The following is a 72,089-nucleotide window of genomic DNA, read 5'->3' as shown; positions in this document are numbered from 1 at the left end:
GTTTGAACTCTAACCCTTTATAGGGCAGGAAGCAGCCATGATTAACCACTTCATGCCCCAAAGGGAAATAAACATAAGTAAAAACAACACTACTCTGCAAACTCCCTCTTGGCTATCGCTCCTGGTCTGGGCCGCCCTTAGACTCTCATCACTTCCTAGTCCCACCACTCCTAGCCTCATTGCACGCAGCTGCGCGCGGGAATAGTGAGACAGGAGACTGAGAGGGAAACAGCAGCGGGCTGAGCTTGCTAAGAGGGACTCGGGAGGCCAGAGTCTGAGGGCGTCTGGGCGCCGCAGCAAGAAGTAGTTAGATTAGGCGGCTGGCAGTACTCGCTACAGTCTGCAGGCAGCAGTGAAGTGGGGTAGGACTAGCTAGCCTGGCTGGTCACGTCACTCAAGGACGGTCCGGTCCCACTCCACAGAGGTGTAGCTGAGCTTTCTTCTAGTGTTTGTGCTTATGTTATTTTTATTGTAGCACAATTTACACAGCATTTCACATAATGCGTTAATTAGATAAGGTTGGGTTTGGGCTAATAAGTTTAAACAAGAGATAAGGCTTGCAGTAAGATCAGGAAGCACAGTCAGTGGAGACAGAAATCTATTTGTGACAACTTCAACAGAGAATGCAAGTAAGTGCACAAGTATATTATTGCTGTTGTAGTGCAGATGGTGCCCAACTAGGTCTTTTCTTTTTGGTGGTGCATTTTGTCTCTTTGTAAGGGAATTCCACTCTGGTGAATCCTGAGGCTCGTAGAATCTTTTGTAGGTGAAGTTTGTGCATTTGTTGTGCTTTGGAGATTTAAAGAGTCCAGTAGTGTTATTCCTTGATCCAGGGACATTATGGTGTATGATTTCCCTTCATATTGGAAGAAACTGTATTTTATACCAAGTTTATTGAGATTCTGTGTAATTGTCATGAAGGATCTTCTCTTGGCCAGCGTGAAAGAAGAGAGGTCCAGAAATAACTAAATGTTTTTATATCTGTCTGGGAGAGACTTGTTTAGAAAGGCAGCTCTGAGAATACACTCTTTAGTCGTGTAGTAGTGGAGTCTGATTATTACATCTCTTGATAAATCTGCAGATGCATTTCTAGGGTGAAGAGCTCTGTGTGCCCGGTCAATCAAGGGGCCAACATCCTGGAGAGAACCCAAGAGTTCCTTGAAGAGACTCGTGAGATACTCTGGGAGTTCAGCAGATCCAATGTCTTCTGGTATACCCCTTACACTAATATTGTTTTGACGTGACCTGTCTTCTAGGTCTGCCAACTTTTTTGTTTCTAGCTCAGATATTATCTCTGCCAGATTCTGGGTATAGGACAGGAAATTAGTGTGGTTTACCGCCAGATCTTCAGTGTTGGAAATGGATGACGTTTCTCTAATTTAGTTTGATTTAGGTTGGAAGAGAAGTTAAAACTTAATTTTCTGTTGCTACATGTAGTTATAATAATAAGGATAAAAGATAAACTATTCTTTACCTTTTATGACCACTGGGTGTCAGTATAGTGTTAGTTATGGAACAACTGTGTTATTGCTTAGTGCAGTGCTTTCCAAACTTTGTGTCGTGACACATTAGTGTGTCAGCGGCAGTGTGTAGGTGTGTCCCTGCTTAAGCACAATTTTTTTTTTAATTTAAAATTATTTTTAATTTCCGACTTTCCGCCTGCCTGCTACGCATATCACGTAGTTGACACGTGATTGATACCTAGTGGGTCACAGATCATCTTAACCTATTGGCGCAGCTTAGTGGGAACTGAAACTATTCCCATTGGCAGCACATTGGCTCCTGACTGCACGTGTAGTCTCCTCAAATCGGCTCGTGACTGCACATGTAGTAAGCGAGTGGGCAGTAGTCCGTCAGACTCGCAGAGCTCTGAGGGGCAGCAGCTTAAATGCTGAGCTGAAGTCAGTGTTTTTTTTTGCAGCTAGCTCCCAGTAGTGCAGTGCTGCTCCTGCTCTTGATATATGGATAGGAAGTGGAAGCTTAAAAATGCTTGATGATGAAATGTGAGTGTCTTTCTCAAATATTCCACTAAATATTCAGAGACTGTTCATCCCATCAACCTCATACATCCCATTTATAGTAAGTAGCTATTGATGCTATTGGTGGTATTAAACTTTTTTCTAATTCTTGCACATACATACTGTTATTTGTTAATACATTTCGTAATTATATATTTTATGTATGTGTCCGTCTCTCTTAAAACAAGTTAGTTTAACCTCCTGTTTGCTAGTACAACTGAATTACTGTATCGCAAAATGATGTAGGTCTAAAAAGTGTGTCACCAACATGAAAAGTTTGGAAAGCTCTGGCTTAGAGTTATAACACCTAAGATTCTTTGGGTTTTTTAGGTGATGTCGGGACCTTCTGTACGATCGATGTTGATGGTTTTCATGACAATGGCTCAAGAAATGATGCGAGTGCTTCAGAAAAGAGTAGAGTCAGAAATGTGAATTTCTGGCTCCAAGGGCAGATTGCATTTTTTAGCACTTACTGTCCCCTATTATTACTATAGATATCAAAACCTTGAATAGGAAGGGAATGTGGGTGGAGCAGCGGGTATCTAAAATTAAAACCTAACTTTTATTTCAACACTTAAAAAAAGAAAGAAAAAATAATGACATACAATTTAAAAACACAAATTCGCGTAGAACTTGGAAATTGGGGTTAAATTATACCCTTTATTTAGTATTTGGATGGGGTAACGATATGAGCGAGGGGTATCAATATTCAGATATTGTAGTACTCAAATAAGGTTATCTGAAGAGCTGATATAAGTGTGGATTCTCTTGTATTTCTGACACCTATATTACTGTGTCAAATTATTGTTGTGCATACATATAGTGTTACTATAAATGTTTTATCTCTCTGATCTAACTGAATAATATACACCTCCTCTATTGAGCTTGTGTATCGAACTGAGGTGATGAAATATCGTGCTTAATTAAATTGATGAGAGAATAGACTTTTATGATTTAAGATTTTGGTATTGTCTATATATATATATATAGAGGTGATTCTGCTATATGTATTGAACTTATATGATTTAGGATTTTGGTATTATGTATATATGCAGAAATGATTCTGCTATATTTATTGAAGTTCAAATATTGAGAAAAAATGTATAAATCGAGTTGCAGTACGTTGTAAAGATAAGTGCCTTTAGCTAATGCTTAAATTGCAATATTTATATTAGTCCTTACACACGTAATAGGAGCATTCCCCTTATTTCTGGGGTATTGTACTTTATACAGAGGTTGTTGTATCTTTTCTCTTAATTTTGTTTAAGTGAATATATCTGCAGAATTAAAACATGCATGTAGACACTTCTATACATATGTATTTTGTTGTTTAACTCGTTAATGCCGATACTTTGTATCTATAGTTGGGGATGATATGGATTAATACTTGTGATCGATATCTTAGTGTGATATTGTGGCTTAGTTGTTATTGTGCTTCTTGTTTAGCCTATTAGTTCTAGTAAATAAGGATACTTGTGGAGTATTGAAGTCACAAGCTTCAAATGAGATAGTTGTTGGTTCTATTTTGTATATATAGAGTCAAGTCAGTATCGAGCTGATTGTTATTTCCCCTTAGTATCTATGTATATATATTGGCTTTGAGTTAATTGCAATTTTGTGTGATTCAGTATGTTACATAACTTTGTATATTTTTCTTGAATTTTCTTCGAAGACACTACACTTGACCTAATGTGTTATTTCTTTATTTGCTAACACTGTTGTATATGTTTGGTCTATTCAGTATTAAGTCCTGTTTGCTAGTACAATATTTGTTCACAGTAATGTTTATATATTATTGCGGTTCACTTGTATTATTAATTAATACGGTCGACTGTATAATACCTTAATGATTTTGTCTATCTAGACCCTGATAGCTTTCATAGATAGATTTCTTATATTTATAGAGCTCTTTATAATTCTGCTATTAGGTGGACTAGACAAATGTGGGTCTTAGTTTGTTAACAATAACAGCTGAGCTGAGTCTGCGATAGTCCCTCGGTTTCCAGCAGTATTGTTTGGGAGCCGGTATATTTTTAGGTATAACCGTCGTGTGGTCTTTTAGAATATTGACTAGCGTCAGATAAATTGTAGTGTATTCAGGTCAAGTAATACTGAAACTTCTATAACGAAGGTTACTTAATAAAGTTAGGAGTCACACTTTTTTTCTTTTCGCATTCACACTATATTAATGGTTTTGTTATCCTTGCATTCACATCGTATTTAGGTATTACTAAATATAGAAACATCCACTTCAGCTTTCCCCAACTTATTTTAAAATTAATCCCCAATACTCATTCATGCGTTCATTTGGTTATCTAAGTTCTACGTTCTTTTGCTAATTAAAAACTAGATCGGTTGAAATCGAGATGTCAACCTCTCCCTAACATGTTTCGCCGTTTGTAATTCCGGCTTTTTCAAAGGGTGACGCGCGCAACATTTTTCGGTAATTTATTGGCTTTGCTCCACCCTATGGTCGGTTTGTCGCCAATCAGAATTCATCTGTGTTTGATTGATGGGTGTTTGAATTACGACACTGTCTTTTTGGATATCTTATTCTTGGAATGTATTTCAATTATTTCTTAAACTTAGATATAATACTCATAATATGTTCTATAGAATTATTGACATATATTTCTGAGATGATGAAATACTTTATGCATATTTATGTTTGATCGATATCGTTCGTAACACATTTATCTGTTTTTGTAAGTGTCCGCTATATTACACTAACTCAAGATATAGGTTTAGACTATGAATAGTATGGATAATGTGTATAGATGGACTCGATACAGCCATGTACTTTGAGTTGATAACTTGCATGTAACTTTTAAGTTAATATTGATTCTTCATTAATATCTCTCATATTATTTATGTTTTAATTAATGTAATTATACCAATACAAGGAAGGATAAGAAGAATTTTTAGAGGATATCATCTGTATATGGCATGTACTTAGGTTGAACAGATCGATCAGACTTATGTAGATTAAACCTAGGTTGTTTCGCATTATATCGTCCTCTGACAGATGCACATACTGCTCATAGATTTTTATTCAATTTATGTTAAGAGGATACTTCTGGAATAAATGTTATATTAACTTATGAGGGTGTGAATTGGTCATTATGGGGTGACAAGCGTGACAGTGAGCTGATGTGCTAAAATGTGAAAATTGCATTGGATAAACTTTCTGTAGAGATGTGAAGAAAAGGAGTGGGTGCTGTAAGAGATGATATATTCATTCAGATATACTTTAGTTAACGAGGATGATTTTGGGAGATTTATTTTCTTTTTATACAAAAGATTTAGCGATTTCAATTTCTTGTGACAACGTTAATATACGCTTTTAATGTAGCTAAGTGAAACATTTATATTAGAGAAATTTGATGGGCTTAGTGGGGTGCGATACTTTTTTACACTGTGTGTTTAATTGTGTTTGGTACTTGGGACAAGTGTCATACTTGAAAGGTAAGTAATCGGTGAGGTTAGATTCTTGTGATTAGGGGTGTGGCCTACTCTTGGATGGTGGTGATAGTGTTGTGGGGGATGAGGGGGTAATGTGGATATAATGAAGTGGGTAAAGAGTAAGGGGGGATCTGGTGAAAGATGGGACTAGGGAAGGAGTGAATGTGAGTAGAAAGTTGGGGGTGAAGTGGCAACTGTGGAGGAAAGGTGAAAAACAATGTGAGGTGGTTTATATTGGACTGAAATTAGCCCTGTGAAAGTGTTGATACAGTATGATTAGGAGAACCAACTGTGTGAGTGTAACATAAATTGAATTCTAATTGATGGATTTTAGGAAATAATTTTTACTGAATACTTTATGTTGTTTTTGCAGAAGAAACCTATACGTTTATATTATTATGATATGAATTGTTATAGGAACACCTAGGCTTATTAATATCATTGTATGAATTTTCATGCATAATTTGAATGGTGTATTTTACTTTTTCAGTGTTATAAGAACATTGAGTAATTGTTTTGTTCATTTAAACCTTTTGGATGAACGCAATCCATAAGGTATATCCATTTGGTTTCTATCTTTTGGAGGGCCTTCTCTAGGTCTCCTCCTCTTAGTCCTAAGGACAGCTTTTGGACACCATAGCATTCCAGTTCAGAGGTTTTGCAATGATGGTGTTTCAGAAAGTGAGATGCTACAGATGTTAATTTTTTATCTTTTTGTAAATCTTTGGGAGCATTACGAATGTTTCTTAAGTGTTCCATGATTCTTGTGTGTAACTTTCTAGTGGTCATTCCTATGTAAGTATAGGGACACTTGCATTGGAGGGCATATATGAGTCCCACTGTGTTACAACTTAGGTAAGTTTTGATTTGGTGTGATTTGCCAAATCTGTCTGTAATAGTTTTTTTCTTTTTCATCATGTGTGAGCAAGTTGAACAGCTTCCACATGGGAAAGAGCCTTTCTCTGGAGTTCTTATTGATTTTGTTTTCTTGATGTAATGGCTAGGACTTAATCTTTCTTTTAGATTTCTTGATCTTCTATAGCCGATTTCTGCTTTTTGACCAATTATACTTTTTAAAATTGGATCAGCTTGTAGTATATGCCAATTGTTTTGAATGATTCTGATGACTTCTTGTGATTGGTCATTGTAGGTCAAGACTAGTCTTGTTTTTTTATCCTGTTTTTTTGGTCGGACCTGCAAAAAGAAGAGGCCTTATTACAACCAAAGAAACAAAATTTCTAAATGTATCTCACCCAAAAACAGCCACGTTTTATTTGATCCCAAAAATTCATAAAAACAATAAGCAACCTCCTGGTCGTCCAATAGTATCAGGCAACGACAACTTAACCGAGAAAGCAAGTCAGTACATAGATCTCAGACTCAGACAATTCCTAACTCAACTCCCATCTTATGTGAGAGATACCATGGAAGTATTGCAAATCATCGAAGATATTCATATTTCCAAAAAAACTTGGTTAGTAACCTCAGATGTCGAGTCTTTGTACACTAGCATAAATCATCAACTCGGACTTAATGCTGTAAAATACTTTCTAGACATGTCATCAGAAGAAAGTCAAGATTATAATGAATTCATGATAAATCTACTGAAGTTCGTGTTAACGAAAAATTATTTTCTTTTCAATAACAAATACTATCTTCAAACCCAAGGAACAGCGATGGGCACTGCATGTGCACCCACGTATGCCAACCTGTTCCTAGGCTGGTGGGAACAAAAACATGTTTTCTCAGATATCAACGATCAATACACCAAATACATCCCAATGTGGGTTAGATATATCGACGACATCCTATTCCTATGGGAAGGACCAGAATCCGAATTGGATAATTTTCTTGCACATCTAAACAACAATAAATTAAATATAAAACTAACTTAGGAAAAAAGCTTAACCAATATATCCTTCCTAGACTTACTCATTCAGAAGAACCCTGATGGCACACTCTCAACAGACCTGTACAGAAAAAGAACAGCCACCAACAACGTACTTCACTCAACCAGTGCACATGCACCCAATACCACTAAATCGCTACCCATAGGGGAATTTCTTAGGATCAAACGCAACTGCTCAGACGAGCAAACCTTTAGAAAAAGAGCCACAGAACTAGAAAACAGGTTAAAAGTGAGAGGTTACAGTAAAAGGTCCATTCAGAAAGCTAAAAAAAGAGCATACAATACACCGAGATCTGACCTATTGAAGGTCCGACCAAAAAAACAGGATAAAAAAACAAGACTAGTCTTGACCTACAATGACCAATCACAAGAAGTCATCAGAATCATTCAAAACAATTGGCATATACTACAAGCTGATCCAATTTTAAAAAGTATAATTGGTCAAAAAGCAGAAATCGGCTATAGAAGATCAAGAAATCTAAAAGAAAGATTAAGTCCTAGCCATTACATCAAGAAAACAAAATCAATAAGAACTCCAGAGAAAGGCTCTTTCCCATGTGGAAGCTGTTCAACTTGCTCACACATGATGAAAAAGAAAAAAACTATTACAGACAGATTTGGCAAATCACACCAAATCAAAACTTACCTAAGTTGTAACACAGTGGGACTCATATATGCCCTCCAATGCAAGTGTCCCTATACTTACATAGGAATGACCACTAGAAAGTTACACACAAGAATCATGGAACACTTAAGAAACATTCGTAATGCTCCCAAAGATTTACAAAAAGATAAAAAATTAACATCTGTAGCATCTCACTTTCTGAAACACCATCATTGCAAAACCTCTGAACTGGAATGCTATGGTGTCCAAAAGCTGTCCTTAGGACTAAGAGGAGGAGACCTAGAGAAGGCCCTCCAAAAGATAGAAACCAAATGGATATACCTTATGGATTGCGTTCATCCAAAAGGTTTAAATGAACAAAACAATTACTCAATGTTCTTATAACACTGAAAAAGTAAAATACACCATTCAAATTATGCATGAAAATTCATACAATGATATTAATAAGCCTAGGTGTTCCTATAACAATTCATATCATAATAATATAAACGTATAGGTTTCTTCTGCAAAAACAACATAAAGTATTCAGTAAAAATTATTTCCTAAAATCCATCAATTAGAATTCAATTTATGTTACACTCACACAGTTGGTTCTCCTAATCATACTGTATCAACACTTTCACAGGGCTAATTTCAGTCCAATATAAACCACCTCACATTGTTTTTCACCTTTCCTCCACAGTTGCCACTTCACCCCCAACTTTCTACTCACATTCACTCCTTCCCTAGTCCCATCTTTCACCAGATCCCCCCTTACTCTTTACCCACTTCATTATATCCACATTACCCCCTCATCCCCCACAACACTATCACCACCATCCAAGAGTAGGCCACACCCCTAATCACAAGAATCTAACCTCACCGATTACTTACCTTTCAAGTATGACACTTGTCCCAAGTACCAAACACAATTAAACACACAGTGTAAAAAAGTATCGCACCCCACTAAGCCCATCAAATTTCTCTAATATAAATGTTTCACTTAGCTACATTAAAAGCGTATATTAACGTTGTCACAAGAAATTGAAATCGCTAAATCTTTTGTATAAAAAGAAAATAAATCTCCCAAAATCATCCTCGTTAACTAAAGTATATCTGAATGAATATATCATCTCTTACAGCACCCACTCCTTTTCTTCACATCTCTACAGAAAGTTTATCCAATGCAATTTTCACATTTTAGCACATCAGCTCACTGTCACGCTTGTCACCCCATAATGACCAATTCACACCCTCATAAGTTAATATAACATTTATTCCAGAAGTATCCTCTTAACATAAATTGAATAAAAATCTATGAGCAGTATGTGCATCTGTCAGAGGACGATATAATGCGAAACAACCTAGGTTTAATCTACATAAGTCTGATCGATCTGTTCAACCTAAGTACATGCCATATACAGATGATATCCTCTAAAAATTCTTCTTATCCTTCCTTGTATTGGTATAATTACATTAATTAAAACATAAATAATATGAGAGATATTAATGAAGAATCAATATTAACTTAAAAGTTACATGCAAGTTATCAACTCAAAGTACATGGCTGTATCGAGTCCATCTATACACATTATCCATACTATTCATAGTCTAAACCTATATCTTGAGTTAGTGTAATATAGCGGACACTTACAAAAACAGATAAATGTGTTACGAACGATATCGATCAAACATAAATATGCATAAAGTATTTCATCATCTCAGAAATATATGTCAATAATTCTATAGAACATATTATGAGTATTATATCTAAGTTTAAGAAATAATTGAAATACATTCCAAGAATAAGATATCCAAAAAGACAGTGTCGTAATTCAAACACCCATCAATCAAACACAGATGAATTCTGATTGGCGACAAACCGACCATAGGGTGGAGCAAAGCCAATAAATTACCGAAAAATGTTGCGCGCGTCACCCTTTGAAAAAGCCGGAATTACAAACGGCGAAACATGTTAGGGAGAGGTTGACATCTCGATTTCAACCGATCTAGTTTTTAATTAGCAAAAGAACGTAGAACTTAGATAACCAAATGAACGCATGAATGAGTATTGGGGATTAATTTTAAAATAAGTTGGGGAAAGCTGAAGTGGATGTTTCTATATTTAGTAATACCTAAATACGATGTGAATGCAAGGATAACAAAACCATTAATATAGTGTGAATGCGAAAAGAAAAAAAGTGTGACTCCTAACTTTATTAAGTAACCTTCGTTATAGAAGTTTCAGTATTACTTGACCTGAATACACTACAATTTATCTGACGCTAGTCAATATTCTAAAAGACCACACGACGGTTATACCTAAAAATATACCGGCTCCCAAACAATACTGCTGGAAACCGAGGGACTATCGCAGACTCAGCTCAGCTGTTATTGTTAACAAACTAAGACCCACATTTGTCTAGTCCACCTAATAGCAGAATTATAAAGAGCTCTATAAATATAAGAAATCTATCTATGAAAGCTATCAGGGTCTAGATAGACAAAATCATTAAGGTATTATACAGTCGACCGTATTAATTAATAATACAAGTGAACCGCAATAATATATAAACATTACTGTGAACAAATATTGTACTAGCAAACAGGACTTAATACTGAATAGACCAAACATATACAACAGTGTTAGCAAATAAAGAAATAACACATTAGGTCAAGTGTAGTGTCTTCGAAGAAAATTCAAGAAAAATATACAAAGTTATGTAACATACTGAATCACACAAAATTGCAATTAACTCAAAGCCAATATATATACATAGATACTAAGGGGAAATAACAATCAGCTCGATACTGACTTGACTCTATATATACAAAATAGAACCAACAACTATCTCATTTGAAGCTTGTGACTTCAATACTCCACAAGTATCCTTATTTACTAGAACTAATAGGCTAAACAAGAAGCACAATAACAACTAAGCCACAATATCACACTAAGATATCGATCACAAGTATTAATCCATATCATCCCCAACTATAGATACAAAGTATCGGCATTAACGAGTTAAACAACAAAATACATATGTATAGAAGTGTCTACATGCATGTTTTAATTCTGCAGATATATTCACTTAAACAAAATTAAGAGAAAAGATACAACAACCTCTGTATAAAGTACAATACCCCAGAAATAAGGGGAATGCTCCTATTACGTGTGTAAGGACTAATATAAATATTGCAATTTAAGCATTAGCTAAAGGCACTTATCTTTACAACGTACTGCAACTCGATTTATACATTTTTTCTCAATATTTGAACTTCAATAAATATAGCAGAATCATTTCTGCATATATACATAATACCAAAATCCTAAATCATATAAGTTCAATACATATAGCAGAATCACCTCTATATATATATATAGACAATACCAAAATCTTAAATCATAAAAGTCTATTCTCTCATCAATTTAATTAAGCACGATATTTCATCACCTCAGTTCGATACACAAGCTCAATAGAGGAGGTGTATATTATTCAGTTAGATCAGAGAGATAAAACATTTATAGTAACACTATATGTATGCACAACAATAATTTGACACAGTAATATAGGTGTCAGAAATACAAGAGAATCCACACTTATATCAGCTCTTCAGATAACCTTATTTGAGTACTACAATATCTGAATATTGATACCCCTCGCTCATATCGTTACCCCATCCAAATACTAAATAAAGGGTATAATTTAACCCCAATTTCCAAGTTCTACGCGAATTTGTGTTTTTAATTGTATGTCATTATTTTTTCTTTCTTTTTTTAAGTGTTGAAATAAAAGTTAGGTTTTAATTTTAGATACCCGCTGCTCCACCCACATTCCCTTCCTATTCAAGGTTTTGATATCTATAGTAATAATAGGGGACAGTAAGTGCTAAAAAATGCAATCTGCCCTTGGAGCCAGAAATTCACATTTCTGACTCTACTCTTTTCTGAATCATTGATTCTTGCATAAGCACTCCAGCAAGTACCCACTGTAAAAATTAAAGTAGGTACAAATAGCAGTCCCTATTCACGTGTGTAGTGCGGTTGCAATCTTTTGCGTCTTCTAATGATGCGAGTGCGTTGAGGAATAGTTTATTCTATATCTCTGACTAGCATAAACATCCAGCTATGGATGGGAAGTAATTAGAGTAACTACCATTGTTTAGTACATAATATATAATAATTTTTGTTTTGTAATTTGGCTTTAATTAGTTTGATTATGATAGGTTCAGTCCGGAAGTATCCTGACGTCACTTCTGGGTGCGGCTTGGAAGCGGCTTGTTTTTTTTTTTTTTTAAATATGGAGATGTGGTGTAAGTATTTTATTAGTTTCCTTGATGTTATGTTACCATTGACAAAGGTCCAGTTCCTGGACCGAAACGTCTAGATTTATGTAAAGATATGGCTTTGATGGAATAAGCCTTGATGGAATAAAGGAACAAAGTGAGTTACAAAGTGTGCCATGTTGCAAGGTGTGTGTGAAGCTTATTAAATGTGTGTGTATACATACATATTTAGACATGTTTGTGTATGTATCTGAACCTTAAAGGGACATTATACACTCATTTTTTTTCTTTGCATAAATGTTTTGTAGATGATCTATTTATATAGGCCATAAAGTTGTTTTTATTAAATGTATAGCTTTGCTTATTTTTAAATAACATTTCAGACTCCTAACCAAGCCCCAAAGAAAATACCGTCGGCTACCTACTCCCATCTTGCTCCTGCTTGTGTAAAGGGTCTTTTCATATGCAAAAGAAGGGGGAGGGGGGGAGTGTCTTATTTCCCACTTGCAGTGGGCTTTCCAGCTACCTTTTCAACAGAGCTAAACTGAGAGCTTCTAAGTAAGTTTTTTTTTTTTAGATCAGAATCTGTGCATCTTATTCTTTATAGTAGTGTCTATTACATGCAGTTATATGAAAATGAGTGTATACTGTCCCTTTAAAGCCCTTTGCCTGTGTTTTGTTTTTAACACCTGAGATCTCATATATTTGAGCCCTTGTAACTTTTGTTTAAATAATTTTAATTAGATGGTGTTATTATAAGTGTAACTGTACTTTTGTAATGTATGTATTTGATGTGTTTTGTGATACTTTTTATGTTTTTCAAAACGGTTAGCCAGAGCTCTGAGGTCACGGTAATCATTCTAGCTTTAGGGCAATCATGTTTACTGGTAAGCTCGATGAGTGCAAACCCCACGATAAACCCATTATCGCTTGGGTGTACACGTTTGCACTCCACTCGCATTCTGGCCCTATATTAGATATTCATATAGGATGAACTTTAGGTGTAATATATTTCATGTTTTGAGATTAGGAAATATTGCCAGATTCAAAAACTTTAAAGGTGCCCCCTTTTAATTTAACCTCGTGTTGGTTCTCAAATAGTTAATATTTTATTATCGAGTCTATTTAAAATTAGATTTTGGTTTTACAGAAATTCACATCTGATTGCTGAATTATAAAGGATGGCATTATATTGTTAAGAACCGAATGGCACTTGACAATTTTGCAAGTTGTTTTATATTATAAAAAAAAAATAATTGGATCATATACCTAAAAGCACAACACCTCCTGTGTAGTGCATGCTGATAGAGGGATGCTGTCCACCCTTATATATATCTTCTACAAACAGCAGAGCCAATAAAACATTAAAGGTCTTTTATTTAGAACTGTTAGGCTGATTTCCACCAATACAAATTACACATACGGGAGACACATACTCTGAGGAGAGATGACCCTTTCTGGCACTAGAAAATGGAGGGATGCGAAACACGAAGATAGTCACAACCACATCATTTAGGTAGAGACCTGACCTGAACAACTGAGGGGAAAATCATTCTCAACATACCAAAGTAGTACAACTAAAGGGGATAAAGTGCAGCAAAGTAATGAATAAGTTTATACACAGTTATTGAATTAGACGCTAAGTGATTGCTATTTCAATGGAAAGGAAAAAACAATTGGTTCTGTTTTCTAAAAGCTATCTGTTGAAATGTCTGTTTAATTTGTCTTCAATGTTGTTAATCGTGTTGTTTTTATTTTTAGTTAGCTGGCAGAATGCTCTCCTCTTCCCCCGGGACTCTCCGACAAAGGGAAATGTTCTTAGTCTGAAATCTGGTGGTAAAGTACAAACAAGACACCTAAAATGTTTCTTACACAATGTGTTATCGGACCTACGTGTAATCAATTTCTTACCCTACATCCCATCCACAAACCGAGTTACAGATGACACATAATCTACATATTATGAGCTGGAATGTGGGAGGCATAACCTCTCCGCAAAAACGCAGATCTATCCTGCGTTACCTAAGAACTAGAAAAGTTGACATAGCCATATTAGAGGAAACACATTTGACGAACCTTGAACACAAAAAATTGCAACAGGGCTGGGTGGGAGAAGTTATATACACCCCATACGAACTGAGACGAGCTAGAGGTGTGGCCATACTACTTAGAAAACACCTGACGTACACTATCACTAAGACCGACATAGATCAGGAGGGGAGATTTGTAATGCTTCAATTAGAGGTCATGGGAATCCCCTTTGCTCTGGTAGGAGTGTATGGGCCACAAAGACAGAAGCAACATTTCTGGAGGGGACTGCACGCTAAGATAATGCAGTTTACCACGCTGCCCACTGTTGTCGGAGGGGATTTCAATATTGCTCCTCAGGTCCCTGCCGATAGATTTTATAACCCAGATAAGAAAGCCGTTACCCCTCAGAGTTTTAGAAACTCCAAAAAAGAATCCCTAATACTTCATAATTTCAAGAAAACCTTAGGGCTACAAGATATCTGGAGAGCCAGATACCCGGAGCAGAGGGATTTTACCTGCATGTCAGTAGCAAAGGACACCATGGCCAGACTCGATTATTTTCTGATACCCACAGAGATATGCCCCAGAGTGTTGGAAGCTGAGATAGACCCAATAACGATCTCAGACCATGCCCCAGTAGCAGTCAAGATCCAACTTAGTCCTGGGAGGGGGAAAACCAATAGGTGGGTGTTCCCAGCGTATTTATGCAAAGACCCCAACTTCTATAGACACATCCTAGGGGAATGGCTGGCATATGCAGAGACCAATCAATTGCATGCAGGTGACCCTATACTGTTCTGGGAAACAGCTAAAGCTGTCTTGAGGGGGGTTATCTCGGCTTACGCCGCAAACATCAAGAAAAAGAGCAGGGCACAGTCAGAACTCCTACTAGCACAGATCTTAAATGCGAGGAATAAATATCTTAGGAACCCAAACACAATCAACAGACTCAAATACAAGGACATTAAGCGAGCAAGAGATGACTATATACTCCAACAAACCAACAAAACACACTCTAAAATACAGGCTAGGTACTATAGGTTCGGAGGCAAGACGGGAAGACTGCTAGCGAGAATGACGAAATTAGCGACAAAAAAAAATCCTATACTGGCTATTAAGCGGGGCGACGTAGTTTTGAATAGGGAGGAAGACATCCAAAGGGCATTTATTGACTTTTACAAAGATCTCTACTCACCACAGGAGGTACTGCCAAGGGATATGGACAGATTCTGGGAACAGTTGCGGATACCAATGATTGACAGAGCCCAACTTGACAGCCTCAATAGCCCCGTTACTTTGAACGAAATTCTGACCATAATTAAGGATCTAACATTAGAGAAAACTCCAGGGCCTGATGGCTTGCCAGCAGAGTTTTATAAAATAATGGGAACCGATATAGGCCCGACTTTGACGCAGCTGTTCAATGGTCTCCTCAGTGGTGAAGTTAGACCCTCCCCCAGGTTTGCGGAAGCCAATATCAGTATTATTCCAAAGGAGGGTAGAGACCCCCTTTTAACTCAGTCATATCGTCCTATTTCCCTGCTTAATCAGGACTACAAAATACTAACTAAACTCCTTGCAAACAGGCTAGCAAATATACTCCCGACATTAGTACACGAGGATCAGACGGGTTTCGTTAAGGGGAGATCTTCAGTACTTAACATTCGAAGAGTCCAAACAATTATCCAACACTATTGGAACATAACGCAACATAACCAGAACATAGCGACCCATGACGAGGCAGCTCTTCTATTCTTAGACGCTGAAAAAGCCTTTGACAAGGTCTTGTGGGAACATTTATACACCACCATGGGCAAGATGGGCATCGAGGGTGCATTTCTCACGGTCATTGAGAATCTTTATAGAGAACCCCAAGCATCCCTCCTAATCAATGGCACACCTACCAGACCCTTCACACTCCATAGAGGCACTAGACAGGGCTGCCCCCTCTCCCCACTCCTTTTTGACCTGGCTATAGAGCCCCTGGCAATAAAAATTAGGCAGACAATGCAGGGGATGCGCATAGGCGAGTCGACCTTGCATGTCTCGATCTTTGCTGATGACATGGTGTTATACGTACAAGACCCTCAAAAAAATATTCCAAAATTGATGGAAACAATTAATGAATTTGGCTTAGTCTCTGGATACAAAGTCAACACTGACAAAACTGAACTACTCTGGTTATTGTCAAAAGGTAAAAAACAAATTCCCGGCTATGACTTTAGGATAGTGGAGGGTAACTTCAAATATTTAGGTATCACACTACACGCAGACCCACGCAGATGGTACTCTATTAACTATGGTCCCTTGCTTAAACAATTAGACAGCCTGATTGGGGGGTGGACTTCGCTGCCCTTGAACCTATCGGGAAGGGTGGGACTTATAAAGATGATCTATTTCCCCAAACTGCTTTATTTTTTCCAGACTCTGCCAGCAATACTGCGAAAATCAGACTTAAATCACATTAAGGGAAAGGTGCTTAAATTTATTTGGAACAACAAGAAACACAGGGTCAGTTTTCTCAAGCTTACCGCCCCAAGGGAGATGGGGGGATTAGCACTACCAAACTTTGAACTATACAACTGGGCGGCCCAATGTAAATTTGTTATTGACTGGCTGACGGGACGGGGAAAGTTCTCTGACCCCAGGTTGGAAAATGAACTGACGAAACCATGGGCTTTAGAGATGATCCCACACATGACCCAAACCCAAGCGACCAAACACTTAAAAGACATGGAGCTCTTGGCCCAACCGGCAAGAGCTTGGAGACAGTTTTGCAAGACACTAGGGGGCAACCACAGATTGACCGCATATTTGCCATGGTGCGGCAACCCTGAGTTCCCTGCAGGCATATCGACTAAAGCTTTTCTTCAGTGGAAGAGCCAGGGACTTCGCACAGTAGGACAAACAATGACAAGGGAGGGGGGACTCATGCAGACTTTTGAAACTCTAAGAACCACGTTTGACCTGCCCAGAACACATCACTACGCTTACTTGCAAGCCAGACATTACTTTGACACACTACGGAGGGAGGGGAACAACAGAGACCAAACAGCTATAAAACAAAGCATAGAATTAGCTCGACATGGCATCACCTCTATAGCACCATTGTACACAAAGATGAACAGACTAGCGGGGACAACCTGCATAAACAAGATAGCCTCCATTTGGAGTGATAGGCTTGCAAAGGATGTGACAGCGGGGGAAGTTGAGAAAAGCATCAGTAGAGTAAAGTCAGCAACTCTCTCCTCAGAGGTGAGAGAATCCCATTTTAAGCTAATACACGACAGCTATGTTACCCCTGGGAAATTCCAGAGATGGAAGGCAGACAGAGACAGTAAGTGTCCTAGGTGCAGTCTGATAGATGCGGATATTGAACACATGGTGTGGAACTGTCCTAAACTAGTCAGATTCTGGAAGATGACGGCACACTGGGTAAAGACAAAAATACAATGCCCCTGTGGGGACTGGACATTTCAGAATGTAGTATTCCTTGACTTTTTAGGCCTACCCAAACATATTAAACTACTTATCTCTAATATAGTATTGATGGCCAGACATCTGATCTTCCAACATTGGCTCAAAAGAAACCCACCCACTGTCACACAGCTAAAGCAGGCGTTGCTAAAGCAACTTTTTATTGAGCAAGCAGACGGCTTAGGAGACATGAATGCTAGGGTTCGGTCCTTCTTTAACAAATGGGGACCCTTTATTCACACACTACCAGATACTTCGCGTACTATAATCATTGCACCATTTAAGAACACAGAGTACGTTTTAGAGGCAACATTGCGAGGAGACTGGTAGACTAGTTCGGAGAAGTTCCCGGGGGGGGGGGGGGGAGGAGGTTGTCGGAGAGTGAATTATGCCAGCTGAGAGTTAGGAAGTTAATATTATTTTGTGTTTAAGGTTAAAAGAAAAATTGTGCACGATGGAAATTTGTTTTTGTTTTTCTCTTGCTCTTTTCTTTGATCACTTTTCAAGACCCAGGTTACAGTATTGACATGACAACTGTTTTATAATTGATGTTATCATTTGCCATGTAACCTTATACCACGTAAATACTACCGAATGTAATTACTTCTATCTGTCTGTTGCACTTGAAAAATAAAGATATTTAAAAAAAAAAAAAAAAAAAAAAAAAAGGTCTTTTATTACCAATTCATCTGGGTCACATACACAGCAATGTTTTGGGCACCTAGCCCTTAATCATGCATAGCTAACAGTATACAATGTATCCTTATATAGTACAATGACAATAACCACACACCCTAGTGGCTAATACAGGTAACACAAATTCTTAAATTGTAATAATCAAAACCAAAACAGATTTCTTTTAAAGAAATGTATTTGTCAATGGCATGGTTTCTAAATAAAAACATTATACACTATGAAAACTATATATACAGATGTGAATACCTAACCTATGAATCATTATAAAATTATAGTGATATCTAATGCTCTATTTAAACCAGATGGTTGCATAGCATTTAATTTATGTATCCGAAATGCCTCCCTTCTCTTGAGCATCAGTTTGCTAATCCCCCCCCCCATCTTGGGTATGGTACAGCATCAATCACTTGAAAACAGAGCTGAGTGATATTATGTCCAAATTGCAAAAAAAAGAGAAGAAACTGGGGCCTCATTGCTACACCTAATGTTACTTTTATGCTGATTAATTATATCACATACTCTACAGATGGTCTCTTCAATATAGACCCTCCCACATGGACATTGTATCAAATATACAGCATATTTAGTATCACAGGTAAAATAACCTCTGATGGTATTTTTTTTTTTACCTGTAAATGGATGAGCAAATGAAGATCCCTTTATCATTGAAATTCAGTCTCCATATTTCAAATATATAATAACCCTGACTTTTACTTGTTAAAAAGCTCTGTTTAACTCATTTAGCATTTCCTAAATCTGTATGGACAAGTTGATCCTTTCTTCTACTATATGCAGGCATTGGAGGTAAACTGAATTCAGTGATTAATGGATAAACTGTGGCCCTGATGCTACTAAGAAAGAGACCACACAAAGTGCATCGTACAGGTGGGGTGAGATTACATATGTGGCGTATTTTTCAGTGCAACTGCTGAAACCCACATCGCCCGTAAATTCACCTTTTATATCGGGTGAATCGCATAACACATGCCGCCAGATATACTGGTGTAAGTAGGACAAACTGGCGAGGTTCAGAAATGTGTGCAACTAAACATTTCTGGCGTCGCCAATAACTTACGCCAATATATTGTATGCATAAGTTTAAAATAAGGAGTGGGTTTTTTTAATGTTGAATTCACATGTAAAAATCGAAACCGAAAGAAATTAATAAACTGACATGCCAAAAAGCAATTCAAAATCCCTATATAAATCCACAAGTAACCGCCATATTTTGCTGTTGTGCGTGTTTGGTTGTGTGTTCAGGCTAAAATGCTTGCATTACAGCCTATAATGCCACCTGAGACCAGTAGTTATGGATTTTGTGTAACAAAAATGTTTCACAAAACTCATAACTAAAGTGTTACAAAGTACACTAACGCCCATAAACTACCTACTAACCCCTAAACCACCACCCTCCCGCATCGCAAACACTATGTTAAACTTATTAACCCCTAATCTGCCGCCCACCCACATCGCCAACACTATTTAAATAACCCCGCTCCCCGACATCGCCGCTGCTAAATAAAGTTATTAATTCCTAAACCCTCTCCCCCCACATCGCAAAACACTAAATTAAACTATTAACCCCTAAACCTAACACCCCCTAACGTTCAATTAAAATTACAATATAACTTTCTTTAAATAAATAAAAACTTACCTGTGAAATAAAAATAAACTTGTTTAAACTATAAATTAACCTAACCTTACTATTCTAATAAAATAAAACAATACTACAAATTAAAATATTTAAATTACAAATTTAAAAAATTTAAAACTACAAGAAAAAATTAAAAAATCTAAATTACAACTAAAAAAAAAAACAAATCACGAAAAAATAGAAAACACTAAAATTACAAAAAATAAATGAAATGATCAAAAATAAAAATAATTACACCTAATTGAATAGTCCTATAAAAATAAAAAGCTCCTCCAAAATAAAAACACCCCCTAGCCTACAATAAACTACCAATAGCCCTTAAAAGGACCTTTAAAGAAATCGGCTCTTTTACCTGTAAAAAAATACAAAGTCCCCCCAACAGTAAAACCCACCACCCAACCAACTCCCCAAAATAAAAAACCTATCTCTAAAAAAAAAAATCTAAGCTACCCATTGCCCCTAAAGGTGCATTTGTATAGGCATTTAGCTCTTTTGCATTGCCCTTAAAAGAGCATTCAGCTATTTTTCCAAGCCCAAAGCCCTAATCAAAAAGATCTACTCACGGTTTCTAAAGTCTGGACATCCATCTCCATCCAGGCGGCGATATCTTCATCCATCCCAGTGGCGTCTTTTACCTTCATCCCGGTGGCGAGGAGTGGAGACATCCTGGAAGCTGATCCCATCCTGTGCGGAGCGTCCTCTTCATACGATCACCGCCGTACACTGAAGTTGAATGCAAGGTAGCCGTTTAAAAATGGCGTCCCTTGCATTCCTATTGGCTGATTTGATTCTTCAAATTCAAATCAGTCAATAGGATGAGAGCTACTGAAACCCTATTGGCTGTTCCAAACAGCCAATAGGATGAAAGCTACTGAAATGCTATTGGCTGATTTGAAAAGTTTTCTGAGGCTACCCAAGTTGTTCTTTCTCATAAGTCTGATGAGGAAGATACGTCGGTAGCCTCTGAGGGTAAAATCTCAGATTCAGACAGTGTAATTCCTTCATCTGACGCTGAAGTTGTATCCTTTAGATTTAAGCTTGAACACCTCCGTGTCTTGTTAAAGGAGGTTTTGGCTACCTTGGACGACTCTGATACCTCTGTCGTTGTTAACCCTAAAATATCTAGTAAACTTAAAGGGACAGTCTACACCAAAATTTTTCTTATTTAAAAAGATAAATAATCCCTTTATTACCCATTCCCCGTTTTTGCATAACCAACACAGTTATATTAATATACTTTTTACCTCTGTGATTACCTTGTATCTAAGCCTCTGCAGACAGCCTCCTTATCTAAGTGCCTTTGACAGACATGCAGTGTAGTCAATCAGTGAAGACTCCTAAATAACTTCACTGGAGTGAGCACAATGTTATCTATATGACACACATGAACTAACACTGTCTAACTGTGAAAAACTTTCAAAATGCTCTGAGCTAAGAGGCGGTTTTCATCTGTTTAGAAATCAGTTTGAGCCTAGCTAGGTTTAGCTTTTCAAAAATACCACCAAGGGAACAAAGCAAATTTGATGATAAAAGTAAATTGGAAAGTGGTTTAAAATTGCATGCCCTATCTGAATCATGAAAGTTTAGTTTTGACTTTACTGTCCCTTTAATAAGTACTTTGATGTTCCTTCCTCTGTGGAGGTGTTCCCTGTTCCAGACCGTGCTACAGAAATGATTGCACAGGAATGAGAGAGACCTGGGATCCCTTTCCCCCGTATCCTGTCTTTAAAACGATGTTTCCTGTGGCAGACTCCATTAAGGAGTCATGGCAAACTGTGCTCAAAGTGGAAGGGGTGATTTCTACTCTGGCTAAGAGAACTACTATGCCTATTGAGGATAGTTGCTCCGTTAAGAATCCAATGGACAAAAAGCTGAAGGCTTATTTGAAAAGGATGTATGTTCATCAAGGTCTCCAATGGCAATCTGCGGCATGTATTGCTACTGTGACAAGTGCTGCAGTCAATTGGTTTGATGCATTGCCTGAGTCTCTTCAGGTAGAGTCTCCCTTGGAAGAGATCCAAGATCCGATTAAGGCTCTTAAGTTAGGCAATTCCTTTATTACTGATGCTTCATTGCAGGTAATTTAAGTTTGTTAACAAAAATATCTGGTTTTGCTGTTTTAGCATGCAGAGCATTATGACTGAAATCTTGGTCAGCGGATGTTCTATCTAAGTCCAAGCTTTTGGCGATTCCTTACAACGGTAAGACCTTGTTTGGACCTGGTCTGGCAGAAATTATTTACAATATTACGGGTGGTAAAGGACGTCAGAGTAATTTTTGTTCCTTTCGTAATTTCAGAGGTAAGCCTTTCCCTTCCTCTTCCAAGCAGGAACAGTCCAGCCTTCTTGGAAATCCAATCAGTCTTGGAACAAGGAGAAGCAATCCAATAAACCCACTACTGAATCCAAATCAGCATAAAGGGTTTGCCCCCGATCCGGGATCGGATCAAGTGGCGGGCAGACTTTCTTAGTTCTCTCAAGCATGGATATGAGATGTCCCAGATCTTTGGGCAGTGGACATAGTATCCCAAGGTTACAAATTAGAATTCAAGACCTTCCCTCCTAGGGGCAGATTCCACCTCTCAATTCCTCCCTGGGAGTGATAGTTCCAGTACAAGAACAGGGTCTAGGTTTCTATGCCAATCTGTTTGTGGTTCCCAAAAAAGAAGGAACTTTCTGACCTTTTCTAAATCTAAAGTGTCTAAAACAGTTTCTCAGAGTACCGTCCTTCAAGATGGAAACTGTACATTCCACTCTTCCTTTAGTGCAAGAAGGTCAGTTCATGATGACCTGAAGGATGCGTACCTTCATGTTACTATTCACAGGGATTGTCACAGATTTCTGAGATTTGCTTTTCTGGACACGCACACTTTCAGTTTGTGGCTCTTCTATTTGCCACAGCTCCCAAAATTTTCTCAAAGGTTCTGGGGGCTCTCTCGGAATTGCTGTGGCGCCCTATCTGGATGACATTCCGGTTCATGTGCCATCTTTTCAACAAGCAAAATCTCACATAGAGATCTTGTTGTCATTTCTACATTCCCACGGATGGAAAGTGAAACCTGGAAAAGAGTTCCCTGGTTCCAGCTGCAAGGGTAGTTTTCTTAGGGACCATAATAGATTCCCTATCAATGAAAATATTTCTGACGGAGGCCAGAAAAGCCAAGATTCTTTCTTCCTGCCTCTCTCTACAGTCTACTGTTCGGCCATCAGTGGCTCAATGTATGGAGGTAATTGGTCTGATGGTAGCTTCCATGGACATCATTCCCTTTGCTCAATTCCATTTGAGAGCTCTGCAATTGTGCATGCTCAGGCAATAGAATGGGGACTATGCAGATCTGTCTCAGGATATATCTAGATCAGTCGACAAGAGACTCTCTCCCGTGGTGGCTTTCCCAGGAACATCTCTCTCAGGGAACATGCTTTTGGAGACCTTCCTGGGTGATTGTGACCACAAACTCCAGCCTGCTGGGCTGCGAAGCAGTCTGGGACTCGTTAAAGGTGCAGGGACTCGGGAGGAGTCTGCTCTTCCCATAAACATCTTGGAGTTGAGAGTGATTTTTCAATGCTCTGATGGCTTGGCCTCAATTGTCCTTAGCCTGGTTTAACAGGTTCTAGTCTGACAATATTACCTCAGATCAACCACCAAGGAGGAACTCTGAGCTCCTTATCCATCAAAGAGGTGTCTTTGATTATTCAGTGGGCGGAAGCTCGCAATTGCTGTCTATCTGCTATCCACATTCCAGGAGTGAACAACTGGGAAGCGGATTTTCTGAGCAGACAGACCTTTCATCCCGGGGAGTGGGAGCTCCATCTGGAGGTGTTCTCCAGCTTGACCCTCAGATGGAGGATGCCGGAGCTGTATCTAATGGCGTTTCAGCAGAATTCCAAGCTCCCGAGGTACGGTTCGAGATCAAGGGATCCTCAGGCGGCTCTGATAGATGCTCTGGCGGTCCCTTGGGATTCAGGCTGGCATACCTGTTTCCTCCATTCATTCTCCTTCCATGAGTTATTGCTTGTGTCAAACAGGAGAGAGCGTTAGCTATTGTAATAGCTCCTGAGTGGCCTCACAGGATCTGGTATGCAGATCTAGTGGAAATGTCTTCTCTTCCACCTTGGAGACTGCCTCTGAGGGAGGACCTTCTACTTCATGGTCCCTTCCGTCATCCAAATCTCATTTCTCTGAAGCTGACTGCTTAGTTCTGTCTAAGCATGGGTTTTCTGAATCAGTCATTGAGATCTTGATTCAGGCTTGCAAGCCTGTCACTAGGAAGATTTACCATAAGGCGTAAATATCTTCTTTAGTGTGAATCCAAGGCCTACTCTTGGAGTAGGGTCAGGATTCCTAGGATTTTGTCTTTACTCCAGGAAGGTCTGGAGAAGAGTTTGCCTTTCAGTACCCTGAAGGGTCATATTTCTGCCTTATCTATTTTGCTACGTAAGCGTTTGGCGGATGTGCCAGATGAACAATCCTTTTGTCAGGCCTTGGTCAGAATCAGGTCTGTGTTTAAGTCCATGGCTCCTCCTTGGAGTCTTAGCCTTGTTCTTAGAGTTTTGCAGCAGGCTCCATTTGAGCCTATGCACTCCCTAGACATTAAGTTGTTATCTTGGAAGGTTTTGTTTCTTATTGCTATTTCTTCTGCTTGGAGAGTCTCGGAACTCTCGGCTTTGCAGTGTGATCCATCTTACCTTATCTTTCATGCTGATAAGGTGGTTCTTTGTACTAAGTTTGGTTTTCTTCCTAAGTAGTTTCAGATAGAAATATTAATCAGGAAATTGTTGTTCCTTCTCTATGTCCTAATCCTTCTTCTCATAAGGAATGTTTGTTGCACAACCTGGATGTTGTGCATGCTCTAAAATTCTACCTACAGGCGACTAAGGATTTTCGCCAGTCTTCTGCCCTGTGTGTTTGTTTCTCTGGGAAACGTAAAGGTCAGAAAGCTGCTGCTACTTCTCTTTCTCTCTGGTTGAGAAGTTTAATTTGTTTGGCCTATAAGACTGCTGGGTAGCAGCCTCCTGAGAGAATTACAGCTCATTCTACTAGGGCTGTCTCTTCATCTTGGACTTTAAAAAATTAAGCTTCTGTGGAACAGATTTGCATGGCGGCAACTTTATCTTTGCATACATTTTCCAAATTTAATACTTTTGCTGAGGCTTCTTTTGGGAGAAAGGTTCTTCATGCGGTGGTGCCTTCTGTTTAGGTCTACCTGTCTTGTCTCTCCCTAGTCCTCTGTGTACTCTAGCTTGTGTATTGGTTCCCAACAGTAATTGAGGACGCCGTAGACTCACCATATCTTAGGAAAGAAAACAAAATTTATGCTTACCTGATAAATGTGTGTTTATAAAATATATGCAATAAAGCATACAATAGGGTGCGCTAAATAACTTAATATAACTATAAAAGATATTGCTAATATCTAATTAGACTAACAAAATGTTAAGAAGTGTCCAAATGTGAGACACAATAGTATGTGCGAAGAAAAAAAAAATAGTGCATATTAAACAATACAATATGGTGCTAGTAAAATCTACTATGTGCACAAATAAAAGAGTGGATAAATATCATATAACGTGTGCAAACACTAAAACAAATAACATCCTCTATTAGATAAATAGTAGATCAATGGCATATAACGTCCCAAAAACAAATAATGTCCGGTATTATAACCTGGGTACACAATGTGTAAAAAATCTTTGAAAAAAGGATAATTCAATAAGTGAAAAAAGAAGCGTTCAAAAATGTAAGTGTTTAAAAATAAATTGGAGAGATTGTAAAGAAGGTTCAAAATGAAGGCAGCTCCTCTTCGAACCGGTGGTAAGTCGGATAATCTAAAAAGTGGAGACAGAAAAAAGAGAGCGCCTCATGGTGTGATATTGTACATACAAGGTGTAAACCAAAGGAAACAGATGTTGAACAGGTACTCACAAACGAGTTGGAAAACCTTTTACAGCAGTCAGTACGCTGTGGGGTTATATCTCGTTGATGGTCCGCCAAAACCGTGAGCAGGCTGGTCCTAATAGCTGCACTAGTGGGAGCTTTCTCTGCAGTCGGCGTGTACTAGTCAGATGGTCATCCTCACAGGAAATCCCGGAAGCTGCACACTAGCATTATGCAAAGACTGGATAAAAGCGGTCCGTAATATCTTTCAATTGCCAGTTAACCGATTATTTAAGAGGTTACAAATATATATAAAATGTAACAAGATCAGATGTATTGAAAAAGGAGGTATTTATTGGAGCAATACAACGCGTTTCTTGGCCGTTAAGCTCTTGGCCATTTAATCAGGTAGTATAACCGGATATGTCCACGGCCCCGCCTTTTTTATTTAAGACAGGTTTTTTTACTAACCTCAGGCACCTCTACACCTTGTGTTACTTATTTTTTCTCCATTTACCTTTGGTCGAATGACTGGGGTTTGTGGGAAGGGGAGTGATACCTAACAGCTTAGCTGTGGTGCTCTTTGCCCAATCATAATTGAGAATGCTGTGGACAATATCCGGAAAGAAATACATTTATCAGGTAAGCATACATTTTGTTTTTGGGGCAAACCCAAAATTGGTGTACCAAGTCTGCATCATCTAATTTACATTTGGGCAGCATATTTGTGCATTTGGTACTATTTTTTTAATGGCAGTAACTACATACAGTATATACAATTTATTAATTTAACATGATATTCTCGCCAGGCTGCCGATAAGTTGGTTTTCCCCACACTTTGAATACTTTGTATTCTACATTGATTCACAAAAAACAGAGTGTTCAGTTAATGACCCCTTAGTTCTCTAAAAGTATATACTAGAGACCCAAAGCAGGGGTATGTGTCCCAATAACTATCTGTGTATGAAGGGACAAACAGTCAGAGAATGGTAATGTTCTTTCCAAATCCTGGGGCTCAAAGCGTTTCTCTCTAAGGATTCCTCAAGTGTCAGTACGCTCCACTTCAGCCTAGATGTCAATGGGTGTCAGTAGGTGTGAGCAAGTCTCTGTAGTGGTGTTCATAACCGTTATCTCTTACCCTCCACTGGTCTGGTGGGGTGCCTGGGCAAACTCTGTACTACCTCACGGACTGGCGATGAAACCCTTCCGGGAGGGTGCAGCTTGTGTGTCCTTTCTGGCGTGCAAAGAGGTTCGGTCGTATACGTAGTAAAAACGCACTTCCTAGTGCATCACCAATGACGTTGCTAGGCACTCGGGTAGGAGCAGGACTCGGGGGTCGGAGAGAAAGCCCAATATAGGAAAAGCAAACGAGCAGCAGATCCAAAAAGCGGTATGCCCAACCGCTAGTGAACAAAGTAACAGCAAAGCAATAAGATGCGCTGGCTCAAAAAGTCAAATGCTGGAAAAAGATTTTATTAGAAGTCCAAGTACTGGTACAAAGTAAATGGGTCACAGTCAGGGACGCCTGACGCGTTTCACGCATGGGTAGATGTGCTTCTTCGGAGGATAATTAGAATCTGACAGTGATAGCTTTTAAACAATTTTATGCACCAATCCAAGGGCAGCTTGAGTTAAAACCAATCAGTGTGGCTCCATTGAATGAACAAATAGAGCGGAAAATCAATGGTGATATCGCAACCACTATTGCTTGATGAAAAGTGTTAAAAACTCAGTGGGGTCACACTGCAGCACTCTAGCTTAACAAAAACAAAAGATATCAAAATAAAACAATGCTAAACACAACTAGTAAAGTAATACAATACAATACAATAACAGAGGATGGGATCATAATGCAAATATGTGTCCAATCTGAACTATAAATAAATCACAGAAAAATATTGAAAAGATAAATAAGAATATAATAATACAAATAAGAAAAAATAATAAATAAAAATAAGTATAAATTGGATAAAACTCAAATTATACTGCAAAACAGATCAATATGTCGGATTTAAATGCTCAATAGGTCAGTGTGTTGGATCGCAAAGCCTGAGGGACTGAAACAGGGGTCACACTGCGGCACTCTAGCTTAACAAAAACAAAAGAAATCAAAATAAAACAATGCTAAACACAACTAGTAATACAATACAATACAATACAATAACAGAGGATGAGATCATAATGCAAATATGTGTCCAATCTGAACAATAAATAAATCACAGAAAAATATCAAAGATAAATAAGAATATAATAATACAAATAAGAAAAAATAATAAATAAAAATAAGTATAAATTGGATAAAACTCAAATTATACTGCAAAACAGATCAATATATCGGATTTAACCCCTTAATGACCGGAACATTTTTCAATTTTCTTACCCTTAATGACAATGGCTATTTTTACATTTCTGTGGTGTTTGTGTTCAGCTGTAATTTTCCTCTTACTCATTTACTGTACCCACACATATTATATACCGTTTTTCTCGCCATTAAATGGACTTTCTAAATATACCATTATTTTCATTATATCTTATAATTTACTATAAAAATTTATATAAAATATGAGGAAAAAATGGAAAAAACACACTTTTTCTAACTTTGACCCCCAAAATCTGTTACACATCTACAACCACTAAAAAACATCTATGCTAAATAGTTTCTAAATTTTGTCCTGAGTTTAGAAATACCCAATGTTTACATGTTCTTTGCTTTTTTTGTAAGTTATAGGGCCATAAATACAAGTAGCACTTTGCTATTTCCAAACCATTTTTTTTTTCAAAATTAGCGCTAGTTACATTGGAACACTGATATCTGTCAGGAATACCTGAATATCCATTGACATGTATATATTTTTTTTTTAGAAGACATCCCAAAGTATTGATCTAGGCCCATTTTGGTATATTTCATGCCACCGTTTCACCGCCAAATGCGATCAAATTAAAAAAAATGTTCACTTTTTCACACATTTTGTCACAAACTTTAGGTTTCCCACTGAAATTATTTACAAACAGCTTCTGCAATTATGGCACAAATGGTTGTAAATGCTTCTCTGGGATCGCCTTTGTTCAGAAATAGCAGACTTATATGGCTTTGGGGTTGCTTTTTGGTAATTAGAAGGCCGCTAAATGCCGCTGCGCACCACACGTGTTTTATGCCCAGCAGTGAAGGGGTTAATTAGGGAGCATGTAGGGAGCTTGTAGGGTTAATTTTAGCTTTAGTTTAGTGTAGTAGACAACTCCAAGTATTGATCTAGGCCAATTTTGGTATATTTCATGCCACCATTTCACCGCCAAATGCGAGCAAATAAAAAAAACCTTTACATTTTTCACAATTTTAGGTTTCTCACTGAAATTATTTACAAACAGTTTGTGCAATTATGGCACACATGGTTGTAAAAGCTTCTCTGGGATCCCCTTTGTTCAGAAATAGCAGACATATATGGCTTTGGCGTTGCTTTTTGTTAATTAGAAGGCCGCTAAATGCTGCTGCGCACAACACGTGAATTATGCCCAGCAGTGAAGGAGTTAATTAGGTAGCTTGTAGGGCGCTGGCAGGGTTAATTTTAGCTTTAGTGTAGAGATCAGCCTCCCACCTGACACATCCCACCCCCTGATCCCTCCCAAACAGCTCTCTTCCCTCCCCCACCCCACAATTGTCCCCGCCATCTTAAGTACTGGCAGAAAGTCTGCCAGTACTAAATAAAAGGAGTTTTTTTTATTTTATTTTTTAAAAAAATGTATTCTTCTGTAATGGAGCCCTGCCTTAGCCCCCAACCTCCCTGATCCCCCACCAAACAGCTCTATAACCCTCCCTGCTACTTAATTGCCCCCAAAAATATTTATAAACTTTTCTGTAGTGTAGCAGCCCCCCCCTCAATACCCCCAACCCCCCCCCCCCAGATCCTTTTATATATATATTTTTTAATGTTAATGTTTTGAACTTTTTTTTTTTTCATTGGTGTCAGTGGCTAATATGCGCGCGCGCCCCCAAGTGCACACGCGCGCCCCCACGTGCACGCGCGCCCCACGTGCACACGCGCGCGCGCCCCCACGCTGCCGCCTCCTTGCTTCCCTTCCCCCCCGGAACACAGCACCATTGTTACCGGTGCAGAGAGGGCCACAGAGTGGCTCTCTCTGCATTGGAGGCTTGTTAAAAGATATTGCAGGATGCCTCCATATCGAGGCATCACTGCAATACCCTGAGAGCTGCTGGAAGCGATTGCGATCGCTTCCAGCACTCTCTTAAACAACTGACGTACCAGGTACGTCCATTGTCACTAACTGCTAGTTTTTGCAGGACGTACCTGGTACGTCAGTTGTCATTAAGGGGTTAAATGCTCAATAGGTCAGTGTGTTGGATCGCAAAGCCTGAGGGACTGAAAAAGAACTTAAAACTCCAGTGGCGAAACATTTCCGCCAACATGGCATAGGTACCACATATTTTTCTTTCATGGGAATTGAGAGAATATTAAAAAATGCGAGAGGAGGGGATAGAACTGCTAGACTCCTCAGAAGAGAAGTCTTCTGGATAGTCAAACTTAATACTAGATACCCCTATGGTATCAATAGATGTTTGGATGTAGACCTATATGTATAGGCATATTAACATTAACCATACATATACACATATATATATATATACACATATATATATATATATATATATATATATATATATATATATATATATATATATATATATTAAATATACATATTAATGACTATTCCATTCTCATACCCTTACTTACATTATTTTTTACTATGTATCCAAAATGTCCCATAGTACCCACCATACTATTAACTAACCCCATTGTCTTATCTTCCACTTAGTTTTATCTCTGTTTTATTCTTTATTTTTTTGCTTTTCTTCTTTTCAATTCATGTCTTTCTTTATATGTTCCCTTTTAGATTCATAGAGAGAGTCAAACTATGCCCCCAATTTGCAGCAGAACATCTAGTCCAATCCTATTAACACACTTGCCTACAGACATCCTCACAGAGTCTAATAATAGTGTACTGTATAGGTTCAGTACTATATAAAAATACATTTTGTCTATTTAAACAATATCTGACTACCTGAATTTTTCGTTCTTTATGATGTTCTCTGCTGCATGGGGCATTTCTCCAATCCAATTTTCGTATATACTTTTACTGTATACACACTGTCAGGTCAGTATTTATTGCTTATGGGTCATATTTTTGTGCTGGCTCTCAAATGCTGTGATCAGATCAATTCACAAAGTTTTCTATCATAGGGATACATCTCTCAGGCTTTGCAATCCAACACACTGACCTATTGAGCATTTAAATCCGACATATTGATCTGTTTTGCAGTATAATTTGAGTTTTATCCAATTTATACTTATTTTTATTTATTATTTTTTTCTTATTTGTATTATTATATTCTTATTTATCTTTTCGATATTTTTCTGTGATTTATTTATTGTTCAGATTGGACACATATGTGCATTATGATCTCATCCTCTGTTATTGTATTGCATTACTTTATTAGTTGTGTTTAGCATTGTTTTATTTTGATTTCTTTTGTTTTTGTTAAGCTAGAGTGCTGCAGTGTGACCCCACTGAATATTTAACACTTTTTTTTATCAAGCAACAGTGGTTGCGATATCACCATTGATTTTCCGCTCTATTTGTTCATTCAATGGAGCCACACTGATTGGTTTTAACTCAAGCTGTCCTTGGATTGGTGCATAAATTGTTTAAAAGCTATCACTGTCAGATTATAATTAGCCTCCGAAGAAGCGCATCTACTCATGCGCGAAACGCATCAGGTGTCCCTGTCTGTGACCCATTTACTTTGTACCAGTAATTGGACTTCCAATAAAATCTTTTTCCAGCATTTGACTTTTTGAGCCAGCGCATCTTATTGCTTTGCTGTTACTTTACTTTGTATTATACTAAGCTCTTCAATGTTCTCTACATCTTGTGCCCATTATATCACCAGATTTTGTATGTTTTTCACCTGAGATTTTGAAAATAAGATTATACCAATACTTAATTAAATGTGTTCCTTGTTTAAATAAGGATACGTCCATCTGTATAATAGAGTGCTCACAGGAAAAGTCAAATCATTTTGTGATTTTATAGAACCAGTGATGAATCTGCAGATAATAATAAAAATCACAATTCGAGAGATCATATAACGTCTTTAATCTTTCAAAAGTGAGAAGACCTGTCAAATCTGGTTTGTCTTGTTGGAACACAAACTTCAAGCCTTTTCTAGACCATTCTTTACAAATTCCATTGGGTTCCCTGTAATAGGTAGCAGACTGGAAATATGTGGATTTGTTTTTACCAATTGAGACAATAATTGTCATGCTTCAATAACCTTATAAACAGTCTCTTAATTTCTCTAGGAATAGATTCAAGAGGACAATGGAGCAATGCTTGCAAAGTTAAAGGATATAATAAACTTTTTTCTATTTCCAATGCCGCTAAATATCCTTTGTCGAATAATCAGTCTACCACAATCTTACCAAGACCGATAATATTATATATTTATATTGGTGGAAAACCAGACCACCAAACTCTTTCAATTGTGTTAATTTCTCTAGAGCCAAGCGTCTTCTACCTGACCCCCATAAGAAGAAACTTTGTTCAATTGTCTTAAATCGTTTTTTCTTTTAAAAAAAGTGTGATATTCTGAGGCAAATATAATAATTTTGGCAGAATAATCATCTTAATAAGATTGATTTTGGCTGTTAGGGACAGCGTTAAACAAGACCATGTATCTAACTTTTTCTTAGAAATAAGAATTGGATAGTTTGGCCTATACCAGAATTTAGGGTCCTTACAAATTTTTATACCTGAATGCGTAAAATCATTTTGTACTTCCTTAAATGGAATATCTAGATCATTTTTTTCGAGAATCATTTAGCCATAAGATTTTAGATTTAGAGGTATTTACACGATAATCTGAAAAAGATCCAAAATTGTGCACTATCTATAGAATAAGAGGAATTTATTTTTCTGCATCCCTAATAAATAGTAAGAGATCTGATCTAAAAATCCAGTATAAAACCATTTAAAAACTTACTTAGAAGCTCCCGGTTTAGCTCTGTTTAAAAGGTAGCTGGAACACACACTGCAAGTGGGAAATAGACCCTCCCCCTCCCCCTTCCTTTGCATATGAAAAGACCCTTTACACAAACAGGAGCAAGCTGGAGTAGGTATACATCAGTATTCTCCTAAAACTTTGGGGTTTGGTTAGGAGTCTGAAAACCAGAGCAATGTTATTTACAAATAAGCAAAACTATACACTTAAAAAAAACAAACTTATATGGTCTATAAATGTATCATCTACAAAACATTTATGCAAAGAAAAATCTAGTGTATAATGTCCCTTTAAGTCTAGCTCTAAAATAGATTGCCAAGGTTTAAATCGCAAGATTAAATAGTAGAGGAGAGATTAGGCATCCCTTTCGAGTACCTTTCTTCAATTGGAAATTCTCTGATATACCACCATTAACTAGTACTATTGAGAATGCATTAGAATGTGTCATGTGAATCCAAACTTCCCATATTTAAAGTTAATCAGAAACATTATTTATTATTATCTCTAAAACATTCAATATACTTTTTACAGACACGGCCAAAGCACTAAGAGATATCGGGTATTGATATAACTGGAGTGAATTAGGAAACGTTCTTCCTGAGCACAGACACTGGAGCCTGTTATCAGCATGAACTCATATGTGTTAGGTGAGTAAAACAGATATTATGCTGGCTTTAATTACTGGGAAAATAGATCACTCATTAAACAAATATTAACCATTATATTTATATCTGCGTCTTTAAGAACATTTGTGTCAGTGACGTTATAAAGAAGGAGCAACCCCCATTTTGCTGAGGAGTAGGGTAAAAAATACTACTCCCCCTCTGTCCTTTTGGACAGACTATGTCTAACAACTGCCTATCCTCATCCCAAGACCTGATTCATTACTCAGAACACCTGCAACTCCACCTTCCCCTGCCTTGACCTTGCTCATGGATTGACCCATAACTACACTTTTGCTTACCTCATTCCCATGTGTGTAATACCCACAACTCCCCCAGTGTTCCCCACATCAGAACCGCCACTGATTTGTGTGTTTAATTTTACAGTGAGTATTATTAAACTAATAACGTTTGTGTCTGTTTATATAAGTTAAACAACCACTGCCAAAAGCTAAGAAGTAACATAAAGTCACTGCTTCTTACCCTCAAAACATGTCACACAGATTATTAGTCTTTGATGATTAAGACATCTGGGGCGCGATCCGATATACGGCGCAGGTTTCGGCGCAAGCGTGGAAACCTGCGCCGCCCGTAGTTTCAGCTCGCACATCGAGCTATCCCATATACGGCGACGGTATTTGCTAAAGTGCCGTAAGTCTGACAAACTAGCGATGTCCAGAAATCTGCATAAGTACAAATTTCTGGAGTCGCCAGTGACTTACGGCACTTTAGAAACTGCTGCCACATAAAAAAACTGACTAAAATATTAAATCTCCCGTTGCTGTCTAACACGCCTCCCAAACATAGCCCGACACGTATACCCCTCTATCCGCAATCCCCCCTCCCACTCCTAACAATAAATATATTAACTCCTAAACCGCCGCTCCCGGACCCCGCCAGCTACATTAACTATATTACCCCCTAATATGATCCCCCTACCCCGCCGCCAGCTACATTAACTATATTACCCCCTAATATGATCCCCCTACACTGCCGCCACCTATTTTAACTATATTAACCCCTAATGTGAGCCCTCTACACTGACGTCACCTATATTATATATCTAACCCCCTAATGTGAGCCCCCTACACCGCCGCCACCTATATTATATACCTAAACCCCTAATGTGAGCCCTCTACACCGCCGCCACCTATATTATATATCTAACCCCCTAATGTGAGCCCTCTACACCGCCGCCACCTCTATTAAAATTATTACCCCCTAATGCAAGCCCCCTACCCCGCCGCCACCTATTTTAACTACATTACCCCCTAATCTAATCCCCCTACACCGCCGCCACCTATATTAAAATGATTAACCCCTAATCTAATCCCCCTATACCGCCTCCACCTATATTAAATGTAATAACCCCTAAGCTAATCCCCCTACACCGCCGCCACCTATAATAGATGTATTACCCCCTAAAATACTAAAGTGTCCCTACACTGCATTGCCCCAAAGTAATCAGCTCTATTACCAGCCCTTAAAAGGGCCTTTTGCGGGCCATTGCCCCAAAATAATCAGCTCTTTTACCTGTAATCTAATCCACCTATATTAAATATATTAACCCCTAATCTAATCCCCCTACACCGCCGCCACCTATATTAAATATATTAACCCTAATTATATTAGGGTTAATATAGATAATATAGTTATTATATTATATATATTAACCCTATATAACCATAACACCCCTAACTTAATTATTATTGCAATAAATCTAAATAATATTAATATTATTAACTAAAATATTCCTATTTAAAACTAAATACTTACCTATAAAATAAACCCTAAGATAGCTACAATATAATTAATAATTACATTGTAGCTATTTTAGGGTTTATATTTATTTTACAGGTAACTTGGTATTTATTTTAACTAGGTACAATAGCTATTAAATAGTTAATAACTATTTAATAGCTACCTAGTTAAAATAATTACCAATTTACCTGTAAAATAAATCCTAACCTAAGTTACAAATACACCTACACTATCAATAAATTAATTAAATAAACTACAATTATCTAAACTAAAATATAATTAAATACACTAAATTACAAAAAATTAAAAAAGATTACAAGAATTTTAAGATAATTACACCTAATCTAAGCCCCCTAAAAAAAATAAAAAAGCCCCCCAAAATAAAAAAATGTCCCTACCCTAAACTAAATTACAAAAAGTAATCAGCTCTATTACCAGCCCTTAAAAGGGCCTTTTGTGGGGCATTGCCCCAAAGTAATCAGCTCTTTTACCTGTGGAAAAAAGAACAACCCCCCCCATTACAACCCACTACCCACACACCCCTACTCTAAAACCTACCCTATCCCCCTTAAAAAAAAAATAAGTCTAACCCCCAAGTGGTCCTTACCTGTCCTGAAGACCGGCGGAGAAGGTCCTGTTCCAGACGGAGAAGTCTTCTTCCAGGCAACGACCTCTTCTTCTTCCAGGAACCAGCCGGCGCGTAGCGAAGAAGTTGAAGACCGATGACCGTGGAGCTGAAGACCGTCCTCTCTGGAACTGAAGGCCGGCGATGCAGGAACTGAAGATCGGCGACGCTGGAACTGAAGACCTATTCAGTGTACGGCGGCGATCGTATGAAGAGGATCCTCCACACTCCATGGCTCCAGTCTTCAGTTCCAGCGTCGCAGATCTTCAGTTCCTGCATCGCCGGTCTTCAGTTCCAGAGAGGACGGTCTTCAGCTCCGCGGTCATCGGTCTTCAACTCCTCCGCTCCGCGCCAGCTGGTTCCTGGAAGAAGAAGAGGTCGCCGCCTGGAAGAAGACTTCTCCGCCTGGAACAGGACCTTCTCCGCCGGTCTTCAGGACAAGTAAGGACCACTTGGGGGTTAGACTTAGGTTTTTTTAAGGGGGGATAGGGGGTGGGTTTTAGAGTAGGGGTGTGTGGGTGGTGGGCTGTAATGGGGGGGGTTGTTCTTTTTTTCCACAGGTAATAGAGCTGATTACTTTTTGTAATTTAGTTTAGGGTAGGGACATTTTTTTATTTTGGGGGGCTTTGTTATTTTATTAGGGGGCTTAGATTAGGTGTAATTAGCTTAAAATTCTTGTAATCTTTTTTTATTTTTTGTAATTTAGTGTTTGTTTTTTTGTAATTTAGTTTAGTGTATTTAATTATATTTTAATTTAGATAATTGTAGTTTATTTAATTAATTTATTGATAGTGTAGGTGTATTTGTAACTTAGGTTAGGATTTATTTTACAGGTAAATTGGTAATTATTTTAACTAGGTAGCTATTAAATAGTTATTAACTATTTAATAGCTATTGTACCTAGTTAAAATAAATACCAAGTTACCTGTAAAAAAATATAAACCCTAAAATAGCTACAATGTAATTATTAATTATATTGTAGCTATCTTAGGGTTTATTTTATAGGTAAGTATTTAGTTTTAAATAGGAATATTTTAGTTAATAATATTAATATTATTTAGATTTATTGCAATAATAATGAAGTTAGGGGTGTTGGGGTTAGATAGGGTTAATATATATAATATAATAACTATATTAACCCTAATATAATTAGGGTTAATATAGGTGTAGGGGGGTTAATATATTTAATATAGATGGCGGCGGTGTAGGGGGATTAGATTAGGAGTTAATATATTTAATATAGGTGGCGGCGGTGTACGGGGATTAGAATAGGGGTTAATTTATTTAATATAGGTGGCGTCGGTGTAGGGGGCTTAGATTAGGGGTTAATATATTTAATATAGGTGGCGTCGGTGTAGGGGGATTAGATTAGGGGTTAATATATTTAATATAGGTGGCGGCGGTGTAGGGGGGTCAGATTACAGGTAAAAGAGCTGATTACTTTGGGGCAATGCCCCGCAAAAGGCTCTTTTAAGGGCTGGTAATAGAGCTGATTACTTTGGGGCAATGCAGTGTATGGACACTTTAGTATTTTAGGGGGTAATACATTTATTATAGGTGGCGGCGGTGTAGGGGGATTAGATTAGGGGTTAATACATTTAATATAGGTGGAGGCGGTGTAGGGGGATTAGATTAGGGGTTAATCATTTTAATATAGGTGGCGGCGGGGTAGGGGGCTCACATTAGGGGGTAATAATTTTAATAGAGGTGGCGGCGGTGTAGAGGGCTCACATTAGGGGGTTAGATATATAATATAGGTGGCGGCGGTGTTGGGGGCTCACATTAGGGGGTTATCATTTTAATGTAGGTGGCGGCGGGGTCCGGGAGTGGCGGTTTAGGGGTTAAGCACTTTATTAGGGATTGCGGCGGGGGATTGCGGTTGACAGGTAGATAGACATTGCGCATGCGTTAGGTTTTATTTTGCAGGTAGTTTAGGGAGTTACGGGGCTCCAATACTCGGCGTAAGGCTTACTACGCCTGCAATTTGTGGCGAGGTGAAAATGGAGTAAGATTTCTCCATTTTCGCCACGTAAGTCCTTACGCTGTATATTGGATACCAAACTGCGCGGGTTTGGTATACCTGTCTATGGGCCAAAAAACTACGGCAGAAGGCAGAAATATACGAGCGTAACTTCTAGGTTACGCCGTATATGTGATACCAAACCAGCGCAAAATTTGGCGTTGCCGGCTTTTGTGGGCGACGCTGCATATCGGATCGGGCCCCAGGTTCTCACACTTGTTGAGCATGAGCTGGGCAGAGCTGTATGTGTACTTTCTTATGAAATGCTAAATGAGGATAGTGGATGCCATCTCTCTTGCCAAGAATACAGATGTACTGGTTACCTGGCTGAGAACATTATCCACCTGCACCTTGTTTAATGGGACCCTAGAATTTGTTTTTATCAGTTTAGTTTATTATGATTTAGAAATGTTTACATTCCTTGTCATCATTTTTTAATTTGTGATTTACAGGTAAATACATTTAAAATAAACACTAAACGGAAGACATTTTGTTGAGTATAAATGAATAATATGATATTAAGATGTATTATATTATAAAGAATAAACCTTACTTATTCTCTTTATTACATTTTTTTTATTTAGACAAACATGTGAATAGTTCATATCCATCCTTCACTACAGGAAGCATCAGAATGATACCGCAGACTCCAACATTTTTAGACACTAAAGACTTTTCACAAACATTGGGAAAATCACAGCAGATATTTAAAGGAGATGGTGAATTATCAGGAACTAGGCAGCAATCATTATGTACAGAGAGTAATTTAGTCATCAAACAAGAAGACAATATTTATGCCTTATCTAGTGAAATAATTATCGCAGAGGATAAACCACACACATTTACTGAGAGTTCAAAACATTTTAAAGAAGGTAAAAGTCTACAGTCTAGCCAAATGATTCTTGCAAAGGAGAAACCTTTCAAATGTACAGAATGTGGAGTACAGTTTACACAAAGCTCCAGTCTCTTAACCCACAAAAGGATTCACGCAGGAGAAAACCTTTTCATATGTACAGAATGTGGGAACATTTTTTCAGGCAAGTCAAGTTTCCTAACACATCAACTTATTCACACAGAGGAGAAACCATTCACCTGTACTCAATGTGGAAAACGTTTTAAACTAAAGGGTAACCTGAAAACTCATGAAAGGATTCACACGGGAGAAAGACCTTTTATATGTACAGAGTGTGGAAACTCTTTTACAGAAAAGAGTACTCTGAAAACTCATGAAAGGATTCACACAGGGGAAAAGCCTTTTACATGTACAGAGTGTGGAAAAGTTTTTACAGAAAAGAGAAGTCTGAAAACTCATGAAAGGATTCACACAGGGGAAAAACCGTTCACATGTACAGAGTGTGGAAAAAGTTTTATACGAATGGGTGGTTTGAAAAGTCATGAAAGGATTCACATAGGGGAAAAGCCTTTCACATGTACAGAGTGTGAAAAAAGTTTTACACAAATGAGTTGTCTGAAAAGTCACGAAAGGATTCACACTGGGGAAAAACCGTTCACATGTACAGAGTGTGGAAAAAGTTTTATACAAATGGGTGGTTTGAAAAGTCATGAAAGGATTCACATAGGGGAAAAGCCTTTCACATGTACAGAGTGTGGAAAAAGTTTTACACAAATGAGTTGTCTGAAAAGTCATGAAAGGATTCACATAGGGGAAAAGCCTTTCACATGTACAGAGTGTGGAAAAAGTTTTACCGAAAAGAGTCATCTGAAAAATCATGAAAGGAGTCACACAGGAGAAAAGCCTTTCACATGTACAGAGTGTGGAAAAGGTTTTATAAAAAAGAATCATCTGAAAACTCATGAAAAGATTCACACAGGAGAAAAACCGTTCACATGTACAGAGTGTGGAAAAAGTTTTACACAAAAGAGTAATCTAACTACTCATGAAAAGATTCACACAGGAGAAAAGCCGTTCACATGTACAGAATGTGGAAAAAGTTTTACACAAATGGATAGTCTGAAAACTCATGAAAGGATTCACACAGGAGAAAATCCTTTCAAATGTACAGAGTGTGGAAAAAGTTTTAAACAAAAGGGTAATCTGAAAACTCATGAAAGGATTCACAAGGGAAGAAACTTTTCACATGTTTAGAAAGTAGAAGAAAAAGATTTCCATTGAAGTCAGGTATCACAAAGCACCAAATATTTACACACAAATAAACTTTATATACACAGTGCACAAACCTTTTTACAATTATCCTAAAGAGGGCGAACTCTCTAAATAGAAGCATCAAAAGAGATGTTATTGTAAATAATACTTTCTAAATCCCAGTTATAAAAGCCCCATATTGGAAGCGCTCTCCTGGTGTCCTTTGTTCCTTTATATTTGAGCACCTCAGTTTCTCTCATATAAATGTGATAGAATCCAAACACAACACAGTAATATACTGTCATGGGCAGTGACTACAAACTGTGTTTTTTATCTGCACATTATTCACATAGAACATTGCAATAAAGTTTATTTTTAGTATGATTGTTTGAATAAAAAAAAACTATAATCAAATACATTCTTTAGAAAGCTTCTTAAAGCTAATAATTTTCAAATTGTTTTATATAATCTTTAAACAATGTGTTTAATAAGTTGTCCTGCAATACACATATTATAAATGTGTTAATTGAATTTATTTTAAAGTACTTTTTAGTGATGTTATATGAATTTCTTTACTAATCCTAAAATTGAGGTTTTATATAACCTTGTATTAGCAATCCTAAAATGGAGGATTAATTTATATAATTCAATAATTAACAGTGCATATGTCTAAATCTTGTATAACATGTATTTAAGGTCAAGCTGTTGATGTCAAAATGTTGATGCTAGAAAGAGAGATACAATGTGTTGTCATCTGATAAGAAACACTATAAATACATCTCATTGTAATCAGTAGGCAGGTTGTTCTACAGCATCTTAAAGATTAGGGTTTGGTGGCTGAAGTCTTGAGTGGTATGTAAACAATTATTATTATAAGCAAGCTTAATTAGTCAATTTAACTCTGTGTATGTGTAATGGATTTTAAATAGATTTCATTTTTCTTCTATAAGATACGACGAGTCCACGGATTCATTCTTTACTTGTCGGATATTATCCTCCTGCTAACAGGAAGTGGCAAAGAGCACCACAGCAGAGCTGTCTATATAGCTCCACCCCCCAGTCATTCTATTTGCCTACTCTAAGTACTAGGAAGGGTAAAGTGAAAGAGGTGATAAAATGTTAGTTTTTATTTTCTTCAAGCAAGAGTTTTTTATTTTAAATGGTACCGGTATGTACTATTTTCTCTCAGGCAGCACATGGATGAAGACTTCTGCCTGGAGGCTGATGATCTTAGCATTTGTCACTAAGATCCAGAGCAGTTCCCACAGAATGGCTGAGGAGTACTTAAGAAACTTCAGTGTGAGGAACGTTTTTCATGCTATAAGCAGTGAGGTATTTTTAGTCATTTTTTTCTGGAGAGACTGTGGTATTTCAGAATTGGCTGACAGTATCCCCATGAGGGTAAGGGTAAGCAGTAATCCTAAAAGAAGAGGGGTATTACTAAGCTTGCATATAGGGGCTAAGAAAAAATGGTTGACACTGAGTTTGAATGTTTGTGGGCAAACGTTTATTTAACTGGGAGTGCTGATAACGTTTTTGGCAGGAACGTTTTTGATGCTTTAATGAGAGGGTACACTTGGCTTCTTTTTGGGTTTAAGAACCCACATAGCTAGTTTGAGACAGCTGTGGTGCGGTTGATTTGGGCTGAGAGACATCGAGTGAGATGGGCGGGGCCTATTTTTGCACCTCAGTTGCGCAGTTGTATTTGACAGGCAAGCAGCAAGCTCCAACTCCGGTGGGCCCTTGTGAGAGTATTGGGCCAAATCGAAGCTTTAACCCTGTTTTCCAGATCCCTGAGGGCTGTGGTGAGGTGCAGGGGTGTTTTTTCTGGATTTAAACGTTTATTAATTATCCGGTTTTTACAGTAAGGGTTAAGTGTTCCTTTCCTTGTGGGGCAAACTTAGCTGCATAATTTGAATACTTATATCAAAAAATTGAAACGATTTGATTATTTTAAAGCAGTTTTGCAAAACGTGTATGCTTTTTTTCCTCTTAAAGGCGCAGTACCGTTTTTTAAGATTGTTATTTTTTCACTAAATAAAGTGTTTTCAAGCCTGTTTGTGGTCATTGCTAGCCTGTTTAACATGTCTGACATTGAGGAAATCCAATGTTAAATGTGTTAGGAAGCCATTGTGGAACCCCCACTTAAAATGTGTCCCTCATGCACTGAAAGGGCAGTAAATTGCAAAGAACATATTTTAGCTGATAAAAGTATGTTGCAGCATGATTCTCAGTCAGAAGAGAATCAGGTTATGCCATCTAATTCTCCCCAAGTGTCACAACCATTAACGCCCGCACAGACCTAACCAGACTTGGAACAAGGGTAAACAGGCCAAGAAGCCCGCTGCTGCCACCAAGACAGCATGAAGAGGCAGCCTCCGATCCGGGACCGGATCTAGTAGGGGGCAGACTTTCTCTCTTTGCTCAGGCTTGGGCAAGAGACGTTCAGGACTCCTGGGCTTTAGAAATCGTGACCCAGGGGTATCTTCTAGACTGCAAAGATTCTCCTCCAATGGGGGAGATTCCATCTTTCTCGATTGTCTGTAAACCAGACAAAAAGAGAGGCGTTCTTACGCTGTGTAGAAGACCTATATACCATGGGAGTTATCTGCCCAGTTCCAAAAGCAGAACAGGGGTTTTACTCCAATCTGTTTGTGGTTCCCAAAAAAAAGGGGAACCTTCAGACCAATCTTAGATCTCAAGATCCTAAACAAATTTCCATCCTTCAAGATGGAGACCATTCGGACTATTTTACCAATAATCCAGGAGGGTCAATATATGACCACCGTGGATTTAAAGGATGCATATCTTCACATTCCTATCCACAAAGATCATCACCAGTTCCTCAGGTTCACCTTCCTGGACAAGCATTACCAGTTAGTGGCTGTTCCCTTCGGGTTGGCCACAGCTCCCAGAATTTTCACAAAAGTGCTAGGGTCCCTTCTGGCGGTTCTAAGGTTGCGGGGCATAGCAGTGGCGCCTTATCTGGATGATATCTTAATTCAGGTATCAACTTACCAACTAGCCAAATCTCACACGGACATCGTGTTGGCTTTTCTAAGATCTCACGGGTGGAAGGTGAGCGTAAAAAAGAGTTCACTTATCCCCTCACAAGAGTTCCATTCCTGGGAACTCTGATAGATTCGGTAGACATGAAAATTTTTCTGATGGAGGTCAGGAAATCAAAGATTTTAACCACCTGCCGAGCTCTTCATTCCATTCCTCGGCCGTCAGTGGCTCAGTGTATGGAGGTAATCAGTCTAATGGTAGCAGCAATGGACATAGTTTCGTTTGCTTGCTTGCATCTCAGACCACTGCAACTATGCATGCTCAAACAGTGGAATGGGGATTATGCAAATTTATCTCCTCAGATAAATCTGGATCAAGAGACCAGAGATTCTCTTCTTTGGTGGTTGTCACAGGATCATCTGTCCCAGGGAATGTGTTTCCGCAGGCCAGCATGGGTCATAGTGTCAACGGACGCCAGCCTATTGGGCTGGGGTGCAGTCTGGAATTCCCTGAAAGCACAGGGTGTGTGGACTCAGGAGGAGGCTCTCCTCCCGATAAATATTCTAGAACTGAGAGTGATATTCAACGCGCTTCAGGCGTGGCCTCAGCTGGCTTCAGCCAGATTCATAAGATTCCAGTCGGACAATATCACGACTGTAGCATATATCAATCATCAGGGGGGAACAAAGAGTTCTCTAGCGATGATAGAGGTTACCAAAATAATTTGATGGGTAGAGACTCACTCTTGCCATCTATCAGCAATCTATATCCCAGGAGTGGAGAACTGGGAAGCGGATTTTCTAAGTCGTCAGACTTTTCATCCGGGGGAGTGGGAACTCCATCCGGAGGTGTTTGCACAATTGATTCATCAATGGGGCACACCAGAATTGGATCTGATGGCATCTCGTCAGAATGCCAAACTTCCTTGTTACGGGTCCAGATCAAGGGATCCTCAAGCAGTACTGATAGATGCTCTAGCAGTACCTTGGTCGTTCAACCTGGCTTATGTGTTTCCACCATTTCCTCTCCTTCCTCGTCTGACTGGCAGAATCAAACAGGAGAGCGCTTCAGGGATTTTGATAGCACCTGCGTTGCCACGCAGGATTTGGTATGCAGACCTGGCGGACTTGTCATCTCTACCACCGTGGACACTGCCACTGAGACAGGACCTTCTCATTCAAGGTCCGTTCCAGCATCCAAATCTAGTTTCTCTGCGGCTGACTGCCGGGAGATTGAACGCTTGATTTTATCCAAGCGGGGATTCTTTGAGTCGGTCATAGATACCTTGATTCAGGCTCGAAAGCCTGTCACTAGGAAAATTTATCATAAGATATGGCATAAATATCTTTATTGGTGTGAATCCAAAGGCTACTCATGGAGTAAGATCAGGATTCCTAGGATTTTGTCCTTTCTCAAAGAAGGATTGGAGAAGGGGTTATCATCTAGTTCCCTAAAGGGACAGATATCTGCTTTATCAATTTTACTGCACAAGCGTCTGGCAGATGTTCCAGACGTTCGGTGGTTTTGTCAGGCTTTAGTTAAATTCAAGCCTGTGTTTAAACCTGTTGCTCTGCCATGGAGTTTGAATTTAGTTCTTAAAGTTCTTCAAGGGGTTCCGTTTAAACCTATGCATTCCATAGATACTAAGCTTCTATCTTGGAAAGTTCTGTTTTTAGTTGCTATCTCTTCGGCTCGAAGAATTTCTGAACTATCTGCATTGCAATGCGACTCGCCTTATCTTGTGGTGGTTTTGCGTACCAAACCTGGATTCCTTCCTAAGGTTGTTACTAATAAGAATATTAATCAGGAAATTGTTGTTCCTTCCCTGTGTCCTAATCCTTCCTCTAAGAAGGAGCGTCTGTTGCACAACTTGGACGTGGTTCGTGCTTTGAAGTTTTACTTGCAAGCGACCAAAGATTTCCGTCAAACATCTTCTCTGTTTGTTGTCTATTCTGGAAAACGTAGAGGTCATAAAGCTACGGCTACCTCTCTCTCTTTTTGGCTGAAAAGCATCATCCGTTTGGCATACGAGACTGCTGGACAGCTTCCTCCTGAAAGAATTACAGCTCACTCTACTAGAGCGGTGGCTTCCACATGGGCTTTTAAAAATGATGCTTCTGTTGAACAGATTAGTAAGGCTGTGACTTGGTCTTCAATTCATACCTTTTACAAATTTGATACTTTTGCTTCTTCGGAGGCTATTTTTGGGAGAAAAGTTCTTCAAGCAGTGGTGCCTTCTGTTTAGCCATCTGTCTTGTCCCTCCCGTTCATCCATGTCCTGTAGCTTTGGTATTGTATCCCACAAGTAAAGGATGAATCCGTGGACTCGTCGTATCTTAAAGAAGAAAAGTAAATTTATGCTTACCTGATAAATTGATTTCTTCTATGATTCGACGAGTCCACGGCCCGCCCTGTCAATTTAAGACGGATTATATTTTTTTTATTTAAAACTTCAGTCACCTCTGCACCTTTTAGTTTCTCCTTTTTCTTCCTGTACCTTCGGTCGAATGACTTGGGGATGGAGTTAAAGGGACAATCAACACCAGAATTTTTGTTGTTTGAAAAGAAAGATAATCCCTTTATTACCCATTCCCCAGTTTTGCATAACCAACACAGTTATAACAATACATGTTTTACCTTTGTAATTATCTTGTATCTAAGCTTCTGCTGACTGCCCCCTTATTTCAGTTCTTTTGACAGACATGCAGTTTAGCCAATCAGTGCTCACTCCTAGGTCACTTTACGTGCATGAGCTCAATGTTATCTATATGAAACATGTGAACTAATGCCCTCTAGTGGTCAAAATGTATTCAGATTAGAGGCAGTCTTCAAGGTCTAAGAAATTAGCATATGAACCTCCTAGTTTTAGCTTTCAACTAAGAATACCAAGAGAACAAAGCAAAATTGGTGATACAAATAAATTGGGAAGTTGTTTAAAATTGCATGCCCTATTTAAAACATGAAAGTTTTTTTTGGACTTGACTGTCCCTTTAAGGGAGGAGCCATATAGACAGCTCTGCTGTGGTGCTCTTTGCCACTTCCTGTTAGCAGGAGGATAATATCCCACAAGTAAAGGATGAATCTGTGGACTCGTCGTATCATAGAAGAAATCAATTTATCAGGTAAGCATAAATTTACTTTTTTATTACTTCGATAAGCTAATTTTTCTGCATAATAAAAATTTATTTTAAAAACATATTCTTTCTCTATTCCATTTCTTCTTATTATATTCATACACTTTCTTTATAATAAATGAGACCTGTTTCACTGGTATTATATTAAAGATTAGTGCTTGGAAATCATATTTCAATATAACTGTGCTTTAAGACCTTATGAGTGAAAAAGGTGTGAACCACTACAATTGTTTTATAAGTGTTGTTATAATTTTACCTAGGTCCTCTTATACGTAAGAGAAGGTACTACAATATCATGGCTAATCAGGATTTGCAGAATCTTTTAAAACTTAATGATGTGTTTAAAATGCAGAATGGTAGAGACATTAGAAATTGTGATGTTATTGCTTTGGAGGTACAAAATGGTCCTTGGGGTATAGGGGCCAGGTATGGTTTAATTTGTTTAAATTTTACCAATGCTGCTGGAGTAGCTTTGCAACAACCAACATATCACACCATAAATGCAAATTTTGATCCTGCAACACATAGGATTGCAAATGTTTCTTATGAAGATGTAGTAGAGATTTTAGACAGACCTCCTGTTATTGCTACAGGAATACAAAGACATGGCCCTTTAGCCAGAATTGAGATGCGGGGTACTCCTAGATCTAGCTTGTACAGTCCAGTAAAGGAAAATGAATTCCCACCAATTGCAGAAGATGAGCAAACTGAGAGGGAAAACCTTTTGATTGAAATTAACATTTTAAGTCATATATTGGCTCAGGTTTTAAATAGTGGAATGACTGGAGTTTTAGGAATACAGGCTCCTTTAGCACAAGCTGTGGGAATTCCTATGTCGAATATAAAAGTAACAATTGGACTAATACCACAAAATCCAAAGGCTATAGCTTTGTGGTTAAATAACAGAGTTCATGCATTAGATGGAGTTTATCCAACTCGTTATCCTCCACAAAAAAGAGCATTAATTAATGCTATGTTACCTCCTGGTTTATCTGTTTCTATAGTTGAGGAAAAAGACTGGAATTCAGCGATTATTTCATTATTTGACTAGACACATGGTAAAGTCACTTTATCATCACTTGCTGATACTTTAGGTATGGTGAATAAAAATAGTGGCATTGGGGGGGACGGAGCCAGCAGCCAAAGCAGTAAGATGTGCCATACCAGAGCTCCTGGAGTTTGTTCAGATAAATTTCTTTTTTGGGCAAGTTAAGGACTTAAATACTCCAACATCTTTCTTTAATTAAACCTTGGAACACAGAGCAAAGGATATGAGACCTTAAAACAGTATACTAGACACAGCAACGGCACAAAAGCCTACTAGCCCACTATGAGCACATGGAGTAAGCTGCCATATTAGGGGATGCCTATGCATCATCTCTTGTATTGGAGCTTCATTCTATATACCCTAAGTTCGCCTTCAACTACAATATGGAGAGGCAAATACTAAATGTGCTGAGTGACTTATTACTCTCCTTAGATATCCAACAATGCGCTCTCATTAGGGAATTGAGAGCTGATGTGGACTCGCAACAAAATGCACAGACACTAGGAGAAACAGAGGAAGTTGCCAGATATTGTGCACCAGATTTACCACACAGAGGAGAAGACGCACCTCAAGATACAGAGGATGTACGCAATGCAGAGAAATGGAGCCCTAAATCCACGTTGGCGGGGCAGTCAGATATTTATAAGCAGCACAGGCTCAGACAGCCTCTTATTATTCAAACAGGACCTGTCATGCACAGCGCAGGTCAGTTAGTGGTGTCACAGGCAAAGATAAGAGGAACGAGTTACATAGTTAATCAGCCAAGGACAGCTCGCACCACCATCAATCACGAGGAGAACGTGCTTAAAGGAAGCCCTCCTTCAAATAATGCGGCTTGGTCGAGTGAGATACTAGCTGTTGGGATATGGGTGAAAGTACATGTTTGGCTACATCTCCCCTTTGAACAATCTCAGACCATCCAAGCTTTACCAGAGAGGTGTGTACAGTTGTCGAGCTGGAATTGGGTAATCAGCAGATCCACACTACTAAAAGGACTGTGACCACGTAACCTGGAGAGGTTTCTCCTTGTCATGGTCAGATACAAGTTAAACATTTGAGCTGTGGTGGCAGTACCCCTGTCTTTTATTACATCTCAGCGGATCAATTCCTACTATAGACCATTTGCATCTCACATTTTGGAGCCAACCCATATTTGTTATCTTTAGTTTTGGCTATTTACTAAGAGTGAAATTATCTGTATTGTCCTTGCACGCAGGTGGTTTTATTTAGAACTGTTAACATAAATTCTTACTGGACACTAGATAATACAAAGCTACTATGCTTATAGTGATAAGATATAAACCTAAAATTGCAGATGTTGTCAACTTATGGACTGTTATATATTTTCTCTTATAGGACAGGCAGAAACAGTTTATGTATGCTTATAGTTAATCTTACTACCATATAGCTATGTTGTGCATAAGTTATAATCAGATACAACCCCTTTTTTGTTTTCCTTTTTTCTATATATGACATTTTCTCTGTACAGTGGATATTAAATCATATAGTATCAGAGTGCTAGTTTGACCATCTAGTTGGTTGCGGCCCTAACTAAGTTAAGTCACCCATTCATCAGGGTTGTAGGTAAAGCTATACTTGCTCATATGTGACACTATATACATATTTTAGCAACTAACTTGACACAGCGTGTAACATGGCCCAAATGGGCGTCATAGCCTCCCCCTGAGTATAGGACTATAATAAAGTGTTTAAAAAGCCACCTGCGGCCGAGGTGGCACCATATAGTGTCATAAGTCCTGGTCTCTCGTAGGAGGAAGTCCTCTACATCTAAGATTAAACAGACGTAGCACAATGTATATTTGGCGGTGGTTTTAAACCAAGATACATTAAGGGTCAATCACGTATTTATCGCACCTTACATATGATCCACTGTTGGTCCTTTCAGACGGGGTTATAAGACAGACTAGCGTAATAGTTTTTATTATTCCATCGTCATATACATATGGTCTGTATTAGACAAGGAGTTCTATGTTGTGATCTATATTACTAATACGACCCAAAGAGCAGGGTCTATAGCCTAGCTCATGAAAAGCAAGGTGCTCTATGTTTACCTGTCTTCTTCTGACTCAGATAAGCATCTAAGCACCATAGCCACAATTAACTTATGCTCTTTACTTATCATTATATAGTTTCTACTGGGTTATTTCACCCCCACCCATTTGACTAGGATTTCTCACTTTACCCAACTTGGTTAAATATTTAGGGGTATTAACCCGCTATTTAATACTAATATTTCAATTAATAATATATTACACAGGATAAAATTTATCTCTCAATTAAGATATTACATTTTTGGTCTACGTAGGTTAGATTAAAGTATCACCCTAATGGGCAGTATACCCTGATAAAGAGGTACCACAGTAACCTTTCACAAAAAAATAAAATTCTAAGGTATCAATGTAAATCCGGCAATGTATATACTTGTGACATGCTAGTAATATAGTATGCCATGCTTTATATACACAAAAGAAGAATGGTATGAAGGATACCAGACTACCCAAAGTATGCACTTACAGCACTCTAGGTCTGAACTAAAGATTGGGATTCCGTAACAGGATATTAAAATATAACTTTTATTGGTATTAAAGTTAAAAAACCAAAATTTGTTTGGTTGATACACACACGATTAAAATTTGCTCCAGTGCTTGAATCAGTATAATGAGTTTCACATTAGATCACTATTCATGATAATTCGGCCTGAATAAATTCACTAGTTATAGTGATCTAAATAGTTCAATGAATTAACTTGCTAATGGTTACCAACAGAGTGTTCATCTGAATAGTAGAGCTTATATATAAATTCTGGTCAAGGTTATGTACTCTCAGCTATATAGGCTCCTGCTATCCTCATTCAATATGATGGATGATAGCAGAGTAAAAATTATTAATAATAATTATCCACAAATAGGGGTACTGGTGAATTAAATATTCACAAAAACGAGGGTTTGATCAATTCTAACCTGGGTTATAATTTTAACCTGTTTATTAGTATAAATAGTAATGTGTGCGTGCTTGGTGTTACTGTAGTTTTCGAAATTTCATTAGGTACATATTCCTAAAAATTGGAGTACAGTTATAATCACAATAAGCCTAGTTCTGTGTAGCCCAGACCTTCGATCTGGCCACTTTGGTTCACTAAAGTTATTAAATAGTTAGACCCTGATTAGTCCATATAGCAATGGCTGTAAAAGTTACTATGGATTAGGTTAATCCACCTTTATAAATTTTAGGCGTATGTTTCATGAAAAACTAAATCTACTATCCCAGCGGCTCCCAGATTTGTATCAGTTGACAAGTGTCCCAAAGTTTATTAACAGTGCCACAAATTATTATTATTCTGATCCAGTGTATGGAAATTGAGATTAATTGCCTTTTGGCGCAGCCACTGTTATGGTCACAAGTCTTATAATTATCAGTCCTCAGTTTGTAACATTCTTCTCATAGGGCATTTATACACTGGGTTTTATAACTACAGTTAAGTTTGGCATACCCACTTTCAATAAATGTTTCTTATGATTTAGTTTCAATTAAATAACCGTGTTGTGATATCAATTAATTTCGAAAGCTCTGAAAGCTGTGTTCAAAGTTAAAGCTCGGTCTGGCACCACTCAGATTATAAATATATAGTTAACAGTCCATTTGTTTAATTCGCAACTAAGTTGCAGTTTGATATATATGTTTCGGTTTAAGCGCTGTGTGGTACAGCTAATGCTGTCACTATCAGGTAGTGTCAACCGCACTCATACGTTTGTAAGGTCTTACAATACACGCACATTCACACACTAATTCGATAGTTTAAGTTAAAACTGGCACAACCCAGTTATTATAGTAATATCCACAATGTGGCATATAATTTTTAAAGAAACTTAGTTAACTATTAATGGAATAAAGTCTGGCACAACCCAGGCTATATGGTACTAGCTCGTTATTGTATATATAGTAAGAAAGATTTTTCTATAAGCACCATGTAACGGTCCCTATTAGGTACCCTGACCAGATAGGTCAAATATCAAAGTTAAAGCTCTATAATTGCGGTAACCCTTTGCTCCACATGATTTTAGCGATACTGGGCTAGTTTAAAATACATAAAGAATAGAGCGTGAACGAGTTCAACACTCTCCCCTGACGCGTTTCGCCCGATTGGGCTTTATCAAAGGCAGCGAGCCGCCGTGTTTTTGGGGATATATACCCTGTGGGACCGGAAGTCCCGCCCCCCGCTCCACTCTGATAGGATTTCTAATTGGTTCTGAGTGAATTAATAGACAGCTATTTGCTCTAATCGCAAAGTCATGTATACGGACCTGCATGAGTCATACTCATGGGTACTGCGATTGGTTCTGACTGAATTGATGGACAGTAGGTTACTCCAATAGCACGTTAATGTTTATAATACTACATGGTCCATATTATGGAGAATGACATTTATGTTGTATATATTATCGTAAGAAGATTTGACAATAGTAAACTGACTCTCAAGTATCTAAATCTAACCATTATTGATATAAATCGGATATTCGTTATAGGATATTGATCATCGGAATTCCTAGGATTCAATACGCTAAAAATAATAATGATAATAACTCTCAGGTACCATACATTCTCAAATTTTGTGGATATCATAAATCTGTGAATATGTTAACAAATGTTCCTGTAATTATAGTCCAAATCATTAAGTATACGATAATTGAATCTACATTTACTGTTCTCCCACCATAGTCTTGGTTCAATGTTTTAACCTATTTACTATTCATTATTTATGCAATTACGTTCAAAGGCTCACTGGAGCGTTGCTTCAAAAGCATTATAGATTAGTATACCAGAATTAGTTTCTGCAGCTATTTTTATATAAGCAACTGCTGGTTCAATTGTCAAAATTAATTTATTCAAAGGGGGAATAAAATGAAAGTGTTGTGTATAGAACATCTATTCAATTGTAATATGTGTACTGTCTTCCATACACCTAAATTACAGTGACATGTGTATTTCTTCTAATAAACTTTTATTTGACTGGAATATGCTATGTTATTGTGCGTACAAACAAACATGTGAATGTTGTGGGGCAGTGAAGAGATGGGAAAAGGAAGTGACAAGGGAAAAAGTGTGAAAGGAGTGAAAAAAGGTGTTTATGGGAGTTGATTATATTTAAAAGTGTTGCTAGGGATGCTAGAAAAAGGAATATAAAGCTGAAAAATTATTAGATTTCAAAACCAGAATCACTTATATATGTGAGTATGTCATGAGAGTGAATGTCATTTATTTCCTTGTAAGGATTTGATAAATGTCGTTCGATGCTTAACTTATTTGTCATATAAGTTATAATATAGGTTTATTGTAATAACCATCAACCTCACTATGTTTTGGGGGAAATGGCAATGTTAGCTATTAGATCATATACTGTTATATGAATGTACAGAATGAGAGTTAGGTACTGGATCAATATTTTATCAATATTTTAGCAGATATCCTAATATCGCCCTGTCTGGTGTTTACATTAGGGACTATCAACAGTTGATCATTTGATTCTAGGTATGTTTGTATGATACTCATCGAGATAATACTCTCCATATTAAAATGAAACTTTTATAGAGTTGAATATCATTCTATGATTTTATCTTGTTTTACCATCATGAATTTTTGTAAAGACAGAGAAAATCCTGTTTTTATAGGTAAGTTTGTACGTTTGGCCTTGTTCTTTCTTATCCTTTATTGGAAGAGTTTATTGTTCTCTTCATGATTATCCTTAGACATAAAGATTATTTTATCTTATTCTTTCTTTTGTCAGATTAAAAGGTTATTCTACTGATAATTACAGATAAACATACAGGTTGTTCTGTTCATTAAGACCCCAAGGTTGGACCGAATTTAATAAATAGATCCATCGGCTTTCAGATTTCAATAATGCCGTTTCAAGGTCCCCTCCTCTGAATCCTAGGCTGACTTTCTCAATACCCCAGCATTGTAAATCTCTTTGGTTTGAGTTGTGATGTCTTAGGAAGTGTGCAGCTACACTAGTTAAGGTCTTTAATTCTTCTTTATCTTTGGCTGCATTTTTGATGTTCCTTAAATGTTCCTGAAGTCTTACTCTTAGTTTCCTAGTTGTCATTCCGACATAATACAGGTTGCAAGTGCATTGGAGTACATAGATTACACTTTCAGTATTGCAACTTATGTATCGTTTAATTTTATGATTTTTTCCAAATCTGTCTTTAATCCCAGTAGTATTTTTCATAAATTTGCATGTGCTGCAATTCCCACATTTGTGAGCTCCCGGGTTAAATGCTGAGGTGGTCTTTTTCCTTTGGAAATGACTACTTGTCACAATATCTTTGATGTTTTTAGTCCTCCTAAATCCAAATGAGGGGCTTGGACCCAAAGTGGTTTTCAATAAAGGGTCAGTCATTAGAATATTCCAATGTTTCTTAATTATGTTCACAATTTGTGGAGTTTGAGTATTGTGAGTCAGAATTAATCTGGGGATTTGAGAGTTAGTTTTTTTCTGTCTTTTATGAAGTAAATTTTGGCGTGGTGCTAGACGGGCTCTCTGTTTGGCCTTTTTGAACGATCTTTTGCTGTAGCCTCTTTTCAGTAATCTTTCTTCCAGATCTAATGCTCTCAATTCAAAAGTTTGAGCTTCTGAGCAATTTCTGCAAAGTCTCAGAAATTCCCCTGTTGGAAGGCTTTTCATTGTGCCTGGGGCATGTGCACTAGTGCTATGTAGTAAGCTGTTGGTCGCAGTAGGTTTTCTAAACAGATCAGTGCTAATGACCCCATCTCTGTTCTTACGGATGGTAATGTCCAGAAAGTTAATCTGTGTCAGACTCTCCTCATGAGTTAATTTAATGTTAAGTCGATTGTTATTCAGATGACCAAGAAATTCTTGTAACTCCGAATGAGTGCCTTCCCATATAAAGAAGATATCATCTATGAATCTAATCCATAAAGGTATTAGATCCGTATATTTCTGATTCTGTTCCGTAAATACATATTCAGTTTCCCACCACCCGAGGAACAAGTTGGCATATGTAGGTGCACACGTAGTGCCCATAGCTGTTCCCCGGGTTTGTAGGTAGAATTGACTGTCAAATGTAAAAAAGTTGTAACTCAGTACCATCCTAAGTAGTTTAAGGACGAAGTAATCATGTTCCTCGCCTTCTTCCGAGTTTTTGTCCAAGAAGTATTTTACAGATTGTAAGCCTTGTTCATGGTTTATGGATGTGTAGAGGGATTCCACATCCGTGGTTACCAGCCATGTTGTATCATTCAGTGTCAAATGTTCAAGTCTTTGTAGGACTTGCATTGTATCCTGTACATATGAAGGCAGTTCCTCTACGTAGTGTCTTAGTCGATGATCTATGTACTCACTCGCCTTTTCTGTTAAACATCCAATCCCAGAAACTATTGGGCGTCCTGGTGGTACTTCGGCATTTTTGTGGATTTTTGGTAACATATAAAAAGGTGGCGATTTTAGGATTACTGACCGTAAGGAACTTCTTTTCTTTGATAGTAATGATCCCTTCATTGTGGGCTCTATTTATTAAATTGGTATAGATTTTCATGTATCCATCCATTGGGTTAAAGAGCAGTTTGGTATAACAGGATTTGTCCTTTAATTGCTTTGCAGCTTCTCTCAGATACATATCCAATGGCCAAATTACTATATTGCCACCCTTGTCCGAACCTCTTATCACAACTTGATCCCATTTCTTCATTTCCTGGATAGCCATATGTTCTTTGTAAGTTAAGTTATATTGTGAAGGTATTGTTTGTAGTGATGTTACATCTCGACACACTAAATCTCTGAATATTTCAATCTGTGGAGAGTTCACAAATTTTGGTACAAAGGTTGATTTGTTATTGAGTTTATCCCTCCATTTTGCTGGAGTTTGTGGTTCTGATTCAGTTAATAAATTTTCTAGATCTCTGAGGCTGCTAAGCTCTTCTTCAGACCAACCATCTGGGTTAGAGTTATGAGAAAAATGTTTTTTCAGAAGTAGTTTCCTTATATATAACTGAATATCTTTGACAGTCTCAAATTTATCAACATTGTTGGAGGGGCAGAATGACAGGCCTTTTGAGAGTACCGACATGTGTTCCGGTTCAAGTTGTATATTTGATAAGTTTATTACTCTCAATGATTCAGACGAATCTGGGAGAATGGGCTCTGATCCCTTCTCTGTGATCTCCAGGGTCCCTGGTTGTCTTTGTATGGTCTCGTTCGTCCCCTCGATGGTTTTTTGTTTGCGCCCCCTGCCTCTGCGTGTCCTCCTCCCTGTTCTCCTACATCTAAAAAATCCTTTCTTTTGTTCCTACTAGAGGATCTTGGTGTAATTGTGGATGTAGGCTTAGGGGGTTCTTCATTATTAGATTGGTGGTTTGTAGAACTTCCTTCCTCGCCGTCAGTGTCAGAGATGTCACTTTCGATTATGTTCACTTTGGGGTTCCTGTTGTTGATATTGTTTCTATAGAAGCCATTCTTTCGCCATTTGTAGACTCTATTATTATTGAAGTCACTAATATCTCTATTTAACTTTCCCTGTTTTGTAGTTTTAAGTTCGAGTTCATATTTATCAAGTTCCTGCTGATAGGATTTATACAGTTGGTTGAACAAAAACTCGGAAGAAGGCGAGGAACATGATTACTTCGTCCTTAAACTACTTAGGATGGTACTGAGTTACAACTTTTTTACATTTGACAGTCAATTCTACCTACAAACCCGGGGAACAGCTATGGGCACTACGTGTGCACCTACATATGCCAACTTGTTCCTCGGGTGGTGGGAAACTGAATATGTATTTACGGAACAGAATCAGAAATATACGGATCTAATACCTTTATGGATTAGATTCATAGATGATATCTTCTTTATATGGGAAGGCACTCATTCGGAGTTACAAGAATTTCTTGGTCATCTGAATAACAATCGACTTAACATTAAATTAACTCATGAGGAGAGTCTGACACAGATTAACTTTCTGGACATTACCATCCGTAAGAACAGAGATGGGGTCATTAGCACTGATCTGTTTAGAAAACCTACTGCGACCAACAGCTTACTACATAGCACTAGTGCACATGCCCCAGGCACAATGAGAAGCCTTCCAACAGGGGAATTTCTGAGACTTCGCAGAAATTGCTCAGAAGCTCAAACTTTTGAATTGAGAGCATTAGATCTGGAAGAAAGATTACTGAAAAGAGGCTACAGCAAAAGATCGATCAAAAAGGCCAAACAGAGAGCCCGTCTAACACCACGCCAAAATTTACTTCATAAAAGACAGAAAAAAACTAACTCTCAAATCCCCAGATTAATTCTGACTCACAATACTCAAACTCCACAAATTGTGAACATAATTAAGAAACATTGGAATATTCTAATGACTGACCCTTTATTGAAAACCACTTTGGGTCCAAGCCCCTCATTTGGATTTAGGAGGACTAAAAACATCAAAGATATTGTGACAAGTAGTCATTTCCAAAGGAAAAAGACCACCTCAGCATTTAACCCGGGAGCTCACAAATGTGGGAATTGCAGCACATGCAAATTTATGAAAAATACTACTGGGATTAAAGACAGATTTGGAAAAAATCATAAAATTAAACGATACATAAGTTGCAATACTGAAAGTGTAATCTATGTACTCCAATGCACTTGCAACCTGTATTATGTCGGAATGACAACTAGGAAACTAAGAGTAAGACTTCAGGAACATTTAAGGAACATCAAAAATGCAGCCAAAGATAAAGAAGAATTAAAGACCTTAACTAGTGTAGCTGCACACTTCCTAAGACATCACAACTCAAACCAAAGAGATTTACAATGCTGGGGTATTGAGAAAGTCAGCCTAGGATTCAGAGGAGGGGACCTTGAAACGGCATTATTGAAATCTGAAAGCCGATGGATCTATTTATTAAATTCGGTCCAACCTTGGGGTCTTAATGAACAGAACAACCTGTATGTTTATCTGTAATTATCAGTAGAATAACCTTTTAATCTGACAAAAGAAAGAATAAGATAAAATAATCTTTATGTCTAAGGATAATCATGAAGAGAACAATAAACTCTTCCAATAAAGGATAAGAAAGAACAAGGCCAAACGTACAAACTTACCTATAAAAACAGGATTTTCTCTGTCTTTACAAAAATTCATGATGGTAAAACAAGATAAAATCATAGAATGATATTCAACTCTATAAAAGTTTCATTTTAATATGGAGAGTATTATCTCGATGAGTATCATACAAACATACCTAGAATCAAATGATCAACTGTTGATAGTCCCTAATGTAAACACCAGACAGGGCGATATTAGGATATCTGCTAAAATATTGATAAAATATTGATCCAGTACCTAACTCTCATTCTGTACATTCATATAACAGTATATGATCTAATAGCTAACATTGCCATTTCCCCCAAAACATAGTGAGGTTGATGGTTATTACAATAAACCTATATTATAACTTATATGACAAATGAGTTAAGCATCGAACGACATTTATCAAATCCTTACAAGGAAATAAATGACATTCACTCTCATGACATACTCACATATATAAGTGATTCTGGTTTTGAAATCTAATAATTTTTCAGCTTTATATTCCTTTTTCTAGCATCCCTAGCAACACTTTTAAATATAATCAACTCCCATAAACACCTTTTTTCACTCCTTTCACACTTTTTCCCTTGTCACTTCCTTTTCCCATCTCTTCACTGCCCCACAACATTCACATGTTTGTTTGTACGCACAATAACATAGCATATTCCAGTCAAATAAAAGTTTATTAGAAGAAATACACATGTCACTGTAATTTAGGTGTATGGAAGACAGTACACATATTACAATTGAATAGATGTTCTATACACAACACTTTCATTTTATTCCCCCTTTGAATAAATTAATTTTGACAATTGAACCAGCAGTTGCTTATATAAAAATAGCTGCAGAAACTAATTCTGGTATACTAATCTATAATGCTTTTGAAGCAACGCTCCAGTGAGCCTTTGAACGTAATTGCATAAATAATGAATAGTAAATAGGTTAAAACATTGAACCAAGACTATGGTGGGAGAACAGTAAATGTAGATTCAATTATCGTATACTTAATGATTTGGACTATAATTACAGGAACATTTGTTAACATATTCACAGATTTATGATATCCACAAAATTTGAGAATGTATGGTACCTGAGAGTTATTATCATTATTATTTTTAGCGTATTGAATCCTAGGAATTCCGATGATCAATATCCTATAACGAATATCCGATTTATATCAATAATGGTTAGATTTAGATACTTGAGAGTCAGTTTACTATTGTCAAATCTTCTTACGATAATATATACAACATAAATGTCATTCTCCATAATATGGACCATGTAGTATTATAAACATTAACGTGCTATTGGAGTAACCTACTGTCCATCAATTCAGTCAGAACCAATCGCAGTACCCATGAGTATGACTCATGCAGGTCCGTATACATGACTTTGCGATTAGAGCAAATAGCTGTCTATTAATTCACTCAGAACCAATTAGAAATCCTATCAGAGTGGAGCGGGGGCGGGACTTCCGGTCCCACAGGGTATATATCCCCAAAAACACGGCGGCTCGCTGCCTTTGATAAAGCCCAATCGGGCGAAACGCGTCAGGGGAGAGTGTTGAACTCGTTCACGCTCTATTCTTTATGTATTTTAAACTAGCCCAGTATCGCTAAAATCATGTGGAGCAAAGGGTTACCGCAATTATAGAGCTTTAACTTTGATATTTGACCTATCTGGTCAGGGTACCTAATAGGGACCGTTACATGGTGCTTATAGAAAAATCTTTCTTACTATATATACAATAACGAGCTAGTACCATATAGCCTGGGTTGTGCCAGACTTTATTCCATTAATAGTTAACTAAGTTTCTTTAAAAATTATATGCCACATTGTGGATATTACTATAATAACTGGGTTGTGCCAGTTTTAACTTAAACTATCGAATTAGTGTGTGAATGTGCGTGTATTGTAAGACCTTACAAACGTATGAGTGCGGTTGACACTACCTGATAGTGACAGCATTAGCTGTACCACACAGCGCTTAAACCGAAACATATATATCAAACTGCAACTTAGTTGCGAATTAAACAAATGGACTGTTAACTATATATTTATAATCTGAGTGGTGCCAGACCGAGCTTTAACTTTGAACACAGCTTTCAGAGCTTTCGAAATTAATTGATATCACAACACGGTTATTTAATTGAAACTAAATCATAAGAAACATTTATTGAAAGTGGGTATGCCAAACTTAACTGTAGTTATAAAACCCAGTGTATAAATGCCCTATGAGAAGAATGTTACAAACTGAGGACTGATAATTATAAGACTTGTGACCATAACAGTGGCTGCGCCAAAAGGCAATTAATCTCAATTTCCATACACTGGATCAGAATAATAATAATTTGTGGCACTGTTAATAAACTTTGGGACACTTGTCAACTGATACAAATCTGGGAGCCGCTGGGATAGTAGATTTAGTTTTTCATGAAACATACGCCTAAAATTTATAAAGGTGGATTAACCTAATCCATAGTAACCTTTACAGCCATTGCTATATGGACTAATCAGGGTCTAACTATTTAATAACTTTAGTGAACCAAAGTGGCCAGATCGAAGGTCTGGGCTACACAGAACTAGGCTTATTGTGATTATAACTGTACTCCAATTTTTAGGAATATGTACCTAATGAAATTTCGAAAACTACAGTAACACCAAGCACGCACACATTACTATTTATACTAATAAACAGGTTAAAATTATAACCCAGGTTAGAATTGATCAAACCCTCGTTTTTGTGAATATTTAATTCACCAGTACCCCTATTTGTGGATAATTATTATTAATAATTTTTACTCTGCTATCATCCATCATATTGAATGAGGATAGCAGGAGCCTATATAGCTGAGAGTACATAACCTTGACCAGAATTTATATATAAGCTCTACTATTCAGATGAACACTCTGTTGGTAACCATTAGCAAGTTAATTCATTGAACTATTTAGATCACTATAACTAGTGAATTTATTCAGGCCGAATTATCATGAATAGTGATCTAATGTGAAACTCATTATACTGATTCAAGCACTGGAGCAAATTTTAATCGTGTGTGTATCAACCAAACAAATTTTGGTTTTTTAACTTTAATACCAATAAAAGTTATATTTTAATATCCTGTTACGGAATCCCAATCTTTAGTTCAGACCTAGAGTGCTGTAAGTGCATACTTTGGGTAGTCTGGTATCCTTCATACCATTCTTCTTTTGTGTATATATTTATATTTGTGCACAAGCACCATTTCCTCTAACATATAGTAAAATTAATCTAACTCTTACCTCTGATTTTGATTTATTACAAGAGGAAAAGTCTAAGTAGTGCCACTGTTCATCTTTGTGTGTTTATAGTATGCCATGCTTGCCTTAAGAATAACTGTCCTGATTTATCTCTGTTATTAGCCATGTTCATCTTGAGGTCAATTGTATTTTCATTTCTGTATGATTTTTGTCTTGCTAAATACCTTAATAAAAAAAACTGATTAAAAAAAAATAGTGGCATTGTAGCAGCATATTTATTAGGATTGAGATTTACAGAGAATAATCATGACATGGTATGGAGTAGTTTAGATTAGATTAGATTCATTTATGATCATTGTAAACGAAATCAACGAAATGGGATTGAGTATCCCGTCCATAACATGAAAAAGTACTATAAGATGGTAAATCTCATAAGTGGATAAAACAGAAATAACATAAGTGTAAATATGTAAAGTGCAATGAAAAATATATACAGCTAATAGACTGTGTGTGTGTGTATATATATATATATATATATATATATATATATATATATATATATATATATATATATATATATTCATTGTGAACATAAGTTTTTATAGAATACGTGAGTTATAGGTAAAAACTATGTGTATGTTTACACTAATATATAAATGTAAAGTGTACAATAAAGTTATAAGTTCATCAAAGTGCACTGTGCAATAGGTGTGTAGTGAATAAGGAAAAGAAAGGAACAATAAAGTCCTGGTACTTAAGATAAATTGGTAATAAATTATCAACAGAGTAAAGATATTCAAAATAAGCAACCATTGTAATCAGAATCTTCTCTATAAGGTTAAAAGAGTCATTAAAAAAAGATTAAAAGTTCTTGTTGAGTAAAGTAACAACTCTAGGAAAAAAACTATTCTGTAACTTAGCTGACTTGCCATTCAGACTCCTATATCGCCTCCCAGATGGTAAAAGGGCAAATATACTAATACTAGCATGGTAAGGATCATGGATAATATAGTGAGCCTTTTGGAGACTTCGCCTGTGGCAGTTTTGTACCACCCGTTGCAAAGCTGTACAATCAGAGTTAGGGCAATTTCCGTATCACACTGTAATGCAATTAGTGAGAATACTCTCAATGGTACAGCGATAAAAATTGACCAGGATCTGAGGAGACAGATTAACTTTTTCTTCCTAATGGGAAAGAGTCCACAACCGCATTCATTACTTATGGGAAATAAGAACCTGGCCACCAGGAGGAGTCAAAGACCCACCAGCCAAAGGCTTAAATACTCCTCCCACTTGCCTTATCCCCCAGTCATTCTTTGCCTTTTGTTCCAGGAGGTTGGCAGAGAAGTGTCAGAAGTTTTTTTTTTTCTATTTGTTATACTTTTATTTAATGTTAATATGTCTCTTATGGAGGGTGCTACCCTTCGACATGGGACAGGAGTTTTAAGTAGTCCTGTTAGCCTCTTGTGGAGGGCCTGGGCAAAAGTTAGAGTCCGGAGATTCAGTGGGAGCTTCCCCTGCGACACCATCCCGACTCGTTATAACAGCTCCTTTCGGCACTTGGCGTTGTTGAACTTTGCTTCGCTACCTGCTGTCTTCTCTCGAGTCAATGATAGAGGTGCTGCTACAATTTGTCACACTTGAAGGGCCGTGTTCCTGTTCCACAGCGTAGATTCCGGCAAGATCGTTTCATTTTATTACATTGTCTTTAATGTGATTTATTATGACAGTATCGTATGGGCCTCGCTGAGGCACCTTCAGTACAGATCTTGGAATCAAGGGATATTTCCTCCTTAGGGTAGATTGGTGAACGGGGAAGGGGTCTCATCATGTTTCTTATGTGATTCAACCTGCATTGGGTATGTGTGTACCGGCTCTGAGACATGAAGCGTTACTCTATGCGGTGCATAGTGGCTGTTTTCTCCAACATAGGTGTGTCCGGTCCACGGCGTCATCCTTACTTGTGGGATATTCTCTTCCCCAACAGGAAATGGCAAAGAGCCCAGCAAAGCTGGTCACATGATCCCTCCTAGGCTCCGCCTACCCCAGTCATTCTCTTTGCCGTTGTACAGGCAACATCTCCACGGAGATGGCTTAGAGTTTTTTAGTGTTTAACTGTAGTTTTTATTATTCAATCAAGAGTTTGTTATTTTAAAATAGTGCTGGTATGTACTATTTACTCTGAAACAGAAAAGAGATGAAGATTTCTGTTTGTATGAGGAAAATGATTTTAGCAACCGTTACTAAAATCCATGGCTGTTCCACACAGGACTGTTGAGAGGAATTAACTTCAGTTGGGGGAACAGTGAGCAGTCTTTTGCTGCTTGAGGTATGACACATTCTAACAAGACGATGTAATGCTGGAAGCTGTCATTTTCCCTATGGGATCCGGTAAGCCATTTTTATTCAGACAGTAAATAAGGGCTTCACAAGGGCTTATTAAGACTGTAGACATTTTCTGGGCTAAATCGATCATATTTACACATATTTAGCCTTGAGGAATCATTTAATCTGGGTATTTTTTGTAAAATAATATCGGCAGGCACTGTTTTAGCCACCTTATTCTATAGGGGCTTTCCCTAATCATAGTCAGAGCCTCATTTTCGCGCCGGTATGGCGCACTTGTTTTTGAGAACAGCATGACATGCAGCTGCATGTGTGTGGAGCTCTGATACATAGAAAAGTCTTTCTGAAGGCATCATTTGGTATCGTATTCCCCTTTGGGCTTGGTTGGGTCTCAGCAAAGCAGATTCCAGGGACTGTAAAGGGGTTAAATATAAAAACGGCTCCGGTTTCGTTATTTTAAGGGTTAAAGCTTCCAAATTTGGTGTGCAATACTTTTAAGGCTTTAAGACACTGTGGTGAAATTTTGGTGAATTTTGAACAATTCCTTCATACTTTTTCGCAATTGCAGTAATAAAGTGTGTTCAGTTTAAAATTTAAAGTGACAGTAACGGTTTTATTTTAAAACGTTTTTTGTGCTTTGTTATCAAGTTTATGCCTGTTTAACATGTCTGAACTACCAGATAGATTGTGTTCTGACTGTGGGGAAGCCAAGGTTCCTTCTCATTTAAATAGATGTGATTTATGTCATAAAAAATTTAGTAAAAATGATGCCCAAGATGATTCCTCAAGTGAGGGGAGTAAGCATGGTACTGCATCATCCCCTCCTTCGTCTACACCAGTCTTGCCCATACAGGAGGCCCCTAGTACATCTAGCGCGCCAATACTCCTTACTATGCAACAATTAACGGCTGTAATGGATAATTCTATCAAAAACATTTTAGCCAATATGCCCACTTATCAGCGAAAGCGCGACTGCTCTGTTTTAGAAAATACTGAAGAGCATGAGGACGCTGATGATATTGTTTCTGAAGGGCCCCTACACCAGTCTGAGGGGGCCAGGGAGGTTTTGTCTGAGGGAGAAATTTCAGATTCAGGAAAAATTTCTCAACAAGCTGAACCTGATGTGATTACTTTTAAATTTAAGTTGGAACATCTCCGCGCTCTGCTTAAGGAGGTGTTATCCAATTTGGATGATTGTGATTATCTGGTCATTCCAGAAACACTATGTAAAATGGACAAGTTCCTAGAGGCCCCGGGGCCCCCCGAAGCTTTTCCTATACCCAAGCGGGTGGCGTACATTGTTAATAAAGAATGGGACAGGCCCGGTATACCTTTCGTACCTCCCCCCATATTTAAAAAATTGTTTCCTATAGTCGACCCTAGAAAGGACTTATGGCAGACAGTCCCCAAGGTCGAGGGGGCGGTTTCTACTCTAAACAAGCGCACCACTATACCCATAGAAGATAGTTGTGCTTTCCAAGATCCTATGGATAAAAAATTAGAAGGTTTGCTAAAAAAGATGTTTGTTCAGCAAGGTTACCTTCTACAACCAATTGCATGCATTGTCCCTGTCACTACAGCCGCGTGTTTCTGGTTCGATGAGCTAGAAAAGGCGATTATTAGTAATTCTTCTTCTTATGAGGAGATTATGGACAGAATTCGTGCTCTTAAATTGGCTAATTCTTTCACCCTAGACGCCACCTTGCAATTGGCTAGGTTAGCGGCGAAAAATTCTGGGTTTGCTATTGTGGCGCGCAGAGCGCTTTGGTTAAAATCTTGGTCAGCGGATGCGTCTTCCAAGAACAAATTGTTTGACATTCCTTTCAAGGGGAAAACACTGTTTGGCCCTGACTTGAAAGAGATTATCTCTGATATCACTGGGGGCAAGGGCCACGCCCTTCCTCAGAATAGGTCTTTCAAGGCCAAAAATAAACCTAATTTTCGTCCCTTTCGCAGAAACGGACCAGCCCCAAGTGCTACGTCCTCTAAGCAGGAGGGTAATACTTCTCAAGCCAATCCAGCCTGGAGACCAATGCAAGGCTGGAACAAAGGAAAGCAGGCCAAGAAACCTGCCACTGCTCCCAAGACAGCATGAGATGCGGGCCCCCGATCCGGGACCGGATTTGGTGGGGGGCAGACTCTCTCTCTTCACTCAGGCTTGGGCAAGAGATGTTCTGGATCCTTGGGCGCTAGAAATAGTCTCCCAAGGTTATCTTCTGGAAGTGATTCATCCTGTTCCATTAAAAGAACGAGGGATGGGGTTCTACTCCAATCTGTTCGTAGTTCCCAAAAAAGAGGGAACGTTCAGACCAATCTTAGATCTCAAGATCCTAAACAAGTTTCTCAAGGTTCCATCGTCCAAAATGGAAACCATTAGAACTATCCTTCCATCCAGGAAGGTCAATTCTTGACCACGGTGGATTTAAAGGATGCGTATCTACATATTCCTGTCCACAAGGAACATCATCGGTTCCTAAGGTTCGCATTCCTGGACAAGCATTACCAGTTCGTGGCGCTTCCTTTCGGATTAGCCACTGCTCCAAGGATTTTCACAAAGGTACTAGGGTCCCTTCTGGCGGTGCTAAGACCAAGGGGCATTGCTGTAGTACCTTACTTGGACGACATTCTGATTCAAGCGTCGTCCCTTCCTCAAGCAAAGGCTCACACGGACATAGTCCTGGCCTTTCTCAGATCTCACGGATGGAAAGTGAACGTGGAAAAGAGTTCTCTATCTCCGTCGACAAGAGTTCCCTTCTTGGGAACAATAATAGACTCCTTAGAAATGAGGATTTTTCTGACAGAGACCAGAAAAACAAAACTTCTAAACTCTTGTCGGATACTTCATTCCGTTCCTCTTCCTTCCATAGCGCAGTGCATGGAAGTGATAGGTTTGATGGTAGCGGCAATGGACATAGTTCCTTTTGCGCGCATTCATCTAAGACCATTACAACTGTGTATGCTCAGTCAGTGGAATGGGGACTATACAGACTTGTCTCCGAAGATACAAGTAATTCAGAGGACCAGAGACTCACTCCGTTGGTGGCTGTCCCTGGACAACCTGTCACAAGGGGTGACCTCCCGCAGACCAGAGTGGGTCATTGTCACGACCGACGCCAGTCTGATGGGCTGGGGCGCGGTCTGGGGATCCCTGAAAGCTCAGGGTCTTTGGTCTCGGGAAGAATCTCTTCTACCGATAAATATTCTGGAACTGAGAGCGATATTCAATGCTCTCAAGGCTTGGCCTCAGCTAGCGAGGGCCAAGTTCATACGTTTTCAATCAGACAACATGACGACTGTTGCGTACATCAACCATCAGGGGGGAACAAGGAGTTCCCTGGCGATGGAAGAAGTGACCAAAATCATTCAATGGGCGGAGACTCGCTCCTGCCACCTGTCTGCAATCCACATCCCAGGAGTGGAAAATTGGGAAGCGGATTTTCTGAGTCGTCAGACATTGCATCCGGGGGAGTGGGAACTCCATCCGGAAATCTTTGCCCAAATCACTCAACTGTGGGGCATTCCAGACATGGATCTGATGACCTCTCGTCAGAACTTCAAGGTTCCTTGCTACGGGTCCAGATCCAGGGATCCCAAGGCGACTCTAGTAGATGCACTAGTAGCACCTTGGACCTTCAAACTAGCTTATGTATTCCCGCCGTTTCCTCTCATCCCCAGGCTGGTAGCCAGGATCAATCAGGAGAGGGCGTCTGTGATCTTGATAGCTCCTACGTGGCAACGCAGGACTTGGTATGCAGATCTGGTGAATATGTCATCGGCTCCACCATGGAAGCTACCTTTGAGACGAGACCTTCTTGTTCAAGGTCCGTTCGAACATCCGAATCTGGTCCCACTCCAGCTGACTGCTTGGAGATTGAACGCTTGATCTTATCAAAGTGAGGGTTCTCAGATTCTGTTATTGATACTCTTGTTCAGGCCAGAAAGCCTGTAACTAGAAAAATTTACCACAAAATATGGAAAAAATATATCTGTTGGTGTGAATCTAAAGGATTCCCTTGGGACAAGGTAAAGATTCCTAGGATTCTATCCTTTCTTCAAGAAGGATTGGAGAAAGGATTATCTGCAAGTTCCTTGAAGGGACAGATTTCTGCCTTGTCTGTGTTACTTCACAAAAAGCTGGCAGCTGTGCCAGATGTTCAAGCCTTTGTTCAGGCTCTGGTTAGAATCAAGCCTGTTTACAAACCTTTGACTCCTCCTTGGAGTCTCAACTTAGTTCTTTCAGTTCTTCAGGGGGTTCCGTTTGAACCCTTACATTCCGTTGATATTAAGTTATTATCTTGGAAAGTTTTGTTTTTGGTTGCAATTTCTTCTGCTAGAAGAGTTTCAGAATTATCTGCTCTGCAGTGTTCTCCTCCTTATCTGGTGTTCCATGCAGATAAGGTGGTTTTACGTACTAAACCTGGTTTTCTTCCAAAAGTTGTTTCTAACAAAAACATTAACCAGGAGATAGTCGTGCCTTCTTTGTGTCCGAAACCAGTTTCGAAGAAGGAACGTTTGTTGCACAATTTGGATGTTGTTCGCGCTCTAAAATTCTATTTAGATGCTACAAAGGATTTTAGACAAACATCTTCCTTGTTTGTTGTTTATTCTGGTAAAAGGAGAGGTCAAAAAGCAACTTCTACCTCTCTCTCTTTTTGGATTAAAAGCATCATCAGATTGGCTTACGAGACTGCCGGACGGCAGCCTCCTGAAAGAATCACAGCTCATTCCACTAGGGCTGTGGCTTCCACATGGGCCTTCAAGAACGAGGCTTCTGTTGATCAGATATGTAGGGCAGCGACTTGGTCTTCACTGCACACTTTTACCAAATTTTACAAGTTTGATACTTTTGCTTCTTCTGAGGCTATTTTTTGGGAGAAAGGTTTTGCAAGCAGTGGTGCCTTCCATTTAGGTGACCTGATTTGCTCCCTCCCTTCATCCGTGTCCTAAAGCTTTGGTATTGGTTCCCACAAGTAAGGATGACGCCGTGGACCGGACACACCTATGTTGGAGAAAACAGAATTTATGTTTACCTGATAAATTACTTTCTCCAACGGTGTGTCCGGTCCACGGCCCGCCCTGGTTTTTTAATCAGGTCTGATAATTTATTTTCTTTAACTACAGTCACCACGGTATCATATGGTTTCTCCTATGCAAATATTCCTCCTTAACTTCGGTCGAATGACTGGGGTAGGCGGAGCCTAGGAGGGATCATGTGACCAGCTTTGCTGGGCTCTTTGCCATTTCCTGTTGGGGAAGAGAATATCCCACAAGTAAGGATGACGCCGTGGACCGGACACACCGTTGGAGAAAGTAATTTATCAGGTAAACATAAATTCTGTTTTTTCTGGGCTTGTGATTGCACGGCCTAGGACTAAAAACCTTCGGGTTATGAGTATATGCATGTTGGTTTAGACTTGCTTATCCTTTTATGTGGGCCTAGTTTTGCCGCCTTTCTGTGGCACGCTTTTTGCATTTCGTGGGGCATCTGCTGACCGTGTGTGTTTACGATTGGGCAGGGTTTCTTCACCTTCCGCATTTCTGACTGAGTGGCGACGGAGGAAAGAGTCTGCTCTGCTGAGGTCTGGTCATAGGACCATAGGAGGTGGTAAGTGCCCCAGCCATTGTGTGTCAGTTACCAATCGTTTTTTTCAGTATTGTGCGTTTATATTAGTCCTAGCCATGGAGGATTCTGATGCCGGGACTATTGTCTTATCAGATTATGAGTCGTCCTCGGATGAGAATTGTCGTTTGGCCCTGTTGTCGCAAGTCGACCTTTCCTTTCTCTTGTGCCTGCATGGTTTGCTGGGTCCCTCGGGCTCGGGGGACCTTGGGTCTGCTAAGCCATCAGCCTCAGGGAGCTCTGTTCCACAGGAGGCGCCTTCCCAATCGCACACTCCTTTTGCTTTCGCAGGTGACCCTGACTTTGATGTCTCCTCCGCGCAGGGTGGATTGTTTCCCCCAGAGATGGCGGGACATTTTTGTTTTAATATTTTATTGGCTCTGATTTGTCTGCAAGATCCAGAGGTTTCCTTGCATTTATGTGCCTGCCTGCCTATCCCAGGTGTTCAGACCGTGAATGGCACTATAATATTCCCCCCGGGGGTGATTGTTTCCCCCTTGTTGTTCTTTTTGTTATAGGATTGTACGGCTGCGTGTCCTACTACAATGTATTTTTGACCTATTGGGGGATCCTTTCCTTTATCATCCAGGGACTTCTCAGTTCTCACACAGTTCTTCGGTATAGATTAATGGGTATAATCTTATCTCCGGTCGGTCTATTATGAGCTTTCCCAGCCTTTTTTTTTTTTTTTTTCTTCTGAGGGTTCCGGTCTCTGTTTGGCAGGTCCTTCTGAGACATAGTTCCTTCTGGGCGGATGCCTTTGGATGCCCTTGTTTATTTTATCTGAGTCCGGTTTATTTACTTTATATTCTTTTTCTATGGGAATTCTGGGATTGCTTGGATATAGTTTTTCCAAGGAAGTTGCTCCTGGGTTTCATCCAGAGTTGGTGTGTGCACTGTTAATTGTTAGTGACTCATGTTGCGCCTGGCTGGTCCGGCGGGACCTACTGGTTCACTTGTTTTTGTTGTTTGTTTTTATAAACTACACTTTTCCCCACAACCTTTGGGTCTGGATGTAAGGAGTACTTGGGCTGGCCGTGTCAGTCTGCTCCAGAGACATGGGCCAGTGGAGTGCCACCATGTCCCTTTGCATCCCCGGCCTGAGGGGTGTGGTCCTTGCTGCTGTGTGTGGTTCTGGCCTTTTTGGGCTGCCCTTGGTGGTTAGTATATGTTAGTATAGGTCTAGTCCTGCTGAGGTGGGTAGTTGCTCCTACCTCCGCTTCTGGGATCTTTTGATGCTCTGATGGGATCTTGGATGTTGCAGCTCATCCTGGTTTCTCCGGTGTTGCCACTGGTGTTTCGGTCATTTCTGCCACCGCTGAGGGGTCAGGAACCGAGGTGAGCTCGGTCCTCGGTATCCCGTGCCTTGTGACTGCTGGTCCGGGTTTTTTTCTTCTTGGACTCGGGCTGCGTGTTTTATTGCAGTTTATATCCTGGGTCCTTCTGTACTTGCTGTTCAAGGTCTTTCTTTGCCTCGATGAGTTAGCCTGCCAGCTAGTTGGGCCGGTTTGGGGCGTGTGGCCCCGGGTCCTGACTAGTGGAATCTGACCCCTTCTTCTTGGATCTCATCATAGGTTTGGGAGGGGAGTCTAGTATTCTATCAGTCCAAGTTCTAGCTATCTCTCCTTAAGTCCCTGTTATCCCCTTGGGTGTTAGAGGTTGGGTCAGGATGTGCTCTATTGTTCTCCTTGGGGAGTTTGGAATTCTTGGCAGATTGGGTACCTGTGGACTGGTTTCTGGGCCTTCTTTTCTTAGGTTTTTTTTTTGCCCTATTGTCCTCATTAGGTCTAGGATTTGACGCTAGCCTGTTTGCCCTTTCCCTTTTTTGTCTCCGCATTTGTGGACTTTTGCTCGGCACATGGTGGTTGCATGTTAGTTGCTTTGCTGCCGGTGTTGTGGGGGCTTGAGAGGCTGTCTCTCATAGATCTTATTCCTTTTTTTGTTGGGCTTTGGATGATCTGTCTTGACTTTCTCCTATGGCCTGTGGTAAACTCCCCTGACAGGGTGTGCTTTTTGGGTCTGCCGCCACTCTGCCCTTTGGGGCATTCGGTGCCTGTACATTCATTGGTAGATGGTTTAGGTGTCTTGGGGACACGTCCTCTCAGTCTTTTCATCTGGGGGACTCTGGTTCCCCTAAAAGGAAGGGTCACATTGGTCCTTAGTGTTTTTTTCTGAGAATCTATTCTGTTAGCTTGGATACTCGACTTAGATCTAGCCATCTTATGGTCCTTTAAGATCGAAGCTCAATTCCATCTGGTTTACATACATTTATGTTGCCTTGTGGGCTTGCCCTTTGGGATTCCGTGTTCTCCGGTTTGTGGAAATTATCCCTGGGTTCTGGTCGCTTTTTCTTCAACACGTGCCTGGTTGTTGTTTTTTTTTCCTCCCTCCCTTTGTGTGGGGTGGGTCCTTATTGTCAGCTGTAAGAGCCTGATGGTTAGCTTTGTGTCAGGGTGCCAGGAATCAGACTGAGACGAGAAGTGCAAAAATAATCACACCTTTAAAAAAAATTATAAAATGTCCACAAGTCAAATAACAAGCCAGGAGTCAAAACTAGAGCTGGTAGTCAGACAAGCCGAGTCAGGAGCCAAAGCGAATAGTCAGACGAGCCGGAATCAGGAACAAGGAGAACAGCAGAGTCAGGAACAAGCCAGGGATCAGGAACCAGGAAGGACGTCAGGCAGCCAGGTAATACACAGGAACTCTCACAAACAGGTCTCAGACAACGCAAAGGCAAAGCATACTGAACAGAGGCCCTTTAAATAATAAATGATGACATCACAATTCTGAGACTGCATCCTGTCTCACATGGATGATGCACAACAGTCTGGCCATAAAAGGAAGTGCAGGAAGTGAGCAGCATCCCCCACAATGCACCAAGTCAGGAAGAGAGGTGAGTAAAATGGCTGCCAGCAGCACATGGCAAACACAACAGGGAAAAACCCTGACACTTTGCTAGTGAGCGATGGGTTTGCAGTTTGACTCCACTGATACTGTTGCACCTTGGTTGCTAGTAAACTTTTAAGAGTCCGGAAGAGGAGTTTCTGTGCTCCCTCTGGAGGAGTGGGCTCCTTAGGGATTCCTCGGTTGTTGAGAGGATGGGTTCTTTGATGAGTTTTGGCTGCTCTGTGGCCTATAGTGGTGTTGTGTTGGTCTACAGCATCTAGATTGCGAAGGAGCGTGATGTTTTGTGTTCCTTCAGGTAGTGGCTGCGCTTCCTCTCTCTCAGGCTTTTAGCATGGTCGTCTTTTTCTCGATCTTTCTTCGGCTGCGAGGCATCCTCAGTCTATTGTAGACTGGGTGTGGGTCTTGACTGTG

The 72,089-nt window shown here is 38.7% G+C and overlaps 1 protein-coding gene across 2 annotated transcripts; it reads left to right on the top strand.

Moving 5' to 3' along the window:
* Positions 1-14,040: 14,040 nt before the first annotated feature.
* Positions 14,041-40,468, top strand: LOC128660053 (gastrula zinc finger protein XlCGF26.1-like). 2 transcript variants are annotated; one of them, XM_053713651.1, is made up of 3 exons: positions 14,041-14,116; positions 33,619-33,734; positions 38,740-40,468. In XM_053713651.1, the coding sequence occupies exons 2-3, from the start codon at positions 33,716-33,718 to the stop codon at positions 40,260-40,262; spliced, it is 1,542 nt and encodes a 513-aa protein (XP_053569626.1). In that variant the 5' UTR covers positions 14,041-14,116; positions 33,619-33,715; the 3' UTR covers positions 40,263-40,468. The 2 variants fall into 2 exon arrangements, with proteins under 2 accessions (XP_053569626.1, XP_053569625.1); XM_053713650.1 differs by lacking the exon at positions 14,041-14,116 and having other exon boundaries at positions 33,320-33,734.
* Positions 40,469-72,089: the final 31,621 nt, after the last annotated feature.

This window comes from Bombina bombina, chromosome 5 (genome assembly GCF_027579735.1).
Source record: "Bombina bombina isolate aBomBom1 chromosome 5, aBomBom1.pri, whole genome shotgun sequence".
Taxonomy (NCBI): domain Eukaryota; kingdom Metazoa; phylum Chordata; class Amphibia; order Anura; family Bombinatoridae; genus Bombina; species Bombina bombina.
Note: the sequence above shows the minus strand (reverse complement) of the source record. Positions and strands in the feature narration are given on the sequence as shown.